Source organism: Panthera onca, chromosome B4 (assembly GCF_046562875.1).
Source record: "Panthera onca isolate mPanOnc1 chromosome B4, mPanOnc1 haplotype 2, whole genome shotgun sequence".
Lineage (NCBI taxonomy): Eukaryota > Metazoa > Chordata > Mammalia > Carnivora > Felidae > Panthera > Panthera onca.
Window position 1 is genome coordinate 46541631 of NC_138345.1, and position 58890 is coordinate 46600520.

General features: G+C 41.7%; 1 protein-coding gene across 1 annotated transcript; it reads left to right on the forward strand.

The window, feature by feature from the left end:
• The first annotated feature begins 18516 nt into the window (after positions 1-18516).
• DDX47 (DEAD-box helicase 47) lies at positions 18517-33471 on the forward strand. Its single transcript, XM_060658336.2, has 12 exons — positions 18517-18646; positions 19516-19609; positions 25149-25337; positions 25586-25657; positions 25889-26007; positions 26587-26658; positions 26754-26870; positions 27402-27548; positions 28095-28232; positions 30170-30240; positions 31254-31383; positions 32924-33471. The coding sequence occupies exons 1-12, from the start codon at positions 18560-18562 to the stop codon at positions 33053-33055; spliced, it is 1368 nt and encodes a 455-aa protein (XP_060514319.1). The 5' UTR covers positions 18517-18559; the 3' UTR covers positions 33056-33471.
• Positions 33472-58890: the final 25419 nt, after the last annotated feature.

Here is a 58890-nt window from a genome sequence, read left to right on the forward strand (position 1 = left end):
AAAAAGTCTGTGTTGGTAGGATTGTTTGCAAAGGCCAGCCACAAGCTGGGATCCTATCTTTGCTGAAGCATATGGTGTTCCTGTCGTGACAAGTGTCTTTTTAGTTAATTGCAATAAATCTCTCCTTGTTGAGTTGACAGGAGGTTGGGATGTTGTTGCTTTTGGCTCCTGGCAAGCTCAAATGAGAGAAGGTAAATCCTGCTGTGGTCTGGAATAGGACCAAGAGTGAGCCCTAAGATCTGAATGTTCCTTTAGCAAACAGAGAGTTTTAAGGAGAGGGCAAATCATGCTGATGAAGCAAGACCCCTGTAGGGGCTATGAAGGAACATTAGGGACCCTCAGCACCCCTGATCCTGACTGGCATTAGCATTAGGTTGTGGGGAGAAGGTCTTCCAACGTGCCCCTGCCTGCACCGGTAAAGCTTGTCTATACGAAGCTATATCTGCAAAGGACGGAGTTTAATCCCATTTTGTATTTCCAGCGCAACCCCAGGGCTGGGAGTGCAGGCAGGCCCGTGACCTGATTTGCCCCAGAACCTTAGCAGTGACTCACAGCCGCGGCCTCTGCCTCCCAAGTACACGGGAGCAGTCAGCGTATGGCTCATTCCAGCATTAGTGTGGATGCAGTTGCCAAATTTACCAAAATTTTTGTAGATGGAGTCAGGCAAGGGTTGGTGATGTCTCAAATCTTTCTTTTAGGTTCAAATTTCTTTTTCCAGCCTCCCTGGTTGGCATGCAGACATTTATTCTGCCCTCACCTTGTTATTAAAACTGCACTCGTAGAGGCGCCTGGGTGGCTCAGTTGGTTGAGTGTCCGACTTCAGCTCAGGTTGACGAGTTCAAGCCCTATGTCGGGCTCTGTGCTGACAGCTCAGAGCCTGGAGCCTGCTTCAGATTCTGTGTCTCCCTCTCTCTCTGCCCCTCCCCTGCTAGCACTCTGTCTCTCTCTGTCTCAAAAGTAAATAAACATTAAAAAAAAATTTTTTTTAATGCACTTGTGAAATGTCGTTGAAGAACCATACTTTCCTTAGTGCTTAACAAAATGACATTTAGATGATAAATAAAAATGTGGATATTTAATGATAACAGTAATAGCTAACATTTCTTGAAAACTTGTTGTAAGTACAATTTGACAGGCATTATCACACTTACCGTACAAAAATTTTACACAGTGTATGCAACGATTACCCCCATATTATTAGATAAAGAAAGTAAGGAAGTGGGAAGTCGTAGAGTTAGCAAGAGGTGGCCCAGGCTTTGAATCCTGGCAGCCTGACTACAGAATTAGGCTCTTTAGCACTTCTGGGAGTGACTGTATTCGTGAGATAGCTCACAATAATGACAACACTATTAACAACAGGGTGACAGATTCATTCATTCATCCAGAAAACACTTACTGAGTACTAACCTACCAACCTCCTGCCTCCTGTCATTTGTCAGCAACGGAGACTGTGTTCTAGATCTTACAGTGCTAACAATCCAGTAAGCTAGGTAGGGTAATCTTATGCCATTAGGTTGATCAATAAGAAACTAAAATGTAGCTTTGCAAATGGCTAGTATTTGCAAAAAACAAAATCAAAAACAAAAACAAAAGCAAAAACAAAAACCAATGTATGATTTGAAAATGATCAAACTTCAGCTTAGATCATAAAAACTTGTGCATAGATATTTTGTAATGCTGTCCCAGATGTCCCAATCATGGCAAGATACTTGGGAACAAAATGTCTAGAAAGGAAGGACATGATTAATAAGAACTTTTTGCTAACTGCTGATGTGCCGGGAAGGCATCTTCAGAGACCACACAGACACGAATGAAGAAATGACTGGTTCAACAGGCTTTTCCAGCTCTTGTAGAAAAACCTCTGCAAATGAAACTTCTGGGGGTCATGCCACTGAAACCACCATAAAACCTGCTTGTTGGTTTTCTTCCCGTTAGGGGTATGTACTCAATTCCACTGCAGTTGTATGGCCTAAAACTACTGGAGGCTTGTGGGTGAGTAGATAGGTGTGAGTATAAATGAGATCTTAGGTATCATGAAACTATCCAAGATGATAATACTTTGTGGATGATATGTGGTTGTTGTTTTAAGATTTTTTGAATTTTTTTATCCATTATTATTTTTTAACGTTTATTTAAGCATGACCTGAGCCGAAATCAAGAGTCAGACGTTTAACCTACGGAACCACCGAGGTGCCTCTAAGATTTTATTTTTTTAAGGAACCTCCACATCCAATGTGGGGCTTGAACTCACAGCCCCAAGACTAGGAGGGGGTGTGCTCTACTGACTGAGCCAGCCAGACACCCCCAGGATGACTTGTTTTTTAACATTGTTCCCTGAGATTTTGCATAGTAAACACTATTAATTGCTTTTTTAAATGTTTATTTATTCTTGAAAAAGAGAGAGAGAGAGAGAGAGAGCGAGGGAGGGGCAGAGAGAGAGGGAGACAAAGAATCCAAAGCAGGCTCCAGGCTCTGAGCTGTCAGCACAGAGCCTAACATAGGGCTCAAACTCATGGACTTCATCTGAAGTCAGACGTTTAACTGACTTAGCCACCCAGGCTCCCCAACACTATTAATTGTTGGACTTTCATTCTTTCTAACTTCTCTGTAGCATTTGACATTGTTGATTACCTAGTCTTAAAATATCCTTCTCTCTTGAATTCTGTGATGCTGGTCTTTCTTATTTGTCTCTCTGTTTAGCTTCCTTGATCGCTTTCTCCTCCATTCCTGAGATTCGAAGGTTCTCTGAGCCACAGACCTGCCTCTATCATAGAGGCTTTCACTGAGTCCTACATGTCTATTCCTAGCATATCACAGTCCTGGAGTGGATGTTGGTATGGATGAAACCAGTGACAAAGAATTCTTTTAGGGCAACTGAAATTGGTGTGTATTCCATGAGGTGCAAACAAAGGTGGCGGTCGTTGATGGAAGAAAACAGATTACAGGAGCGTGTGCAGAATTGAAAGCCCTAGCTGATTCCTCCTCATCAGAGTGCTGTACTTTGATGTCAGCCAGACATGGTTTTGCTCTTGACTGAACGTCTAAGAGCAATCTGTTTGTGTCTCTTACACAGACTTATCACATGGTGCCTTTTATTAGAGATATTTGTGCACACCTCAAGGCTCTTGAAGGACAGACACAGTATCTCAGGTAAGCTTCCCCACGGCGTCTCTCCAGCTCCTGCTACAGGACATGCTCCATAAGCATTTACTGAATGAATGAACAAATGAACCAGTGCTCTTTGTCCTCATTGGATTGGCTGGCATTGCTTCCCAGCACACCTAACGCTAAACATCTCCTCCCCCTCGGCAAAACTGGTGCAGTTTCACAACGCTTCCACGTCTGTCAAAGGTAGCAGTGGAATCCCAGGCGCCTACCTTGAAATCTCACTGTCTTTTTTTTTCTTTAAATTTTTTTTTAAATTTATTTTTGAGAGCGAGAGAGACAGACAGAGCATGAGTGGGGGAGGGGCAGAGAGAGAGAGAGAGAGGGAGACCCAGAATCTGAAGCAGGCTCCAGACTCTGAGCCGTCAGTACGGAGCCCGATGTGGGGCTCGAAATTGTGAACGAGATCATGACCTGAGCTGAAGTCAGACACTCAGCTGACTGAGCCACCCAGGCACCCCTCACTTCATTTCTAAATCTTCCCCTTCCTTATTTCTATGATAAGGTTTTGCCAAAGGATTGCTTTCCTATTAAATGTCTCTCAACTCCATTTTGATCAATTCCACTGCTACGACGACTCATCTAGGCTTTTACCCTAACGCCTGCAACCATCTTCTATCTGGTTCTCCTGATTTGAGGTTCTTCCTGCTCAAATTCATGCTATACTCCAGTCTTTGATTCATTTACATGAATTACAGATTTTTCTCATATTCCAACCCAAGGGAATGTAACCTTAAAACTTGACTCTGAATTTGAGTATACATCCAGAAAGGTTTTGAGTTGCTGTGGTATTTGTTATGTTTTAACAGCATACTACGACTGGTGATACTGTGAAGGGCTAAGATGAACTTGATTCTGTGGTTTTAATGACAAAACAATGATGTAGTTTGGGGACTTTACGAGAAGAGCTGAATCAGGAAGAAAAGGTCCAAGAAGAGTGGTGGTGGGAGGAAGCCTGTGAGGGGGAGGAAGGAGGAAAGCAGAGAGAGAGGAGCCGGGATGGGCAGACTCAGGCCAGAACTAGGTGGATATCCTCCATGAAACTGCAGGCTTGGTGGTTTTGGTTTTTTTTTTTCCTTTCAGTTTCATTGAGATATAATTGACAAACAGCCTCATTTAAGTTATATGATGAACTGACTTACATGTATTGCAAAATTTTTACTATAATGAGTTTAGTTAACCTCCATTATCTCATATAGACGCAAAAAAAAAAAAAAACCCAGAAAATATTTTTCCTTGTGATGAGAACTTTTAGGATCTACTAATCTCTCAGCGACTTTCCAATATACTTTATAGCAATGTTACCTATAGTTGTCATATTGTACATTACATCCCTGTTACTTATTTATCTTATAACCAGAAGTTTGCACCTTTTGATTACTTTAATCCAATCCCCCTTCTCCTGCCCCTGCCTCTCTCGCGTGGTTTTTTAATTCCACATATAAGTGAGATCATACAGTGTTGTGTTTCTCTGTTTGACTTATTTCACTTAGCATAATGCCCTCAAGATCCATCCATGTTGTCACAAATTGCAATATTTTTTTCTTTTTTTATGGCTAAATAGAATACTGTTGTGTATATATGTATATATATCACATACACAAACACCCCAAGCCCAGCCCTAGGTCACCACTGAATCATAAATCCGTGGTGCTGACCTCTGAAAGCTTTCCTCCCTAGAGTGGCCTCCTTTAAAAGGGGTGTTTCCTAAAGGGGAGAAGACTTCAGGTAGCACTTCTCACCTCTTTAGTATGACCAGCTCTTTGAGCTTTCTCCTGTAGCTGTTGATCCACATTGACCACCCAGGACAGCACTGGAGTGTGGAGTCTTTCACACCATTTCCTTTGGTGTGCAGGAGCTAGTAAGAGAGAGAGTTTTCCTCTCTACACCATGGTCAGGTTGGAGCTTGTCCCCACACCCTTGCCTTATAAGTGGAAGGATGTTGGGCTTCTCCTCTCCTCGCCAGGATGACCAATCTGGGCCCAGGGTAATATAATCTGTTTCCAGAAGCGCAATCTAATTTACTGCCTCTTTTACACACAAGCATATAACCTTTTCACTTGACAACGGCTGTTTTGTCGTTCCTCTTCCTTGTTCCCTCCCAGACACATGACACACCTATAGACAAGTAGATATTCATTCATTCAACAAGGTATTTATGGAGTGCTCACTATATGCTAGGTATATTTCTGGGCGTGAGCACAGAGTTGTGAACAAAATAGCCAAATATCTCTTCTATCGTGGAACGTGGAACGTGTAGTCTAATGATGATAGGGAATGCAGACACAAGAAAAGAAGTAAATATCTAGTTTGTAAGATAGTGTGTATTTGTTTCCTATTGGGGCTGTAATGAATTGCTGCAGACTTAGTGGCTTAAAACCACTACACACGGGGCGCCTGGGTGGCTCAGTTGGTTGGGCGGCCGACTTCGGCTCAGGTCATGATCTCGCTGTCCGTGAGTTCGAGCCCCGCGTCGGGCTCTGTGCTGACCGCGCAGAGCCTGGAGCCTGTTTCACATTCTGTGTCTCCCTCTCTCTCTGACCCTCCCCCGTTCATGCTCTGTCTCTCTCTGTCTCAAAAATAAATAAACGTTAAAAAAAAAAAAAAAAAAAACCACCACACACATTTATTTTCCTACAGTCAGAAGTCTGACACGGGCCTCTCTGGTCTAAAATAAAGTAGCTGGTGGGGCTAGGATTCTTTCTGGAGGCTCTAAGGGAGAATTGTTTTTGTTTTTTTTTTTTGCCTTTTCTGTCTTCTAGAGGCTGCTGGATTCTTAAGCTGGGACCCTCTTCCTTCCTCTTCAAAGCCTGCAATGATGGGTTGAGTCCTTCTATTACATCATTCTGGATTCCTCTTCTGCCTTTTCTTCCACTTTCCTGGACCCTTGTGATTACATTGGGCCTACCTGGACAGTCTATCATAATCTCCCTATTTTTTTTAAATGTTTATTCATTTTTGAGAGAGAGAGAGAGAGAGAGAGAGAGCGTGAGTGGGAGAGGGGCAGAGAGAGTGAGACACAGAATCGCAAGCAGGCTCCAGGCTCTGAGCTGTCAGCACAGAGCCCAACATGGGGCTCAAACTTATAAACTGTGAGATCATGACCTGAGCTGAAGTCTGATGCTTAACGACAGAGCCACCCAGGTGCCCCCTAATCTCCTATTTTAAGGTCAGCTGATTAGCCACCTTAATTCCATCTGCAATGTGATTCCCCCTTGCCAAGTAAGAGAATGTGTTCACAGATTCTGGAGATTAGGATGTGCACATCTTTGGGGGCCATTATTCTGCTTACTCTATGGCGATAAGTGCCATGGAGAAAAGCCAAGCAGGGACAGGGGAGACAGTGCAAGGGCAGGGGAGGTGCTGCAAGGCCTCAACGAGAAAGTCACATCCGAGTGAAGACCTGACGCTGGCGTGTGGGAGAGAGCCATGCGGGCACCCGAGGAAAGAGCACACAAGGCTGAGGTGACCAGAAAGGACAGAGCTTCTGAGGCAGAAGCAGGCTAGATGTGATTTGGGGAGGGAAGAAGCTCAGCGTGGCTGCAGTGGGGCAGGGAAGGGGAGCAGGTGGGCGATGAGTTCAGAGCCAAGTGGTAGGGCTCTGTGGACTGCTGGAGGACTGACTTGTACTCTGAGGGAGGTGGAAAGTCATTGGAAATTTCCGAGCAGGGCAAGGATCTGATCAGACTTATGTTCTAAAAGGATCCCTTTAGTGCTACATTGAGAATTCCCTGCAGAGGGACGAGAGTAGAGGCAAGAAGACCAAATGGGAGGCTATTGCAATATGGCAGGTGGGAGATGTTGGTAGCTGGCAGTGGAGAAGAGTAGTAAGATTCTAGGTATATTATCGGGGTAGACCAACAGGATTTGCTGATAGTTTAGATGTGGGAAGTGGGAGACAGTAAGGACTTGGGCCTGAACGGTTGAGATGGGTGACATTGCCATTTCCTCACCTGGGGACAGCTGCGGGTGGGGAGGAGTGGGATCAGGAGTGTTCCATTTTAGAGACGTTAAGTTTGACACACTGGAGACATTCAAGAAGAAAGACAAGTAGACAGTTGAATAAATGAGTCTGGAGCTTTAGGAGGACTTAGATAAGAGTTATGAATGTAAGGATCCTTAGCAAATAGGTGACAGTTGAGCAATTAGGTTGGATAAGACACTTCAGGAGTGAGTCGACATAGACTATATAAGGAATAGCTCTAAGGACTCAGTTCAGGGCTTGCCAACCTTTAGAATGAGGGGTGCCTGGGTGGCTCAGTCGGTTAGGCATCCGACTCCTGATTTCAGCTCAGATCATGATCTCATGGTTTGTGAGGTCGAGCCCCCCATCACCAGGCTCTGCACTAACAGCACAGAGCCTGCTTGGGATTCTTTCTCTTCTCTCTCTCTGCCTCTGCCTCTCTCTCTCTCTCTCTCTCTCAAATCACATTAAAAAAAACTATTTAGAGTGAGGGGTTGGTGGGGATGAGGGAGAGCTAGCTAGGAAGATAGAAGGAGTGGTCATCAGGGCCGAAGAAAAACTTTGGAAGCCAAGTGAAAAGGATTTCTCGGGGAGGAGGGAGCCAAAGGTTTCTGGAGAATCAAGTAAAATGAAGAATAAGAATTGGGCATTGCGTTTAGCAGCATGGAGGTCACTCATGACCTTGACATGAGAACTATCTGTGGAAACAATGGGGACAAAAGCCTTACTGAAGTGGATTTGAGAGACAGGATTGGAAACAGCATGTACAGACAACTCTCTTGAAGGGTGTTGCTGTCGAGGGGAACAGAGAAGTGGGCAGTAGCTGGAGGGGGATATGGGGTCATGAGAAATATTTTGTAAGACGAAGAGAAATCATAGTACGTGTGGTGTGTGCTGTGGGAATGATCCAGGAGAGAGGGAAAAAGTGATGGTGCGGGAGAGAAAATGGAGACTTTAGAGGAGTGTTCTTGAGAAAGTAAGAGGACGGGGTTTGGCCCAGGTGCACAGTAGGGTTTGGCCTTCACTCGTAGAGGCGCTGAGCGCACCTCCTCCAAACAAGAGGGAAGGCCGTGGGGCAGGCAGGTGATAAGGTTGGTGTGGGAACTCGTGGAAGGTCTCTTCATTTTTCCCCGAATAGGAAGTAAGGTCATCGGTTGAGACTAACAATGGGAGAGGGTGTATTGAATGGTTGGGAGGATGTCTAGGACAGCGGGACAGACAGCAGACAGACACAGGAAACATGCTAGGCTCACCAGGCTGCGTGCGGCGCCACTTACAGAGGGCGGCTGAGGAGCGTGTTTTAATTGTGTAGAATCAGGGAAGCGTGGTTTCTTCTCAGCAGTCCTGCCACTTAGGTTCTGAGGTGCAAACAATAGAGGCTCTTCCAGCCAATTTAGCAGAAAAGAAACTTATTGAACATATTAGGAAGCTCACAGAATCTCCAAAGGGGTGCAAGCGAGGCTTGGGGGTAATGCTGCCGGGAACAATACTCAAACCTTGTGACGTCACCACACCAGCGGAAACTCCTCCGCAGCTGTCGCTAAGCTATGACACCTCAGACTGCATCTACGTGACCTGCACAGGCTGTTGACCCCAGGACCTCTGCCCTCCCCTTCCCCCCGCTGCCCCCTTAGCTGCCAATGCCAGGGACCACTTCCTTGCATTGCTCTGTTCTAAACTAAGCCCTGGCAGGGGTATTCCTGTTTGTAGAGACTGTGCCCTAGCAGTGAGGGAGGGTGGGCGAGTGAGGGTTTGGTTTCTACTTAAGGAGACAAATTGTACCTGGGTGGCTCAGTGGGTTAAGCTTCTGACTTTGGCTCAGGTCATGGTCTCACCGTTCATGATTTCAAGCCCCACATCCCACTCTGTGCTGACAGCTCAGAGCCTGGAGCCTGCTTCGAATTCTGTGTCTCCGGCTCTCTCTGCCCCTCCCCTACTCGCATTCTGTCTCTCTCAAAAGTAAATAAACATTAAAAAAAAAAAAAAAAAAAAAAAAAGATGTTGGACTATCACTGGGATGAGAAATGTCCAGGATAGCAGTTAATGTTTTATTTTATGTTTGTTTCAAACATTTAGACATCAAACTCATTGTACTTAAATTCACATGCCTCTATTTAAAAGTGTGGCTGGAGGGGTGCCTGGGTGGCTCAGTCGGTTAAGTGTCTGACTTCAGCTCAAGTCATGATCTCGTGGTTCGTGAGTTGGAGCCCCGCTTTGGGCTCTGTGCTGACAGCTCGGAGCCTGGAGCCCACTTCGGATTCTGTGTCTCCCTCTCTCTCTGCCCCTCTGCCCCTCGCGCTCTCTCTCTCTCTCTCTAAAATAAATAAAAACAGGGGCGCCTGGGTGGCTCAGTTGGTTGGGTGTCCGACTTCAGCTCAGGTCACGATCTCGCGGTCCGTGAGTTCGAGCCCCGCGTCGGGCTCTGGGCTGATGGCTCGGAGCCTGGAGCCTGCTTCCGATTCTGTGTCTCCCTCTCTCTCTGCCCCTCCCCCGTTCATGCTCTGTCTCTCTCTGTCTCAAAAATAAATAAACGTTAAAAAAAAATTAAAAAAAAATAAAATAAATAAAAACATTAAAAATAAGTTTTTAAAAGTGCAGCTGGGGGCGCCTGGGTGGCTCGGTCGGTTGGGTGTCCGACTTCGGCTCGGGTCATGATCTCATGGTCCGTGGGTTCGAGCCCCGCATCGGGCTCTGTGCTGACCGCTCAGAGCCCGGAGCCTGTTTCAGATTCCGTGTCTCCCTCTCTCTCTGCCCCTCCCCTGTTCATGCTCTGTCTCTCTCTGTCTCAAAAATAAATAAATGTTAAAAAAAATTTTTTTTTAAAGTGCAGCTGGAAGCTGCCGTGTATTATTTCACTGTGGCAATGGTACCTGCATTGCCAAGGAATTACAAAAACACCTCTATTTCTAGCAATTTGTTAAATTGTGCATGCATTAACAATAAAACACTTATGTAAGAGGCTTGTGAAATAGCCAGGAAACCAGGAAATGACACAAAGCTGCCTTTCCTTTGTCAGCCACCCCACAGTATGAACTGACCTTGAAGCTTTAGCCTTTGTGGTTTTCTACGTAAGGATTATAACATACCATTTGAATTTCCTGCTTGTTGTCGACTTCAGGTTAATTCCATTCTTTCTATGTTTTGTTTACGTCTTAGAATATCGTCCTTTGCACTTTAATTCTTAAGTCTGAAACAGCAGACTATTTTCGGGTTCCGGACATAAAAATCTCTTATCTGAAAGGCCTAAGGATGGTAGTAGACCAAGGGGTTCTGGCTAATGTTCAAGGGACCAAATGGCAGGGTGGCTTTACTGCCACACTGAGCTAGCTGCTCTTAGCCACCGCTTATGGGGTGGTGCCCATCACGGGACCGGCTGTATGCAGCCTTGTCAGATTGGATTCAGAAACTCCCGTGATCCATATAATTAGGAAATAACTAGGCTCTGGGGATTTGCTCATGATAAGCTCACTCATAGGAGACTAATCTACAAACCAGTCTCATTCACTCACTGGGCAACTATTTGCTGAATGCTTATTCTCTGCTAGGCACTGGGCATTGCAAGGGAATAGCACAGTTGTGGTCGCTGCTCTTATAGAGCATATAGTCTGCTGGGACAGCAGACAAGGAGAAAGTCTATTTTGGGCCACGGTGGTAGTGATGGGAAGGGAGAAGTAGAGGGACTCAAGGAGTCTGTAGGACTTGCTGATGCGGAGGCTGGAGGGAAAGAAGGGGTGCGAGGGGGAGGATGGAGGGAGAAGCTGATGGGGAGAAATCCAGATGCCAACGTTGTAATGTTCATTGGGAGATAAGGTCTAGTTGAGATTCAAAACTAATTATCCACAGAAGAGATGCCTTTCGGGGTATGTACACTACACAGGAGACAGAATAATTTGCTTCAGCTAATTGAAACATTTAAGGACATATTACTTATATTTCTACCTCCCTTAGCCATACTAGGGATAACCTAGTGGCAATACAGTGTGGTGGTAAGATTGGGAGCTCTGGAGCCTGTCTGCTTGGGTTTGAGTCTTAGTTCCTCCAATAACCATTCCCTTCTGAACATGACCTCACTCCCTTTATCTGCCCACGTATTTGCCCCTCTTCCAGTGCTTCCTAGCTATGTAAAGGTTCCAGCCCATTTCTCCTCGCTTAAGCCAGACACTGGGGACCATCGACGCATCCCCGGCCTTCATCTTCTGAGTTAAATCAATCATGAGGATTTATCTAACCTCTCCACACCCTTTGAGTTTGTCCATTTCTCTCCAACTCATTTCTCTCCTGCCCCTTCCTGGTCCAAAATACCATCATCTTTGGCTTGATAACTGGTAAGTGATATTTCTGCATCCATCTCCCCTGACCCAATCTGTTCTGCACTGCAGCTGCCTGTCTGAGTGATCTTTTCAAGTGCGTCTCTGCCCAAATCTCTTCAAAGGCTTCCTTCCCATTGCCCTTAGCATAAAGCCCCAGATCGCCAGATCCTTTACATGGCCCATATGGTCCTAGACATTCAGTTCCCTACCTAGACTGCCAGCTTCCCCCCAAATCGTCATCTTATCATCTCTGTAAGCTTCATTTGATCTTTTATTTTTTCCTACCACAGAGCCAAACATAGAAGAAGCCTAACCACCCCCTATTCCCACACAGCTGGTCAATTTCAGGTCTCAGTTTAAAAGCCACTTCCATAGGGAAAATGGCCATGATTCACAGATAAAGATTAGGTCATCCCCTTGCTTTTTTCCTCAGTATCTTTCATCTCACTTGTGATTACTTTTCTGTGTAATCTTCTCCCTTCCTTCCTTCCTTCCTTCCTTCCTTCCTCTTTCTTTCTTTCTTTCTTTCTTTCTTTCTTTCTTTCTTTCTTTCTTTCCCTTTCTTTCTTTCTTGCTTTTCTTTCTTTCTTTCTTTCTTTCTTTCTTTCTTTCTTTCTTCTTAAGTTTATTTATTTATTTTGAGACAGAGAGAGAAAGAGGGAGTGTGAGCAGGGGGAGAGGCAGAGAGAGAAGGAAAGAAAGAGAATCCCAAGCAGGCTCTGCCTCATCAGCATGTAGCCTGATAAGGGGCTCAAACTGATGGATCGAGAGATGGTGACTTGAGCTGAAATCAAGAGTTGGACACTTAACTGACTGAACCACCCAGGCGCCCCAACTTTCTTATTTTTTAAACAGGCGTCTGCCCAACTGGAGCATAGGTTTCATGCTTCCTTCTGGATCCTGATGTCTGGCCCAAGGTCTGACATAATGTTTGAGAATTTTTGTTGAACAACAAAAAAAAGAAACAAACACCGATTCCTCCGCATTTTAAGAAGCATTTAAGAATTTCAACAAAGAATCAAAAAAAAAAAAAAAGAAAGTAACAAACAACTGGGACTAATTACCTTTTTTCCTCTAGACACAGATTGGTTATGTCACTAAGTAATTTGTACGTCAACTCTCTTTCTTCTGAATTCCACGTAGACTGTCCTCTTGTTTTTACCCTCGTTATAACATTATAAGACTCAGAACAGATTTTTAATTCATCAGTTAAACATAATTTTCTGACTGATTAAGTTTGGCACTGGATCCTTCTTGACGAATACAGAACACTTTCAGAACTGAATGGGAGGGGCGCCTGGGTGGCGCAGTCGGTTAAGCGTCCGACTTCAACCAGGTCACGATCTCGCGGTCCGTGAGTTCCAGCCCCGCGTCAGGCTCTGGGCTGATGGCTCGGAGCCTGGAGCCTGTTTCCGATTCGGTGTCTCCCTCTCTCTCTGCCCCTCCCCCGCTCATGCTCTGCCTCTCTCTGTCCCAAAAATAAATAAATAAAAAACGTTGAAAAAAAAAATTAAAAAAAAAAAAAAAAAAAAAAAGAACTGAATGGGAGCCGTCTGTCTCCACAACAGACTATGGGGAATGCAGCTGCGGCAGGGCGGAGGGCGGATTTTGAGCAGAAACTGATGAGCAACGGATTCTTGTCTGCGTCTTCCACGGAAGCTTGTCTGCGTCTTCCACGGAAGCCTTGTCTCTAAGTTTGGGAGCTCACTTTGCGTTTGGTCCAGGAGCCCCTGGTGTCCTTATGCCCCACAGCAGCCCAGTGTCCCTGTCCTGCTGGAGGCTGTGCCATGGTCCTCCCCTTATCTGCCAGGTACAGTGGCCACAGTGTCTGGAGCCCAACATACTTTTAGAGGCCCACAAAAAAGGTTTTATTTTTTTTTTTTAATTTTTTTTTTTTAACGTTTTATTTCTTTTTGAGACAGAGAGAGACAGAGCATGAATGGGGGAGGGGCAGAGAGAGAGAGGGAGACAGAGAATCGGAAGCAGGCTCCAGGCTCTGAGCCATCAGCCCAGAGCCCAACGCGGGGCTGGAACTCATGGACTGCGAGATCGTGACCTGAGCCGAAGTCAGACACTTAACCGACTGAGCCACCCAGGCGCCCCCAAAAAGGTTTTAATTTCTTTTAACATCAAATGGAGGGGGGGGGAAAGGACTTTTAAATCAGAGGAACTATTTTAATACGGAATATTTATGTATTTGTCCTTATGCTCATGCAGCCTTAAAATATACTTGTCAGTGATTTTTTTTTTTTTTTTTTTTGTGGAGAAAGGGGCATATGAAAGCAGGAGTGTGTGGGAGCCTGTGAAAGGCTTTCAGAGTGGGGGTTGGGGGGCAGTCACTTTGCCCTGTCCTTCTGGAGCCAGTATATTGTTTCAGGCTTGCTTTTCCCCCTCACCATTTTGAGTGTTTATTTGGATTTCCTCTTCAATCTTCCTCATTGTTCTAAAGTACAGGATGTGACACTGCTCAGTTACTAGAATGACCTTTATTATATCCCTGACCAGAGTATAAATATCCCAGCTACTCCAAGCCTGGTAGGAATAGGCAGAAGTAGACAGTGCCCTCAGTTGAAGCAGGTTCTTCTCTGTGGAAGCTTCTGTGGTCACCCTGCTGGTCTGACATGAATCGTGTCACCCAGGTGGGTGCTGGTTGAGGCCAAAACCTTGCCGGCACACCCCAGGACCAAGGAATGGTGCAAGCAGGCCATGTCGTCTTGACATCCCTGTGCACCTCGGGGACGCCGGCACGAGAGGAAGTTTTAACAATAGCTGATGCTTGAATTATCTGAAGACAAACAAAAAATTTTTGCTTGGCTGAAAAGGACAGGTTTTTTGTTTTTTTAAAAAATATGTTTTAGGGGCGTCTGGGTGGCTTGGTTGGTTAAGCATCTGACTTCGGCTCAGGTCATGATCTCACAGTCTGTGAGTTCGAGCCCCGAGTCGGGCTCTGTGCTGACCGCTCAGAGCCTGGAGCCTGTTTCAGATTCTGTGTCTCCCTCTGTCTCTGCCCCTCCCTGCTCATGCTCTGTCACTCTCTGTCTCAAAAATAAATAAACGTTAAAAAAAATTTTTTTTAAATATGTTTTAAAAATTTATTTATTTTGAGAGAGGGAGAGAGTGCACGAATCGGGGAGGGGCAGAGAGCGAGGGAGAGAGAGAATCCCAAGCAGGCTCTGTGCTGTAGAGCCCAATGCGGGGCTTGAACTCACAACCATAAGCTCATGACCAATATTGAGAATCCGACACTTAACAGATTGAGCCACCCAGGCGCCTCTTTTTAAATATATTTTTTTAAGAGGTTAGTTTTATATTATAATAGCAGCTGAGTAGTTTAAACAGATTTCCCATTACAAATCTTCTGTGTGAGGTTTTTTTTCTTTCCTGTAACACATTTTAACAAAACTTGGGTAACTTTAGACCCTATATGATATGCAATTTTTTAGTCCTTACAATTGCTTCCATCTGCGGCCCCTTTCCAGGCTTCCAGCTTCCCTCAACACTTCATTCCCCATTCCCCTCTTAAATGAAATCAGAAAACAAATGTCAGGGAGGCTGAATAAATACTTTAGCTGCTCTGTTGTTCTTACAGAAAACTCTGTGGGGCTGAGGAATCTGAGTGTGACTGCAGGACAGAGCTGCTCGTGGTCTTGGGAGATAATGTTCTCTGCGGTGAAAACACTGTCTGGGCCTCCAGAGGCCTGGGTTCTCCTCTTGTTTCTTGCTACCTTGCGTTGTCACATGTCGCTTGATATGACTCGAGTTTCTCACTTGTCAAACAAGTAACACAAAATTTCCAGCAGGTCTGATGAAGTTTTGGGGGTGCTGGGGGTTTGTGGGGGCCAGAGCCGACGGCCAAGAAAGAATTCTTGAAGATATCTTTGGTGTAAAAAGGTGATTTTATGAAAGCACGGGGTTGGGATGAGCACTGGGTGTTGTATGGAAACCAATTTGACAATAAATTTTATATATTGAAAAAAAAAAAAAAAGCATGGGGACAGGACCCATGGGCAGGAAGAGCTGGACTGGGGGCCTGATGTAACTCATTATATACCCTCAGCTTGGGAGGGGATCAGGGATAGAGTATGTCTCTGAGGAATTTTGGAAGCAAGGTTTCCAGGATCTTGAAGGGCTAGCTGTTGCTAGGGAAACGCTATTTGTTACCTTTAATAAAATCTCAGTCATGAGACCCTTCAGATATATATGGGGAGGGGGGCATAAGCTTGGAGTATGATTGCCAGCATATATCTTGGGGCAGTTGAGATAAAGGAAGTAGACTTACAGGATCCTCCAGGTTGGGATAATGTTAAGCTAAGGTTCTCTTTTGCCCCCAGCAAAGTGTCATCATGGAGGCAGCTGAGCTCTTAGAGGGAGGTCACTCTTCTATCTCAAGGACTTGTCAATGGGCTATAGGCAGAAGGGAATTTAATTTTTCATTTGCCTTTGTTTCCTACATTACCATGGCAAGCACTTAGACCCCTGTACTTTGTTCTTGGGTAGCCAGGAGTGTCTGAGGAATATCACATATTCCACCTGGGGGAAGAGGGGTGGGGGCGGGTGCTAGCTTGTGCTTTGTCCCTCAGCCTGCCTCATGCTGACCCTCATCAGGTCTACAAAAGGAGACAGCGCTAGTTTGGGAGAACTTCTTTGGGATAAGTCAACTTCCCCTTATCTCAAATCGCATTACTTTGGAGATCACCTAAGGCGGCTTCATTGCCTGTCCTGGGAAGATGGAGAGGATGGCGGGGATGGGGGTGTGGGGGGTGTGGGAAGGGAGCTGAACAGACAGCTGGAAGGCCTCAGACTGTGTTGGCCCAAGCGGGTGATGATACAACCAGTTTCAGGGTGACCCGTTGTGGGTCTTCTCTCCTTCCCTTTAAGGTGGAGACACGGATATGAAAAGAGCAAAGACCCTAGTGTATTCTGCAGGAGGTAATCTCAAAGCTGGAAGCAGTTTCACTCCCGAAAGAAACACCAGCGCAGTTCTCTCCGATTTGCCATCATACTTGACCCCGGTGCTTTGCCGAGTTGTAATTCACCCACCGAGCAGTTACGGGGCATCCATTTTGCATCAGGCAGCGTGCTTAGAGCTTGGGGTATGAAGATCATCTCTTGCTTCTTAGGGAGTTTCTCTTTCCACCCTTTCCTTTCTACTATCTGTCTTCATAAAGAGTTAGAGTGATATTTTAGCTTATGTAGGTCACATGCCTCCCTGCTCAATACGCTCCAGAAGCTTCCTTTTGTATTCAGGATAACGTCCAACCCCAAACTCTTTTACTAACAGTGTCCTGCAGGGTCTGACCTGGGCCTGCTTCTCTGACTTCACCCTACCTGTTTTTGTTTTTGCAGACAGCAATGTGATTCCTAAGTCAGGACCTTTTTTCACTTGGTGGTGGGGAGGACCTCAGGCACACTGAGCTGAGTTGACAATTCTCAGGTCAAGGCACATTGTCACAAGTCCCTTCTCCTGCTTTGTGTATGTATTCTTTTATTTCCAGTTCCCTCATTCCCAGTTTTATCACAGTTCCTCTCTCTCCATGGTAACCGTTCTCAAATGTCTGAAGTGTATCCTATTTGTATGTGCTCTAGCAGAAAGTGATATTTTTGTGGGCAAAATTTTTACCTTATTTTATTTTTAATGGAGTACATCTTTAGAAATTATTTTTTAAATAAAAAATATTAAAAAAAATTTTATTACTATTAATTTTTTTAACATTTATTTATTTTTGAGAGAGAGAGAGAGAGACAGAGTGTGTGTGGGGTAGAGGCAGAGAGAGAGGGAGACACAGAATTCGAAGCAGGTATCAGGCTCTGAGCTGTCAGCACAGAGCCTGACCTGGGTTTTGAACCGATGAACCACGAGATCATGACCTGAGCTGAAGTTGAATGGTTAACCTACTGAGCCACCCAGGTGCCCCTAATTTTTTTTTTTTTTTTTTTTAATTTGAGAGAGAGAGAGAGAGAGAGCAGGTGAGAGGGGCACAGAGAGAAAGAGAGAGGAAGAGAGAATCTTAAGCAGGCTCCATGCTCAGCGTGGACCCAGGGCTCGAGCCCACGACACTGAGATCCTGACCTGAGCCAAAATCCAGAGTCGGATGCTGACCCAACTAAGACACCCAGGCACCCCCTGGGTATATATTTTAAATGCACATGACATATTTTATACTTTTCCCACTCAGCACTAGGTTTTTGAGATCTAGCTGTATTGTTATAGGCCCATTTGCTCACACCGTGGACACGTTTTAATTATCCACTCTCCCAAGGATGCATACCAGCTGCCTCCAATAATATGAGCACTGTGGCTCCGTGTGAGAACCTGCATGCTGGAGGATTGTGCTTGCTGGGCACAGGCACCTGCAACATAAAATAACTTTTAATTTGCCTCAGTAGTGGCAGACTGTTTCCCAGAACAGCCTCATTGGCTACACTTCCTCTGGACCTTTGTGTTTGCTGTTCCTTTAGTCTGAAATAATTGTCCCCTGGACTCTTCAAGGGACTGTCTTCTCACTAGTGAGATCTCAGCTCAATTATCACTGCTTCCCAGAGGCCTTGCCCAAGCTCACAGTTGTCCCCACAACCTGTCCTCCCCAGGTTACTCTCCATCATTTTTATTTGTTTGTTACATCATAGCATTTTTCACAGTTTGAAATTATCTGTGATCATTTATTCATTATCTGTCTTCTCCACAGCAACGGATGCTGTCCTGGCCACTAGGCATCTAGTATAGCCCTAGCATATGGTGGGTTCAACTGAGTAAATGAATGAAACAATTATAATAAATAATATTGCAGTATCACCCTGTTCAATGCTGTATGATTGGAGAAGCAAGCAACATAACAGGCGTGAGAGGTGGGAATAACTTCTTATAAGGATCCTAAAGGACAGACAGGAGGCCCGGGTCATCAGTGCCTTCTGCACTCCTCTCAGTTCCACAAGCCTACACGTTAATATCCATCCCCCACCCCCTTTTTAAAACTAAGTTCCACAGGGCCTCAGCCCTCCGGCCGGCAAATCCCAACCAGTCCGCAGGGGGGCGCCCAGAACACGCTGGCCGGGGAGAACTAAAACTACATTTCCCGGCACCCCGCGCGCCGGTGACCCGCTTCCGGAGTGCGCGGAAGACATGGCGGCGCCCGAGGAGCACGATTCTCCGACTGAAGCGCCTCAGCCGGCGGTGCAAGAGGAGGAAACTAAAACTTTTAAAGATCTGGTGAGCGTGGATGACTCAGGCTTTTCTTTGTACTGCTGACACTGGGCGCAGGCAGAGTCCATTTGCCTTAGGTTCCGGCTAACAGTGTATAGACGCAGCTGGGGCCTAGCTTGGGTTTCCTTCAGAATTTCCGAAACTTGGGTTCCAGACGCTCTCCCTAAGCCTCTGGGTTTGGATGGTGGGAGGGCTGCCCGTCCCTGAGAGTACCCATTTGCGCTTTTCTCCCTTTTGGTGTGGCGACGTTTGTATTTGTAAGTTCCCCCCTCCCCTCCTCGGAGTAAGATGCAACGGGTTTGGATGCTGACCCAAGTCACTTACTAGGGGCACGTTGTTACCTCGCGGTGCCTCACTTTCCACATCTGTAAATTGGGGGTAATAATACGTACTTCAGCGAATTGTGAGGCTTGAATGAAATAGTGCACGTGAAGAGCTTGGGTTTGTCTCTTTGAGTAGAAAGTGTTAAGTCTTGAAGTACTGCTGTCTCCTAGTGCTCATAAAGAGCGGACCGAGTAGGCTCGCAATACTTCTTGAATCCAAGCGTGAGGGATGCACATGTCACCAGCAGGGTGGCTCCGATAGTCATTTAATTAGGATGGAGGCAGGGGCGCCTGGGTGGCTCAGTGGGTTAAGCAGCCGACTTTGGCTCGGGTCACGATCTTGTGGTTCCCGGGTTCCAGCCTGGCTGCGGCTCTGTGCTGACAGCTCAGAGCTTGGAGCCTGCTTCGGATTTTGTGTTAACCCCCTCTCTGCCCCTCCCCTGCTCATGCTCTCTCTTTCTCTCAAAAATAAAATAAACATTTAAAAAAAATTAGCTGGGAGGCAAGTGTGTGTGTTCCTCTTTGCTAAAGTGTATTTTTCTGAATTCTAAGGGTGTGACAGATGTGTTGTGTGAAGCTTGTGACCAGTTGGGATGGACAAAGCCCACAAAGATCCAGATTGAAGCTATTCCTTTGGCCTTACAAGGTAGGTTGAAATTAAACATGTGGCTTAATACAGGTTCAGTATGAAGTTATACTCAATCAACTACTTAACCACTTTTGAGAGCTGTTGTTGTATACTTCAAGTAATAAAAATATGGTCACTAAAGATACAAAATTTGTGGCGTATTGGCTTTTGAAAAAGTAATTCTGTTCTACTGAGCTTACTTTCTATAAGGAGATTTGTTGTTTGCAACAGGTGCTAACTTTAAGGACACACTGGATTAAAGTGTATGAACAAGAAACTTGTTAGGAATTATGAATCAGTAAGTGCAGATTTACATAAGGGTGCCTGGAACACACATCAGTATCTAGAGGAGTTGGGAGCTCTCGCTTTGTGAGACGTGTTTATCAGATTTTCAGAAGAATGGCTAATGTGTTTGATGACTAGTGGGACTGAAACTAACAGGGTGAACTTTCATGGGAGTAGAGGTAAAGTCCTGCTCTTAGATTCCCAAAGCCCAGCTTCACAGTGTTAGGGTTGGTGGTAAAAGAGACCTAGCAATGTTCACTGAAATTCATTAAGTTCCATAGAGAAAATGAATGGAATCTTAGCTACATTAGTATAAGAGATTTTCCAGGCAAGCAAAAAAAAAAAAAAAGAAACAAAAATGTATGAACGTATCCGTATGTAGAATTTACCCCTCACTCTGAATTCCTCTCCCATATGTCCCAGGTTAAGAACTCTTGAACTAGCTCTAGTGAGAGAAATGCCTTTGCTGGTTAGAACACATCTAGAATATTATGCTTACTTCTGGGGCCCAGTTTTGAGGGACCAAGAGTGGCAGTGAGTGTGGTATAGTAACAAGAATAGTCCTAAATAGTTAAAGGACCTGAGTGCATTCAGTCTGCAGAAGAGTAGATCTGGATGGATATGGTAACTGACTTCAGTGATTTGGAGAGCTGTCATGTGGGAAAGTAATTAGACTTACTCTATGAAATTCCATTTGCTCCTTCTATAAATAGTAAGTATCTGATACAAGTGTAAGGCACCAGAAGTTAAGATTCTGCCCACTCTAAGAACTTAGAGTCTAGTAAGGAGACAATTATAAATCTATTACAAAGTGAACTGGGACATAAGAAAGTTACATTCCAAGTGCACTGAGGGAGGAGAAGAGATTACTACTCATTGGAATGGACTAGAGTAAACTTTAGTTTTTGGCTGGAAAGGTTGGAAGGACATTCAAGCGGAACCTTGAAGACTGAATAAGATTTAGACATTCGTGCATGATGGGAGGGGAGGACCTTCTAGGCATAGGGAACAATATGAAAAAAAAGCTAAGGAGGCTGGAACACATGGGCATGTGTGGAGGCTTGCAACTACTTAATAGAGAATAGGGAAGGGATTAGTAAAGTCTTTGGGGCCAGATTATGCAGGACTTAAATGTGGGTAAAGGAATTTGGTCTTTGTTCCATGGGCAGTGGAGTGCCTTTGGGGATTATTTTTTTAGCAGGAGAATGAAATGCTTAGAGTTGTTTTCTTGGACTATTAATCTCATAGCTTTATAAGGAAATTTAGAGATGAGAGACAAGAGGCTGGGAGACCAATTAGGAGGGCATCGCGGTAATTTTGGCAATAAATAAAGGGTAGGGTAGAGGTAGTGAGAAAGAAAGAAAAATGATAGAAAAGGAGTCATCATGATTTTATAACTAGTTAGTTAATGGAAGGCAAGGGGTAGGGAAATCTAGGATCGTTGCCTGTGTGTTTAGGACATATTACTGGTGTAAAAAGGGAACATAGGAGGAAAAATAATTTTAGGAAAGAGGAGTTCAGTTGGAAATAATTGATTTCGGGCATCAAAGAAATAGACTTGACTGACGCACAGGTGGAATCTGGGAATTAGAGCTTGATTAAGAGTCCAGAACTGGATGCAGATACCACATCCAAAGAGAAGTTGTAGCTGAAACTGTGGAAATGGCTGAGGTTGCCACATACGGTCAAGAGATGACAAGGGGAGAAATGGAGACTCAATAACAGGTTGAAAATCATGAGAGGACAGTTTCATACAAATTAGGTAAGGGAGAGTGTTTTAGGGAGGGGGTTGTAAACACTTTCAAGTTGTCTAGAACGCTAAGAGGATGAGGATTGTGTAAAGGCCATTAGTGGGGAAGAAGTTTCGGCAGTCAGAAGCACTGGAATTGCTTTAAAAAGCAAAAAGAAGGGTTGGTGCTTTCTGGCATTTTCCTGCCTGCCCTACAGCATGTGTTGGAAGAATGAACCCAAATTAGGGGGTGGTAATAATTCTTAAATTATTTATAATGTTTTCAGTAAAAAGTTTGTATTTAATGCAGGAGAAAGTAGGAGTCCATGAAAGATTACTAGGAACTGAGTAATGTGACTGATATAATCATCATGGAAAGTATTCTTATTCTTGAGGTTATCTCATTCTAAGGAGCAGTTTACAAATGCTTCATTTAAAAAACCTATAGATGCTGGCTCTAAGCAAGAGATTTAAATAATCTAACAAAGTTTTTCTTTTGTCTTCTCTTAAATTAACTTTAAAATTTAGTTTGAGTACTAATGATGGTGTCAGTTTCTACAAAATTATGGCATCCTGGGTCCATCCATTGTTCTTAAACTTACAACAATTCTGAAAGGCAGGAATGATTATTTTATTGGTGATGGCCAGTGGATTAAGTACCTTGGGTGGGTGCACATAACTTGTTATCAGTAGAGCTAGAATTTGAATAATAGGATGTTCTAGTGAAAAGCCTGTGTTCTTGGCCCTATATTATAGTGTTACAGTGGGGAGAGCAAAATCTTTTGATGATTTTTGAGGATGCTTTTCTTCCCATCTGTTTCATGTATTAAGTTTATTTTTCAAAAAAATTTTTTAACATTTTAATCTGTTTTTGAGAGACACAGCACAAACAGGGGAGGGACAGAGAGAGAGGGAGACACAGAATCCGAAGCAGGCTCCAGGCACCAATCTGTCAGCACAGAGCCCAATGGGGGCTCGAACCCACCATCCGTGAGATCATGACCTGAGCTGAAGTCGGACGCTTAACCGACTGAGCCACCCAGACACTCCATATTAAGTTTATTTTTAATTCAGAGATCACTCAAAGTCCTCTAGGAATTTCAGACAGTTTTTTGAATGGCTGCCATATACCAAGTAGTTGTGTTAGGTGCTAGCAGTGTGGCAGGTGAATGAATTTATTCCTGCTCCTCTTACTGGGTGTTCATTCTACACAGATACTACCACTGGAAAGGCTTACAGGTTGTGAGAAGAAGAAAAGAGATAATAGAGAAAAATAATTTCACAAAGTGAATATTGCTTTGTGGGCGGTGGGCGTTACAGCCACATGGATTGAGAGACTTAAGCTCCTTTATCTCCCTAAATCTTTCTTGTATACCCCTTTCTTCTGAAATTTTAAGACTTCCCTTGAAAGAAAAGGGGAACAGATCCCAGTGGGTGTGTTTTTGTTCTTGTTCTTGTTTTTATTTTCCTGTTCTAGAAGGTGTGTTGTACCCAGGCAGGGAGGGCAGAATCCCCACAAAGTTGGGGAATAAAAGGCTTTGGAAGCCCTTAGCTCACAAATAGGTAGAGGCTGTTGCAATGCATTATCACTTACCCTACAACCAAGAGGAACATTAAAGTTAGTAAATGAGGGAGAAATTTTATCCGTATATTGTCATTTGTTGCTCTGACCTTTACAAAATTAGTGCATTGTCTGGTCTGACTTATAATTCACATCTACACCTGTACTTTTATAGGTAACATCGATGTTACTGTTTAGAAGGGTAAATGGTAGAATTCACTAGACTATGGCATTGTTCGCTCTGGCTTGGCAGGATCCTAGTTTAAGTGATCAATGTCTAAAAGACGGATGTTGAGAAGTCTGCTCTACTTGATATCAATCACTCTCCTTTCTTGAGCTCTCTTCCTCCTCAATTTCAAGTCAGTATTATCTTCTGTCTTTCCAGCTATTCTTTATGAGATTCTTCTGGTTCCTTTCCTTTTTCCTTGTAAGGTTAATTCTATCTTTATCCTTTTTTTTTTTCCTCACTCTGAAAACACTACTAAGATTTCTCATCCAGTCCTGAAGCTTTAACACTATCTGCATCAATGAGTCTCAGCCAGTGCTCATCAGAATTACCTGTCTTACTTGTAAAACAGTAGAGATTTCTAGAGTCACTGAATCAGAATTTCCACATGTGTGACCTGGGCATGTATAGGTATAAGAATCCCATAGGTTATTCTGATGTGTCTGCCTTTGGGGGAGCAAAACTGTTAGGATGCTCCCACTTCTGTGTTTCTAGCCTGTACTTCTCTGCTGAGCTCCAAACAAGTGCGTCCAACTGGTTTTTAGATATTTCTCTCTGAGCCTGTTGCAGAAACCTCAAGTTCCTATGTTCAAACCAGAGTCATTGTTTTCCTCACCAGAGCTAATTTTCTATATACCCTTAGAAACCCATGTGTCAACCACATTTTCTTTCATTACTTTGTACATCTCGTTTTTATCCTCACTGTCTTGCCTCAGTTCAGACCACCATACTAACTCCCCTGGTATCCTAACTGAGCTCTTACTTTCCTGTGTGTTCCCCATTCTGTTAAGGTCATCTTAGGTCATGAGGAAGAGAGTCACCCAGGTAACCTCGGAGAAAAGGGGTTTATTGTAGGGTTAATCTCTAGGTAAGGAAATCTCAGCAGTTATATACAGTCAGGGAACAATGTGAGCATCAACCGTGGAGGTCATTATCACTAGGAAGCAATCTCAGCAGGCGCTGTTGGAGTGCACAGCTACCTTGTGAGCTGCAGCCAGCCAGCCTAGAGATGGTGGCCTTGGTTTGGGAGTTAATTTCCAAATCTTATAGTTACGGCTTGATTGGTGATAACAGACCATGGGGACCTCTTCTTAAGGGATTACTTACGGCATTCTTCCCTCAGAAGAAGCAGTGTAAATGCATGTACTGTTGAGCTCCTTGGCTCATTATGCCATCAGGCATAGGGATTATCTTCCTAAGGAGTAACATTGATCGTCATGTTCCCTGCTTAAAATCCTTTAATTCTCTCTCTTACAGGAAGGCATCAAAACACCCTATCATGGCTTTCTAGCCTCATTCTTCTCCCTCTCCCTCCTTAACATTTCTGTGCATTGTACTTCTCACTCTCCCTGCACATGGCTGTGTTCTTTACAGCCTCCATCCTCTGTTCTCTTATAGGAACGTGCTTCCTTTCTTTCTTTGCTTAATTCCAGATTTAATTTACTCATCAGGTCTGTTAGCCTTTCCTGACTCCCCTGGGCAGTGAGTTACTCCTTCCGTTGTGTTCTCACTGTATGTTGTAGGGGCCTGTTGTAAAGCCCTTATCACATTATATCATATTTGTGTATGTCACCCCTGGGTTTTAAGCTTACCTGGGACAGAGACTATGTCTTCTGTCTGTTCAACCTTCCTCTCCCTCCAGTTCATCAAATATTTATTCACTGTCTACTTTGTGCCCACGTTGTGTCATTGTAGAAAAAGGGAAATAATGCAGAGAGCGTTTCTTTGCTGTTAGAGGTTTTCTTTTTCTTCCTAGGTCGTGATATCATCGGGCTGGCAGAAACTGGCTCTGGAAAAACGGGGGCCTTCGCTTTGCCCATTCTGAATGCACTGTTGGAGACGCCCCAGCGATTGTTTGCCTTAGTTCTCACGCCCACTCGGGAGTTGGCCTTTCAGATCTCAGAGCAGTTTGAAGCCCTGGGGTCTTCCATTGGTGTGCAAAGCGGTAAGTGTCTGACAGGAAAGGAACTGTAGAGTTTCTTCATAAGTTGAAAATGAATGGAAAAGGAGAATAGAAGCAAATATTATTAACATGACTTTATTGACCTTAAGAGCGAATTTGGTATTTTAGCTTTAGGGAAAGTTATACGGGAAGAAAAATTTAAGTAGAAATCTAGCACTGGCTTAAAACGTATTCAGTGAACTATGGAAAAAATTGAGGGTCTCTGTTCTGTATTCTTTTTGTTTCTGTAGCTGTGATTGTAGGTGGAATCGATTCAATGTCCCAGTCTCTGGCCCTGGCGAAAAAACCACATGTAATAATTGGTGAGTAATTGACAACGGTAAAAGGCACTGACAACGATGAATTGGAGAAGATCTGTCCATGTTGCATAAAACTTATTTGTGTAGAAAGATTTTGAAGAAAGGATTTTTGTGGTCTTGTTTTATTTTTTAATTTCCGAAATTTTGGGGGGCTTGGTGGGTCGGGTGGTTGGTAACTTTTCTTTTTGTCCTAGTTCTTAAACATTGCCCTTTCTCTTCAACCTTTCTTGATAGCAACTCCTGGTCGACTGATAGACCACTTGGAAAATACAAAAGGTTTCAACTTAAGAGCCCTCAAATACTTGGTTATGGATGAGGCAGACCGAATATTGAATATGGATTTTGAGACAGAGGTGAGCACCCAGTTTCTTTCCTCATCGTAGGGCATCTCAAGTGCCCTCTTTCAAACTTTGGTTCATTGCACAACTGCTTTGTGGAATACTATATCATTATCAGTTAATTTAAACATTTCTGCTGCCTTTTTTTCAGTCTTGGTGTTCCTCACGTTGTCAGTGCCTCAGTATCCTCTAGAGAATATAGTCTGACTGTAGTTTTAGAGATGAGAAATTTCTACCAGATTTCGTTTCTATTTTATTTGATATATACCTCTTTCGTATACCTTGAAATATTTTTATTTTCTGTCATCATAGCTGACCCACTCATAACTTAGTTGATGAACACTTTTGACTTTTCTCTTAGATTAGCTCTACTGTAATTTAAACTGTTCTTTTCTCTGAGTGGCATTTTTTTAAAACAGCATATAGTATGGTACAAATAATAAATATTCAATAAATTTTAGCTGAATTGAATGGAATTTTTGAGTTCCCAAATTCCCACAGTGATATATTTAGTTTTTCATTCTCTGCTTCACAAAGAGCATTTGTAAATATCCACTCTAAATGTTACGTTGGTATCCTTTCTTTGTGCCTTAGGTTGACAAGATCCTCAAAGTGATTCCCCGAGATCGGAAAACGTTTCTCTTCTCAGCCACCATGACCAAGAAGGTGAAGTTTTCTAGCACTTCTGATTTCTTCTTTATTAAGTGATAAGTAAAAACAGCATTTAGGAATCAGTGTACTATTCCAGGTTTTTTCTGCAGGTGCAAAAACTTCAGCGAGCAGCACTGAAGAATCCTGTGAAATGTGCTGTTTCCTCCAAATACCAGACAGTTGAGAAATTACAGCAATATTACCTTTTTATTCCTTCTAAATTCAAGGTAAAGTGTTTACTTTGATCGTTCCTGCCTCTCCCTCTCCTTCCTCACTAAAGCATCTGAAAGTGTGTCCACTTTTGATTAGCTAAGAGTTGTGCTACTGTTTGTTTTAGAACACATACTGTGCTTATATTTATCACTGATAAAGTCAAACATTCCGGGAATTCACAGCATGCTAAACCACAATAATGAAGTCATGATGTAATTCCTTTCCAGCCCCGTTCTTGAAGTAGTTTTTCTTTTGTCTCCTGATTATGTGGCTTTTTTATAGGCAAGGGACCCTCGTTTTATGCTTTGATGTAGGGACTTTTCCTGGTTGCCGAGTATAGATTTCCTTGTGCTTGGCTCCAGGCATGTGAAATTCATGGTTCACAGAGATGATAATGCTGCTTCAGGAGTGCAAACTGGCAGCTGGGGTCTGGGTAATTGAGAGTCAACTATAGGCTTAGTTTTTTAGATAATTTATCTTCCCGGGACTCCAGTCTTTTCTTCAGATCAGTTACTTCCATTGATTGTTTTGGGTTTGTAACTTAGGATACCTACCTGGTTTACATTCTAAATGAACTGGCTGGAAACTCCTTTATGATATTCTGCAGCACCTGTAACAATACTCAGAGAACAGCTTTGCTGCTTCGAAATCTTGGATTCACTGCTATCCCCCTCCATGGACAGATGAGTCAGGTAAAGATTCTTTGGCATCATTAGTGGTGAAACGTGGTGTGAAAAGGGTAAAGCTTATAGCAGTAGTTCTATACAATAACAACATGAGGTGTTCATGCATCTTTTCAGAATTGTTTTGATTTTACGGGCTTTAAAGTGTTGCTCTAGTTGCTTACTTCCTCCTTTTAGGATAGTAAGAGGCTCAAATTAGAAGATTTCATAGTTACTTGTCTGGTATGGAAGCTTTTCAGTTGATTTATTCAGCCCTAGTGCTAACGTTGATTCTTTGGTCTCTAAAGATGTTTCATAAATTATTTTTCAACTATCTGTCATGTTAAACAATCCCCATTTCCTGTTAGTATTTTCTAGCCTCGTCTTAAATATTTTTTTGTTGCTTCCATGTTTCCTTCTGATCTGTGGAGCCTAGTTTGGACTTAGGGGAAACATCCTTTTAAAAATTTCTGTCTTGGTTCTTATATTTAGTGTTTCTAGTTTGTGTGTCTTAGATTCTGAGATTCCTTAGTTTATCAAGATTAACATTCTTTTCATTTCTTTTCATCATGTCAGAGCAAACGCTTAGGATCCCTTAATAAGTTTAAGGCAAAGGCTCGTTCTATTCTTCTAGCAACTGATGTTGCAAGCCGAGGTTTGGACATACCTCATGTGGATGTAGTTGTTAACTTTGACATTCCTACCCATTCCAAGGTGAGTCCCATTGCTGACCTGACTTTCTTTAAAAAAAAAATTTTTTTAATGTTGATTTGATGTGTAATGTTTTTTTTTGAGAGAGAGACAGAATGTGAATGGGGGGGGAGGAGAGAGAGGGAGACACAGAATCTGAGGAAGGCTCCAGACTCTTGAGCTGTCAGCACAGAGCCCCATGTGGGGCTTGAACCTACAAACTATGAGATCATGACCTGAGCGGAAGTCGGACACTCAGCTGACTCAGCCACCCTGCTGACTTGACTTTCTAGTTTTGAACTGTATTTCTTTCTTTCTTTTTTTTTTTTAAATTGAGGTATAATTGACATAAAAGATTAGTTTTAGTTGTATAACATAATGGTATGATGTTTGTATATATCAAAAAATGATTGCCACAAGTCTAGTTACCATACATTGTTATATGAGTTTTTTTTCTTGCACTGAGAACTTTTAAGGTCTACTCTCTTAGCAGCTTTCAAATGTGTAATATAGTATTATTAACTATTTTTGCTATGCTGTGCATTTCACTCCCATGGCTTACTTGTATTATAACTTGAGGTTTGTACTTTCTGACTCCCTTCACCCAGTTGATTCCCTACTCCCATTATTTCCACCTTTGGAAACCACCAAATATGTTGTCTATGTTATGAGCTCAGTTTGTTTTTTTTTAGATTCCACATATAAGTTAGATCATACACTATTTATTTTTTTCAGACTTATTTCACTTAGCATAATGTCTTTAACGTCCATCTCTATTATTGCAGATGGTAAGATTCAACTCTTTTTTATGGCTGAATAATATTCCAATGCGTCCAAAGTGTATTTTTTAAAAATATTCTTTTTTTTTTTTTAATGTTTACTTATTTATTTTGAGAGGGAAGGAGAGAATCCCAAGCAAGCTCTGTTGCTGTCAGAGCAGAGCCCTACATGGGACTCGATCCCATGACCGCAAGATCATGACCTGAGCTGAAATCAAGAGTCAGATGCTTAACTGATTGGGCCACCCAGATGCCCCTCCAAACTGTGTTTCTTAATGGAATGTTTTCTGTATCCTTTTTTTTTTTCTTCTTAATCCTTTATTGGTTAAGTATCAAAAACTGGGAAAGCTCTTGATTTATTTTATTCTCGTTATCTTGCATGTGCCTGAGGATGTGATATTAATAAATGTGAATGAAGGTAGCCAAAGAGAGGTGTGAGATCACAGGAGTAGATGCAGCACGTGCTGATCTTTGTCAGTCTTACTTCTTCAGAGTCGTCAGCTTGTGGTTCTCAGTGTATCTCAGGGTTTCTCAGCCTTGGCACTATTAATGTTTTGGGCCAGCAGATTCTTTGCTGTGGGGCTGTCCTTCGCATTGTAGGATGCTTAGCAGCATTCCTGGCCTCTACCCATAGGTGACATTATGACAACCGCATATGTGTTCTGACATTTCCAAATATCCCTGGGGAGGACAGAATTGCCCCCAGAACAACTAGTATCTCTTGGCTTTGTGTTTAACTGCTGTAGACAAGGTGCTGTCTCATTTGATTTTCCCAATAACTCTGAGTGTGGGCATGTGTTTCTATCCCTGTTTTATAGATAGAAACCAAGATTCGAAGAGGCTATGTGACTTGTAGATAGTTGTGTAGCTGGTAGGTGGTAAGACCAGAGCCATGATGCAGGTCTGCCTCTAGATCCAGTGCTGTTTTTCTCTAGACCATGTTGTCAGCAGCCATGTAGATATGCTTTAGATTTGTCTTTCTGTAAAGAAAAGAGAGTCAGTTTTGTGCTGCAAGGAAAATAAAAAAGATGAAGTAGCTTTATCTGAACAAATTGCCCAGTCCATTTTTCCATGTTTCAACATGAGTTTATTTCCTTTCAGAAGTTTGCAGTAAGACTTTGTGTTCATAGTTTTTTATTTAAATTTTATGTAACTCAGATTTATTTATGCTTTTTTTCTCAGGATTATATCCATCGAGTAGGTCGAACCGCTCGAGCTGGGCGTTCTGGAAAGGCTATCACCTTTGTCACACAGTAAGTAAATTGACTTCAGGAGCAGAACAATGCAGAGAAAAGAGCAGAGCTTTGGTGCAGACTGACTTGGTGGCCTGACTTTGCCACTTACTGTAATAGTCATTTAAGCTCCTTCATGTTGTTTTCAGCATTTGTAAAATGGAAATAATGGTATCTACTTAACAGAGCATTAATGAAGATTATATACATATGTATATATATACACACGTGTGTGTGTATATATATATATGTATGATCTAATGTAGCATTTGGCATATAGAAACACACAAACCCCTGCTCCTTCTTTCAACTGCTGAAGCTGGAGAGTAGTGACTTTTCCCTCAACTCAGAGTATTAGAATAATTATTTTGATTTTGCTTAAAAAACTTTAGGGGCGCCTGGGTGGCTCAGTCGGTTAAGCGTCCGACTTCGGCTCAGGTCACGATCTCACTGTCTGTGAGTTCGAGCCCTGCGTCGGGCTCTGTGCTGACTGCTCAGAGCCTGGAGCCTGTTTCAGATTCTGTGTCTCCCTCTCTCTCTGACCCTCCCCCGTTCATGCTCTGTCTCTCTCTGTCTCAAAAATAAATAAACGTTAAAAAAATCTAAAAAAATTAAAATAAAAAACTTTAATGTTTATTTTTGACAGACAGAGCATTAGCAGGGGAGGGGCAGAGAGAGAGGGAGACACAAAATCCGAAGCAGGCTCCAGGCTCCGAGCTGTCAGCACAGAGCCCGACATGGGGCTCCAGCACAAACCACGAGATCATGCCGAAGTCAAACACTTAACCGACTGAGCCACCCAGGCGCCCCGATTTTGTTTTTAGAGAGACAAAATTTTGGCTTTTCTGGGAGTAAAAATATGTTGGGTGATCTTCTAGTGGGCTCTGTACCAAAGATTGCTCTAATCAGTATTCTGGATTCAGTATTGTTTAAAACTAGCGTCAGTTGCCTCATACCGCATAATGTGTAGTTTGGGAATGGAGAGACAACTGCGTTGTCAGCCAGCCAAAACCACACCAATTTTCCTTCCTCAGGTATGATGTAGAACTCTTCCAGCGCATAGAACACTTAATTGGGAAGAAACTGCCTGTCTTTCCAACACAGGATGATGAGGTTATGATGCTGACAGAGCGTGTCACTGAAGCCCAAAGATTTGCCCGAATGGTATGCAACTTACTTTTTCACCAACTTTTATGCAAATAATGGTAACTACGTGCTAGATGCTGTTGGATTAATCCTCATAACTAACTGCAGGAAGTATTATTTTATTCTAAATTTAAGATGAGCATACTAACGTGTAGAGATGGTAGGTAATTTGAATCGAGGTCTGGACTCAGTCTGACCACAGTGACCACATGCTCAGCCACTGTTCATGTTTCACATGTGGCAAGAAAACCTCTGGATTTGAGATCAGAAGACCCAGCTGTGAATTGGACATTGTGGTTTGAACAATGCGTCTGACCTCTCGGAATCAGTTCCTTGCCTGTAAATTGGAAATAACAGTTACCTTGATCCTTATAGAGGTTTTTTGGGCATCAGATAAGCTAACGTGAACTGCATTGTAACTAACAGTAAGTAGCAGTAATAATAACGGTGAGGATGGGAAGATTGTAAAAGAGAATCCTAGCAAGTGCTATCTGCTCCCTAGAGTTCTAGTCGGGGGGATGAAGAAACTTTGCCCCTGGGCTGCTTTCTGAGTAGCTGAGGCGTGGACTTGTGTTTTTCTGCTCACATAGAACTCTCATTTGGTATTTTGGTTTATAAAAGTATTAGATATACATTGGAAAGAATTTCAGAAAATATGGAAAAGATTAAAATAGTAAATGAGACATGAGTTATCCCCCACGGTGAACATTTGGCTCTTGATAACATTTGGCTATTTTTCTTTTTTTAGCCATAATTAGATGTTATCTAATTGTATATGATTAACATTTTTTCTATTTTAACAAATATAGAGCAATGTGATCACTTCTCAGTGGCTACAAAAAATGCCATTATAAATATATAACATGACTTACATGGGTGTATATTTATGTTTTTTCACATGTTTTGTGTTTTAACTAGTACCATGTTGGACATCCTAGTATGTACAGCTTTGTGTACTCGTTTCCTTAGAATAAATTCCTAAAAGTAGAATTAGTTGTCGGGCCGAGGAGTAAATGGAGTTAAAATTTGAATTCATACAGAATACCAGATTCCTCCCTCTCCCACCAGAAGAGCTGTCGGCAACAGTTTATGTGGGTGTCCCCACACCTTGACAAATACTAGATACTACCATTCTCTTAAATCTTTGCTGGCCTGCCATGTGTAAATAATAGCTTATTGTTTTAATTTTCATGTAAACATTTTTGTGTATTGGGGTTTTGGTCTTCTCCCTTTGTTAGTGTGAGGTATTAGGGAGTTATGTAGTGTTTTTTTTTTTTTTTTTTATGTTTATTTTTGAGAGAGAAAGAGCGTGAGTGGGGGAGGGGCAGAGAGTAGGAGACACAGAAATCGAAGCAGGCTCCAGGAGTTGCCAGCACAGAGCCCAACACGGGGCTTGAACTCAAGAACTGCAAGATCATGACCTGAGCTGAAGTCAGCTGCTTAACCGACTGAGCCACCCAGGTGCCCCGGTGTTGGATTTTAAGGAGAGGAGAGCAGGATGTGTTACCCTCAGTGACAGTAATTCATTTTCAATCCCATCCTTTCTCTTTTCTTGCAGGAGTTAAGGGAGCATGGAGAAAAGAAGAAACGCGTGCGGGAGGACACTGGGGACAATGACGACACGGAGGGTGCTATGGGTGTCAGGAACAAGGTCGCTGGAGGGAAAATGAAGAAACGGAAAGGCCGTTAATTTCTTTTATAAAGAGTTGATTTAAGCCTTTTGTTTCGTATAAGGGGATTGTAGAAGAGGATGAAGCCCCCCTCCAGCACAGTTCCTCAGACCGAAATCTGTCACAGTGATGTCGAGAACCTGCTCATCTACTTGAGCACTTGCTTTCCTTCCGTAGGGTGCCATTACCGCACACCGCTCTTTACGGTGCTCGTGTCAGCTTTAGTTTCTTGGTCACGAGATGAGTAGGATGTGTTCTTTTATCACTTCACACAGACCTTTTGCTTTTTCAGCTGCAAGTCAAGGACTAGGTTGATGGAGCTCTGGACCTGTATTTGTAAAGGGAAGAAGCTTCTATATTTGTAAAACTGGTGGTACTTAAGCAATCTCAGCTTGTGCTTCATTAGACCAAATGTGGACTAATAAATTTACCTACTATTTTTAAAAGATTCAAACTCCTTGAAAACCTTTACGGGTTGAGGGACTTTACAGATTTAATTAAGATCTTAAGAAATTGACAGTGGCAGTTATGTGGCGAAATCATTGCTTGTTCTTAATTAAGGTAAACATTATTTATGATTTTTAAAGATCTGCAAAGGAACGAGGTGATGGATGGCTTTGAATGGGAAGTCCTGCTTAAAAGGTGGTTGTGTTTTTCTTGGGGATGGATCAAAGGCCTTAAGTAAGACTGCAGAGTCTCTTAGATCCCTAGGTACATTCACTTCCCTGACTGCTCGGTTTAAGAAGACTGTTTTCGGGTTAGGAAGAAGACTGCTCGGGTTAGGAAGACTGGTTTCTTCTCTTTTGTCTCCATCTATATGGCTACATAACTCAGAATATGTAAAGCTGGATCATCAGCTCCTGGAGAGAAAATAGACCATGGCTCTGTAGAGACTGGGTCAGATAGGGGAAAGTTGATGGAAATCAGAAACAGCTGTGAGCTTCACGGTCATGAATAGTCTTGTGCCCTGAAGACTTTCAACTCATAGAAGATGCCTAATCATTTTTGTCAAATGTAACAATTTTATTAGAAGAGAAAGGGTCTGAATTGGCAGAACCAGGGTGAAGAGATTCCAGTGGTTTAAGATTGAGTTTTGAAGAGAAACTTTCTATGTATATCTTAATGGAAAGTGCGTCTTAGAGTCAAAGTATCTGGCAAGAAGTGAAAAATAGATGTCAGTAAAATTCTCTGTGGTAGTCAGGTGTGGATGGTTACTTGCAGGAAGATCTTTATAAATATAGGGTACATTCTGCCAGAAACGTATCCTAAGAGGAATGCCTGTGGATAAGGCATTTATAATTAATTGAAATCTAAACACATGGATTATTTTGTTTAGGTTGCTCCAAATTTCATTGCTCCTCGTTATGGTGCATTTGAGTGAAGGTTAAATTAGAAAAATTAGGAGTCAGTAAGAAAGAAGGAAAGGAGAAAAAGGGTAGAAGAAAAGCAGGAGTCAAGTAGTTGAGTGGGGGCCATAACTGTGACTTTGTTTTGAATTGTGGGTATGATTGGAGGCTAATTCTCCCTGAATGTTGTATTTTCCAGATGGAACTTTCTGCAGTGGCTTGGATAATAGCAACACTTTCTCTCTGAGCCTTTGGGTAAAAGTGAATGGAGGGTTGCTGTTGTCATTCATTGGAGGACTTCAGAAGCAAGCTGACATTGAATTGGGGTGTGGGTGGTGGGTAAGGAGAAGAGATTGGAATTATCCTGAAGGTGTCTGAACTTTCTAAAAAAGTGGAGTCTCTCACATAGGGTCCGTGGACCCCTGAAGTATGTGCCTATTTCTGGGGAGACTGAAAGGGTTAAAAACTGCTCTAAAGCTTAGCTGTTGTCTCTAAAGTATACATGTAATTATGCTTTGCTAGGATGGGACGATAGGATACTAAGCAAAGAAACGTGGATGATGCATCTTTAGGCATATTAGTAGGTCCAGACTGTAAGCTAGAGTCCTACACAGAACAAATAAAGATATTACTATGGAGGACAGGAGGCACAGAAATAAATGAATGTGATCTGTTAGTAAATGAGGACAGAGCTGTGAGTTTGTGCTATTATTTAGATCTGTTCTTCATGTTCCCTTATCCTCTAAGGTAATGTTGCGAAGTCTTGCTGCTGAAACCCTCATCAAGATGTGTGTTAGTTTCCTAGGGCTGCCATAACAAAGTCCTACAAACTGGGTGGCTTAAAACAACAGAAATTGATTGGCTCACGGTTCTGGCAACTGGAAGTCTGAGATGGTGTTAGCAGGGCCATGCATCATCTGAAACCTCTAGAGAAGACTCCTTGCCTCTTCCTAGCTTCTGGTGGTTGCTGGCAATCCTTGGTGTTGCTTGGCTTGTGGCAACATAACTCTAATCTCTGCCTCCCTCTCGATGTAACCTTCTTCCTCATGTGTCTGTGTCTTCACATGGCCTTCCTCTAAGGATACCAGTCATTGGATTTAGGGTGCACCCTAATCCAGTGTGACCTCATCATAACCAATTATATCTGCAAAGACCCTATTTCCAAATAAGGTCACACTCTGGAGTTCTAGGTAGACACAAATTTTAGGGGGAGATTATTAATCCAGTGCAGACCATCTTTCTGTACTGCTATATTCTTTGGGGTTTAAGACTGCATTGTGGAATAGAAATGGCAGATAGAGTTGATTACAAAGAAAGTGGAGAAAAGACAGAAGGTAGGTCTTCAGAAATAGTAAGATGGGTAGACGTATAGAAGTTTAAAATGACATTCTTTTAAATGAAATGTAAATTATTTTTGCAGTCAGTGTACCAGAGGCTCTAGTTTCATGAGTAGGAAGGGTGTTTCTGGCCTTTCTTCTGTTTTCTTCTTGATCTAATCCCTTAGTTCTGCTTTCCTGATTTAAGAAACAGAGCTTCAAAATAACCCACCAACCTCTCTCCCTCCCCTAATTGCAAACAATTCCCACATCTAATTTTTATGCCTTTAAAAAAAAAAAAAAAATATATATATATATATATATATTTTCAATATATGAAGTTTATTGTCAAATCGGTTTCCATACGACACCCAGTGCTCATCCCAAAAGGTGCCCTCTTCAATACCCATCACCCACCCTCCCCTCCCTCCCACCCCCCATCAACCCTCAGTTTGTTCTCAGTTTTTAAGAGTCTCTTCTGCTTTGGCTCTCTCCCACTCTAACCTCCTTTTTTTTTTTTTTTTTTTTTTTTTTCCCTTCCCCTCCCCTATGGGTTTCTGTTAAGTTTCTCAGGATCCACATAAGAGTGAACACATATGGTATCTGTCTTTCTCTGTATGGCTTATTTCACTTAGCATAATACTCTCCAGTTCCATCCATGTTGCTACAAAGGGCCATATTTCATTCTTTCTCATTGCCACGTAGTACTCCATTGTGTATATAAACCACAATTTCTTTATCCATTCATCAGTTGATGGACATTTAGGCTCTTTCCATAATTTGGCTATTGTTGAAAGTGCTGCTATAAACATTGGGGTACAAGTGCCCCTATGCATCAGTACTCCTGTATCCCTTGGGTAAATTCCTAGCAGTGCTATTGCTGGGTCATAGGGTCTATTTTTAATTTTTTGAGGAACCTCCACACTGTTTTCCAGAGCAGCTGCACCAGTTTGCATTCCCACCAACAGTGCAAGAGGGTTGCCATTTCTCCACATCCTCTCCAGCATCTATAGTCTCCTGATTTGTTCATTTTGGCCACTCTGACTGGCGTGAGGTGATATCTGAGTGTGGTTTTGATTTGTATTTCCCTGATGAGGAGTGACGTTGAGCATCTTTTCATGTGCTTGTTGGCCATCCGGATGTCTTCTTTAGAGAAGTGTCTATTCATGTTTTCTGCCCATTTCTTCACTGGGTTATTTGTTTTTCGGGTGTGGAGTTTGGTGAGCTCTTTATAGATTTTGGATACTAGCCCTTTGTCCGATATGTCACTTGCAAATATCTTTTCCCATTGCGTTGGTTGCCTTTTAGTTTTGTTGGTTGTTTCCTTTGCTATGCAGAAGCTTTTTATCTTCATAAGGTCCCAGTAGTTCATTTTTGCTTTTAATTCCCTTGCCTAAAAATATTTTTGAGAGGGGGTGCCTGTGTGGCTTAGTTGGTTAAGTCTGACTTCAGCTCAGGTCATGATCTCACGGTTTGTGAGTTCAAGCCCTGCGTTGGGCTCTGTGCTGACAGCTCGGAGCATGGAGCCTGCTTGGGATTCTGTCTCACTCTCTCTCTGCCCCTCACCCATGCGTGCTCTCTTTGTCTCTCTCTCTCTCAAAAATACACTTAAAAAAAATTAAAATTTTTTTTTAATGTTTATTTATTTACTTAGCACATGTGGGTGCATGTGTGGGGGAGGGGCAGAGAGAGGGAGAGGGAGAGAATCCCAAGCAGGCTCTGAGCTGTCAGCACGGAGCCCAATTTGGGACTCCAACTCATGAACCATGAGATTATGACCTGAGCCGAGATCAAGAGTTGGAGGCTTAACCGACTGAGCCACCCAGGTGTGCCTAATTTGTATGCCTTAATAAAGGAAATAGCTTGTGATAGTCATGTGATGCTGGCCCAGAGAAAATTTCCCCCTTATTTCTCACCTGAATCATGAAGCCACTTTACATTCGTTGTATCATGGCTTCATGATACTAGCTAACTTGGTTTTACTTCCTCTGTCCAGAACTACAGTGAGAGGAGGAAAATATCTCTGCCTTAAGAAGGGGTGCAAGGGTCCTGGGATAGGGTTTTAGTTGGGTAGGCTATTCCAGGCTTAAAGCAGGTCCAGAATTCCAGGCACTCTGGAACTTAAGGGTGCTCTGAAGGGATTCCAGTGGTTGCCAAGAGGGGTCTAGACTCAACTAGGTTATGATTATTGTTTCTTAGTCCCTGAAAGATGTGATAAATATCCTAAAACTTGTCTGACTTCTATAAAACTATCTGGCTTACAGCCAAATGTTTTCCAGGTAGCTTTCTATCTGTAGATAATATCCAAAAGTCTAAATCAGAGATTGTCTACCCCAGCTCCCTCAAAGCCCTGGAAAAGGAGATCAGAAAGAACCACAGCCTGTGGCATTGGTTACGAAAAGTGAAGGCATCCGTGTTATCAAAAGCAGGTAACAAAATAACATCAAGAAAGTATGTTCTGGGGCACCTGGGTGGCTCAGTTAAGCGTCCGATTCTCGCAGCTTGGAATTCTCTCTCTTTCTCTCTGCCTTCTCCGCTTGTGTGCATGCACACACATGCTCTCTGCCCCTGTCTCTAAATAACCATCAAAAAAAAAAAAAAAATGTTCCAAGATCTTGAAATTAGAGAATATACAAGAAGTTTTAATCCACACACTTCTTAAGGTGAAATCAAGCCTCAGGGCAGATAATAAGTCAGGGTGTGAGTCATCTCTTTAGTTGGAATGACAAGAGACCCAGACCTTGGCACTAGAGATTCAAGGGTTACCCACACCCACATTCCTTTTCATGCCTCACCTGTCCCAGGAATGCACTAAAACTCCAGCTAAAAATAACTACAGAAACTCGAACTCTGGGAAGTAGCACTGAACAGCCTACCCTAGAGTGAAGAGCTGGTTTATGCCAAGTGGAAGACGGACAGGAAGAAAATGGGCTCATGTGGGACCATGTAATCTCTAGGATGTGGGCCCTGATGTCTGCTCATACTCTTGGAAGTTTTTGTTTACAAGCTATCCCTCCACCTGATATTTTCATTAACCTATGGGTGCCATGTTGGTGCTGGAAGAAGCCAGAAGGATGGGGGAATGCAACAGAGTATATAGGCAAAATGTTAGTCAAAAGACCTATTGACTGTTACTATGTGACCTCATGGGAGTTACTGAACCTCAGTTTCTCTTCGCTAACATGGAAATAAGATCATCCGTCCTATCTGCCTCACAGAGTCTTGAACCTAGTTTTTGTGTTTTGTGTTTTTAAATTCTGTTGTCTCCCTCCCTTCCGGTGTCTGCTGTATCCCAGCTACAGTGCCAGGTACCAGGAAGACAACACTGAAGAAAAAAGTCAGATGCTGTTTTTGCTGAACTCAGCCTTAGGTAAATTCAGGATTTGTCTTAGCATTGTGTTGTGATTATGCTTGTCTAGAGGGCAGGGACCATGGCTTATTTGTGGATGTAATTTTAACATCTCATAGGTCCCAGCACACAGCATTTGTTCAATATCTGTCATTTTCTGGAACATACTCTTGGCAATTTTACATGTGTTGTCTCTAGTTCCTTGAATAATCCTGAAAGGTAGATATTATTGTTCCCATTATAAGCTGTAAGGGCACACTGTGAAATCTGCTCCTTAAGAGTTTTGGGACTGTGGGCAAGTTTTTCAGCCTTTTTGTGTTTCAGTCTTACCTGAAGAAATGCAGATAGCGATATACCTTCCTCACGGGGTTGTGAGGTTTAAGTGAGGTAGACTGTGGCTTATCATATGATTAATACGTGTTATCCATTATGATTATCATTATTGTTACTGTGATTACAGATGGAGAGTAGCTAAGTAGCTTGCCCAGGTCACATAGCACATAAGGGGTCAAGCAAAATTTGGTTTCAGGACTCGGCTCTTGATACTATATACACTGTGTGTGTGTGTGTGTGTGTGTGTGTGTGTGTGTGTGTGTCTATAATTGCATATTATTCATTCAGGAAGTGCTTACTGAATGAATGATTGAACCATAATATATATTTTTTCTTTTGGAAAAATCTCTTCTACCAGCAAATAAGTAAGTATTACCTAAATGAGCTTTCAGACTTAACCTATTGGGAAGTCTGGGGGGAGAATATGAAATTTTCATTTCCACCAGTAGATGGCAGAAGGAAGAAAAGATACCTCTGAATGGGCAGGAGTTCTCATCCTGAGCAGAAGGATAAATACTGAGCAGGGACTGAGACGTGGTGGCTGATCACAAGGGCTCTTGATGTCATGTGTGGCCCACAGTGACGAAAGGGGGCCAGAGTGCATATGAGAACTCCCCACAGGTATGTAAAAGGCTCAGCCTTCAAGATCTAGGTTGACCCACAAGACAGGCCTTGGGAGACTGAAGTAAGCTGAAGTTCAGATGTAGTAAGAACACAAAGTTGCCTTCTGCTATTCTGTCTTCAGTTTCAGTCTACATTCCCTTTTCATGTTACAGGCAGCTCTGTTCTCTTACAGAAGTGTGCCCTTCCCTCCTGGGGTTTTGATGAAGTCGCTTGCCCTCTGTTTATGTCCTCCCTCAACCCACACCCCAGCCTGTAACCTATGGGTGCTGTTATTCACCCCCTTCCTACCCCAGTACATGTGCTTTGTGTTTATGAATGTAAATTCTCTGAGCCATTAATCCCCTTCTGTTGTATCCCTCTATCTTACTGCATATCCATCTAATAAGCTTTATCTATTGCCCTCCCTCCTCTGTCGCATCAGCTTGGTGCTGGTTAGCTGGTGAGCCACTCATTTGTCCATTCTGTCCTAAAGATGTCTTTCGGCTCCAAGTGATGGGGAAATGTCCCTCTGGTTCCATAAGAAGGCATGGTGGTCAGAAATACTGGGCTACCTCCGCTCTCTCTCACTTCTGTGCTGGCTCTTCTCCAAGCATTCCTTTGCGGGAGGAGGCTGCGGGTGACTCCTGCTCAATACCTGCCTTCTTAGAAACTCTAACCCAACCTATTTAATGCAGCACCAACTTCAAGCCAACATCCTTGTTGTGTTTTCTGGGTGGGTCAAGAGAGTGGGGACCGCCAGAAGATTTCTTATTTGACATACTCTGTTTGTACATAGTAATGGTCTGTTTGTGATTCTTTACCATAAGGCGGTGGAGAGCCCGCTGTGTGCTAGGCATTTGCTAGGGGCTTGGCATATATCACTGCATTTACTGGAGGTAATGACTCATCTCATGAGGAAACATGGACAAGCTTGTTTACGATATGTTAAAACCACATCCTTGTCATTTCTTATTCTGCATCTTCCACGATTTCATGCATGCATCGAAGGGTGTTCAAGCACTTTTGCACGGTGGGCTTAGGCTAATAAAATGAAGTAGAGATTCGGTTACATCATAGTTAATCTGTGGCTTCTGATTCCATTTCATCGATTTGTGGTGGAATTCAAAGGGCTGGGGGTGAGGGGGAAGTGAGGAAGATGCCTCTCGGCACTGTAGTTTTATATTTTCACCACATTCCTACAAAATGAATAAATCTGACATTTGGACTCTGCCATTCTATTCACGTGCAAAACCTCACACAAAATCAGAATTTTAGGGTTGAGAGGATCTTGGTGAAGAACCAGATTAGATTGTTCATTTTTCCTTAGAGTAAAGGAAAGTATGTGCATGTTTATAAGTTTGAGTATTTCTTTCAGATTATTTATTTTGAAAGTGGGGAGGGGCATAGAGAGAGGGAGAGAATCCTAAACAGGCTCCAAGCTGTCAGTGCAGAGCTGGATGTGGGGGCTTGATCTCCCGAATTATGAGATCATGACCTGAGTGGAAATCAAGAGTCGGATGCTTAACTGACTGAGCCACCCAGGCACCTCCGTAAGTTTGGATAGGTTTTGTATTGTGCTTATGAGGTTATAGCTCTTTAAAGAGAGACACTGAAATAGACTCCTGTTCTTCAAAAAAGTTCTAGTGGAATTTTGTTCATAATCCCTGCCTAAGGAAGAAAATACTTGCTTTTCAGGACTAATGTCTTAAGACTAGAGTCTCTTTTTTGAGAAGAGTAGTGGAAGATGTTGGGGGACAGAAGTGTGTTTTAGAAAACCCTGATTGGCCTAACCTATTTTCCTAATAAATGCCAGTATTGTCCCAAACCAGGCTGTAGGTGCTGTGTTGGGAGGAGTGTGGGTAAGTCGTATTCATACCTCACCTCTTCAGCATCTTTGTCCAGGTGAACTCCAATCGTGTGTGATCACCAAGGGCAGCCTAGAAGGAGGCAAAAGTTCCTACGAGGACAAGGGACAGACTGAAATTTCTGTGGGAATAGAGAAGAGCGACTCACCTCTATGTTGATCACCTGGGTAGGGTGCAGGGACAGAGAGGAAAGGAGGGGGAGAAGCATGTCCTGTAGGAGTTATAGCCTGTACATAAACTGCAGAGTTTTAAGGTACTCAGCAGCAGTACAGTCATTTCCTGCCCCTTCTCCTCCATTCTCCTCGCTTCCTGGGTTTCCCACTGGCCAGTGGCCTGTGGCCAGGGCTCATTTCTCTCTCCCCTATGGCCTAGAAGGGTGGTTTCCATGGTGGGGCACATGCATCTAGGGGAGTGTATGACAGTTCGTTGGGGTGTGGGAAGAAAATACTAGAATTTTTTGTACCTTATTTTAAACTCATCCTCTAATTTCTATTTTTGTGTTTTATAAAGTACATAAAAGTATGGGAATACCAATTTATAATGAATATGTACAAGTATGGAAGTTTGTTAAAGTGACGTTAAATAGAGGTATACTATCAGGAAGGGTTAAGACTAAAGCTCTAGGGAATTTTATTTTATTTTATTTTTTAACTTTATTTTGAGAGAGAGAGAGAGAGAGAGAGAGAGAAAATCTCAAGCAGGCTTTGTGCTGTCAGTACAGAGCCTGACAAGGGGCTTGATTTCATGAACTGTGAGATCGTGACCTGAGTCGAGATCAAGAGTCAAATGCTTAACTTAGCCACCCAGGCACCCCTCTAGGGAATTATTCTGACAACACTCCTTTAAAAGGATTATTTCATGTTTCATTCTGAAATGAATTAAAAAAAAAAATTTTTTTTTAATATGTATTTATTTTTGAGACAGAGCATGAACAGGGGAGGGTCAGAGAGAGAGGGAGACACAGAATCTGAAACAGGCTCCAGGCTCTGAGCTGTCAGCACAGAGCTCGACTCGGGGCTCAAACTCACGGACTGTGAGATCATGACCTGAGCCGAAGTCAGACGCTTAACCGACTGAGCCAACCGGGCGCCACACCTGAAATGAATTTTTAAATAAAACTTTGATAAATCCTTACATCTATATATAACTTTTTTTATTTCCAAAAAATTTTTAAATGTTTTATTTATTTTTGAGGAGAGAGAGAGAGACAGAGCGTGAGCAGGGGAAGGGCAGAAAGAGAGAGGCACAGAATCTGAAGCTGTCAGCTCAGAGCCTGATGCAGGGCTTGAACCCATGAACCGTGAGATATGACCTGAGCTGAAGTCAGACGCTTAGCCAACTGAGCCACCCAGGTGCCCTTTTTTGACTTGTTTTAATTTAATTTAATTTAATTTTTTTTTTTTTAAGAGCAGTTTTAGGTTCACAGCAAAATTGAGAGGAAGGTGCAGAGATTTCCCATATATCTCCTTTCACACACACATCCCCCATTATCAACATCCCCCACCAGAGAGGTACATTTGTTACCATCAATGAACCTACACTGACGCGTCATAATCACCCAAAGTCCGTAGATCACCTCAGGGTTCATGCTTGGGCTTGTGCATTCTGTGGCTTTGGACAAATGTATCTACCACTATAATATACAGAGTATTTTCACTGCTCTGTGAATCCTCTGTGCTCTGCCTATTCATCCCTTCTTGTACCCCAAACCCTGGCAACCACTGATATTTTTACTGGCTCCATCGTTTTGTCTTTTCCAGTATGTCATATAGTTGGAATCATGCAGTATTTAGCCTTTTGAGACCGGGTTCGCTTAATAATATGTATTTAAGTTTCCTCTATGTCTTCTCACGGCTTGAGAGCTCTTTTCTTTTTAGTATTGAATAATATTGCATTGTTTGGATGCATCATAGTTTATCCATTTGCCTACTGAAGGACATCTTGGTTGCTTCCACATTTTGGCAATTATGAATAAAGCTGCTGTAAACATCCCTGTGCAGGTTTTTTCTCCCCACTTCTTTTTTAATGTGATAAAATACTCAAAATTTACCATCTTAACCATTTTAAAGTTAAGAATTATGTGGTATTAAATACACTCATATTATTGTGCAAACACCACCACCATCTCCATCCCCCTTACTCTTTTCATCTTGTAAATCTAAAAGTCTCTATCCATTAAACAATAAATCTCCATTTTCCCCAACTCTCAGTCCCTGGCAACCACCATTGTACTTTCTGTCTTTATGGTTTTGACTACTCTTACTACCTAACGTAAGTGGAATAATACAGTATGGGTCTATTTGTGACTGGTTTATTACACTTGGTTCAATGTCCTCAAGTTTCATACATATTATGGAATATTAAAGAATTTCCTTCCTCTTTAAAGGCAGGATAATATTCCATTGTATGCATAGACCGCATTTTGCTTCTCCATTTGCCCATTTTTGAATTGGGGTTTGGTTTTTTGGTTTTTTTTTTTTGCTTTTGTTTTTGTTTTATTTGAGGTTGAGTTTTAGGAGTTTTCTGTATATTCTGGATACTAATTCCATATCAGATATATGATTTGCAAATACTTTCTCCCATTCTGTGGGTTGCCTTTTTACTCTGCTGATAGTGTCTTTTGATGCACAAATTTTTAAATTTTTCATGAAGTCCAATTTGTCTACTTTTTCTTCTTTTACCTGTGCTTTTGGTGTCACACCTAAGAAATCATTACCAAATCCAATGTCATGAAGACTTTGTCCTATGTTTTCTTCTAAGAGTTTTATTGTTTTAGGTCTTATTTACATTTAGGTCCTTGATTCATTTTCAGTTAACTTTTGTATGTGGTGTTAGGTAAGGGTCAGCTTCATTCTTTTGCATGTGGATAACTAGTTTTCCCAGCAACATTTGTTGAAAAGACTATCCTTTCCCCATTGAAAGGTTTGGCATCCTGTCAAAGAGCATTTGACCATAGATGTGAGGATTTATTTCTGGGCTCTTTATTCTATTCCGTTGGTTTATAAGTATGTCTTTATGCCAATACCAAACTGTATTGATTACTGTAGCTTGTGCTAAGATTTGAAATCAGGAAATGTGAATCTTCCAGTTTTGTTCTTCTTTTTCAAGATTGTTTTCCTTTTGGGATGAGCACTGGGTGTTGTATGGAAACCACTTTGACAATAAACTTCATATATTGAAAAAAAAAAAAGATTGTTTTTGCTATTTAGGGTCCCTTGAGATTCCATATGAATTTTAGGATGGGTTTTCCATTCCTGCAAAAAAAAAAAAAAATATTGGGATTTTGATAAGGGATTGCATTGAATCTATAGATGACTTTGGGAAATATTGACCTTTTTTTATTAAAATTTTTTTTAATGTTTATTTTTGAGAGAGAGAGAGACAGAGATAGAGCATGAGTGGGGGAGGCGCAGAGAGCAAGGGACACACAGAATCTGAAGTAGGCTCTAGGCTCTGAGCTATCAGGACAGAGCCTGATGTGGCGCTCAAACTTACAAACTGTGAGATCAAAACCTGATCCAAAGTCGGATGCTTAACTGACTAAGCCACCCAGGCACCCCAAGGAAGTATTGACATTTTAACAATTTTAAGTGTTCTAATCCATGAACATGGGATGTGTTTCCATTTATATATGTGTTCTTTAATTTCTTTTAGAATTAGTATATAGTTTTCTTGTATGAGACTTTTACTTTCTTGGTGATGTTGATTCCTAGGAATTTTATTTTACTTTTATTTTATTTTATTTTATTTTATTTTATTTTATTTTATTTTATTTTATTTCATTTCTTTTTTTAGAATTTTATTCTTTTTGATGCTATTATAACTGGAACTGTTTTTGTAATTTCCTTTTCAGATTATTCATTAATAGTGTACAGAAAATACAACTGATTTTTGTGTGTTGGACTTTGTATCCTGCTAATTTGCTGAATTCGCTTACTCTAGTAGTTTTTCTAGGATTATCTTTAGGGTATTTTTATGTAGAAGATCATATCACCTGCAGAGATAATTTTACTTTTTTCCAATTTGGATGCCTTTTCTTTCTTTTTTTTTAATGTTTATTTATTTTTGAGAGAGAGAGCACAGTTGCATGCATTCACAAGAAAGGACGGGGCAGAGAGAGGGCGAGAGCGAGAGCGAGAGAGAGAGAGAATCCCAACCAGGGTCCACACTGTCAGCACAGAGCCTGACATGGGACTCAGTCCCATGAACATGAGATCATGACCTGAGCCTAAATCAAGAGTCCGATGCTTACCTAATTGAGCCACCCAGGCACTCCAAGGATGCCTTTTATTTCTTTCTCTTGTTTAATTGTTCTGGCTAGAGCTTCCAGTACTATGATGAATAGGCGTGGTGAAAATGGGCATGTTTGTCTTGTTGCTGATCTTAGAGGGAAGGCTTTCAGTCTTTCAGTCTTTCATCATTGCGTATGAGGTTTGCTCTGGGTTTTTCATATATGGCTTTTGGTACGTTGAGATAATTTCCTTTTGTTCCTAGTTTGTTTAATGTTTTTTTATCATGAAAGGGTGTCCAATTTTGTGAAATTCTTTTTCTGCATTAATTGACATCATTGTGTTTTTATCCATTCTGCCAGTCTGTCTTTTGACTGGAGGGTTTAATCCATTTACATGTAAAATAATTACTGATAAGAAGGGACCTACTTCTGTCATTGTGCTATTTTCTATATGCCTTATGGCTTTTTAAGTTTATTACAAAAAAGTTTTTTTTTTTTAATGTTTATTTTTGAGAGAGAGAGAGAGACAGAGAATGAGTGGGGGAGGGGTAGAGAGAGACACAGAATCTGAAGCAGGCTCTAGGCTCCGAGATATCAGCACAGAGTCTGATGCGGGGCTCAAACTCATGACCTGGGAGATCATGACCTGAGCCAAAGTTGGATGCCTAACCAACTGAGCCACCCAGGCACCCCCTTTTCAAATTTCTCATTTCTGTTATTACATGGTCTTTTCTGTTCAGCTGATTTTTTTTTTTTTTTTTTTTTTTTTTTTTTTTTTTTTTTTGTAGTGAAATGTTTACATTCCTTTCATGTATATTCTGTAGCTATTTTCTTTGTGGTTACTATGGGGATTACATTTAACATTTTATAGTTATAATAGTCTAACTTGAAATCATTCCAGCTTAACTTCAATAACAAACAAAAACTATGCTCCTTTATAGCTCCGTCCCCAGCCCTTTTGGTTGTTGTCACAAAATTAGATCTTTATACATTTTGTATGTAAAACATAAACTAATAATTCTTTTAAATACATTGGACTCTTAAATTATATAAAAAGCAAAATTTGGAGTTACAAACCAAAGTTACAGTAATTTTAGCTTTTACAGTAACACAATTATGCTAACTTTTATAATTGCCCATATATTTGCCTATATACATATATATATATATATATATACACACACACACACATATATATATATATTCTTAATTTATCTATATTAAGATCTTTATTTCTCTATATGGTTTTGAGCTACTGTGTAGTGTCCTTTTATTTTACCTTGTAGGAATCTCAAGCATTTCTTGCAGGACAGGTCTAGTGGCCCCTTAGCTTTTGTTTGTCTGGAAATGTCTTAATTTCTCCTTCACTTTTGAAGAACAGTTTGCCACACACAGGATTTATGGTTGACAGGTTTTTTTCTCCTCCCCTCCCCTCCCCTCCCCTCCCCTGTCATCTTGTCTGTCTTTTGTATTTTTGTCAACATACTGTATTCTGGCTCCAAAGTTTCTGATGAGAAACATGCTGGATTTATTGAAGATCACTTGTATGTGATAATTTGCTTCTCTCTTGCTGATTTCAAGATTCTGTGTTAGCTTTTGTTTTTGTTTGTTTGTTTTTTTTGTGTGTGTGTTTGCTTTGGAAAGTTTGATTATAGTCTTGGTGTGGATCTCTTTGAGTTCATCTTACTTGGAGTTCTTTGAGTTTTTTGTGTGTTTATACTTAAGTATTTCATCAAATTTGGGAAGTTTTCAGCCATTATTTCTTCAAATATTCTGCCTCCTTTTCTCTCTCTTCTCCTTTTGGGATTCCTCCCTTCCATGTGAATGTTGGTTGTCTAGGTTGTGTTTCACAGGTCCCTTAGGTTTTGTCCACTCTTCAATCTTTCTTTCTTTCTTTCTGTTCCTCAGACCCGATAATTTCTATTTCTTCTCTTCAAGTTTGCTGATTCTTTCTTCTGCCTTCTCAAATCTGCCTTTGAATCCCTCAAATGAATTTTTACTTTCAGTTCTTGTACTTTTTAAGCTCTCAATTTTATTTTTGGTTTCTTTTTAGGTTGTCTCTATTTTTATTGATCTTTCCATTCTGTTCACACATCATCTTCTTGACTTTCTCTGTATTTTCCCTTAGTTCTTTGCAGTTATTTTAAAGTCTTTGTCTCATAGATCTGTTGTCTTTTTCAGAGACAATTTTTGTTGATTTTCTTCCCCTTTGAATGGACCATGCTTTTTTATTTGTATGCCTTGTGATTTGTTGTTGTTGAACACTGTTGGATTTAATAATGTAGTAACTGTGGGGATTTTGCTGGGATTGGATTGGGATTGGATGGAATCTATAGATCAAATTGGGAAGAGCTGATATCTTGAAGGTATTGAGTCTCTTATCCATGAACATGGAATATCACTTCATTTATTTAGTTCTTTGATTTTGTTCATCAGGGTTTGTAGTTTTCTTCACATGGAGCTTGTATATGTTTCATTAGATTTATATCTAAGCTTTTCATTTTTTTCTGAGTACTCATATAAATGTGTTTTTAATGTCAAATTCCACTTGTTCATTGCTGATATTTAGGAAATCAGTTGACTTAAAAAATTTTTTTTATGTTTTATTTTATTTTGGGGGGGAGAGAGAAAGCGAGAGAGAGGGAGAGTGAGCACAAGCGAGGGAGGGGCAGAGAGAGGGGGAGACACAGAATCTGAAATAGGATCTAGGCTCTGAGCTGTCAGCACAGAGCCTGACATGGGGCTTGAACTCATGAACTGCAAGATCATGACTTGAGCTGAAGTTGGATGCTTAACTGACTGAGCCACCCAGGTGCCCTTCAATTGACTTTTTTATATTAACTTTGGTTTGTTAATGTTTTGTTGAGAATTTTTGCTCTGTGTTCATGGGAGATATTTATAGTTTTTTTGTAATGTCTGTGTCTGGTTTTGGTAATGGGATAAGGCTGGTCTTAGAATGAATTAGGAAGTATTACCTCTTCCATCCTCTGAAAGAGATTTTAGAGGATTGGTGTAATTTTTTTCCTTAAATGTTTGATAGACTTCACCAGAGAAGTCTGGGTCTGTTTTGGAAGGTTTTAACTATTGATTAAATGTCTTTAATAGATATCGGTCTGTTCACATAGTCTGTATTTTTTCAGTCCTTGGACATTCTCTTCTTTTGTTTTCAGTTTGTGTTCTCTTTGCTTTTCAGGTTTGGAAGTTTGTACTAAGATTTCCTCAAGCTCAGATATTCTTCACTCAGCTATGTCTAGTCTATAAACCCATCAAAGGCATTCTTTTTTGTTACAGTGTTTTTCATCTCTAGCATTTCATTTTTGTTCTTTCTTAGGATTTATATCTCTCTGCATACGTTGCCCATCTATTTTTGCATGCTGTCTGTTTTATCCATTAGAGTCTTGAGCATATTAATCATAATTATTTGAATTCCCATTCCGATAATTTCAACTTCTTGCCATGTTTGGTTTTGATGCTTATCTGTGCTTCAAGTTGTGTTTTCTTTTTTCCTTTTGGTATGCCTTGTAGTTTTTTCTTGATAGCTGGATAGGATGTACTGAATCAAAGCCCTTTAGTGAGTTTATGTCTGTGCACTGTGCACTTCAAGGTTCTTCTACATAGAAGGCTGGAGAAGCTCAACTCCAGCCTACACTAGCTTTCTGTGTGGAAGAAGGGGAATACCCAACTTCAGTCCACCCTAGCCATCCTGTCTCATCTAAAGGGGGAGGAAAAAAACTGAGACACACCTTGAAGTTCACAGTCCAGAGACATAGGCTCACTAAAGGACTGAAACCTAATCATAGGACTATAGAACACTTCTCTTTTCCCTATACCTTACCACATTACTGAAGGTCTGATAACGTCCTAGTAGGCTCTGTTTGACTAGTTTCTCTTGAAGATAGCCCTTATTAAGAAGAACAGCATACTCTGATGTGTTTCAAATCGTTCTTCTTCCCTTTCCCCTGCTGGAAGCACAGGAGGATTTTTCTCTTATATTCATTGTGAGAACCTGGTTGAACTCCTGGAGGTAGATCTCACAAATGTGGGGCTCCCCTGTGACTGGGCCTGCCTGGAGTTTTTGTTTTTTGTTTTTTAATTTTTTTAAATGTTTATTTATTTTTGAGAGAGAGAGAGAGAGAGAGAGCAAGAGAGAGATAGCATGAGTATGGGAGGGGCAGAGAGAGGGAGACATAGAATCTGAAGCAGGCTCCAGGCTTTAAGCTGTCAGCACAGAGCCCGACATGGGCCTTGAACTCATGAACTGCAAGATCATGACCTGAGCCGAAGTCGGACACTCAACCAACTGAGCCACCCAGGCGCCCCCTGGAGTTTTTTTTTTTAACTTAAAAAAAATTTGTTTTTAATGTTTTATTTATTTTTGAGAGAGAGAGACAGAGTGCGAGTGGGGGAAGGGCAGAGAGAGAGGGAGACACAGAATCTGAAGCAGGCTCCAGCCTCCCAGCTGACAGCATAGAGCCCGACACAGGGCTCGAACTCACAAACCATGAGATCATGACCTGAGCTGAAGTCGACACTTAACCGACTGAGCCACCCAGGCGCCTCTTTTTTTCAAACTTAAAAAAAAATAATTTATTTATTTTGAGAGACAGACAGAGAGTGAACAGGGGAGGGGCAGATAGAGAGGAAGAGAGAATTCCAAGCATGCCCTGCGCTGTTAGTGCAAAGCCCAATGCAGGGCTTGAACTCATGAACCGTGAGATCATGACCTGAGCCAAAATCAAGAGTTGGATGCTCAGATGACTAAGCCACCAGGTGCCCCACCCCAACCACCTGGAGTTTTAACTCTCTGAGTTGTCCACACTCTCAGTTACAGTTCAGGTTTTCCTACCCTGGCAGTGGTTCCCACCATGGTTTCTGTTTTGAGTCTCTCCTCCAGGAAGCCATGACTTCCTGTATTCACTCATCTCTCTCCAATCTTGGGGGCAGCAGTTTGACGTTATCCTCACCTCTCTTATAGACCCTAAAAGAATTGTTGATTTATCAGTGTGTTTAGCTTTAACTTATTAGGGTGCAACTTCCAAGCTCCTTACATGGTTGAAGTAGAAATGGGAAAACATAAGTTCACTCTTACGTTTTTAGATACATAGGTTGTTAGAATTTAGTGCAGCTTCCAAATTCTAGTTTCAAACCACAGATTTTTCCTCAGTTCCCTAAGAGTTCACGGAAGTTGTGTGAGTTATTTTCACTGTTTCTAGAGCCTAAGAGAAGTCTTATATTTATCTGAAATAAGACTGCATGGGCCAACTTAAAGGTCAAGGGCTTTGTGTTGGTTAGAAATAACTAAGTAGCTGGAGTGGTCCCCTCATGCTGATAAGGAAATGTAGCTAGTTATGGGCATGGAGTTGACATTTGCTGCTTTGTTGACTGCCCAGCATGCCAACTCCCCTTCTTTCTTGAGGGAGTTCCTCAGAAGGATGAAGTGGGGGGCACCAATCCCACATCATGATTCCTGGACAGCCCAGGAGTTTAAAACTGAACAAGCGAGGCCCTCCTCCATGCAGGCCCTCCTCCTGCTTCTCAGGACTCCCCACACTTTGGTGTGTTTCTTAAAATTTTCTAGGTCTCCCCTTCTTCTTTGTGTCTTTATATTTATAGTGTGTTTCTTTCAAATAGCAGATACCTGGGTGTTTTCTCCCCAGTGTGAACATTTCTGTTTTCTTATTGGAGGCTAGCTCATTTATATTTAATGTAACTATGGATATGTTTAGGTTTAATTCTAAACAGTTTGGTTAGGTGATATTTTGTTCTTGTTTGTCCTTGCTGTTTGTTTCTCTCTTCGTCTTTTCCTGCCCTCTTTTGGACGAATTGAATGTTTTTAAATATACCATTAACTTTCTAGCTAAACATCACCTGTTACTTTGGTGGTTTTTCTAGAGATTACAAATATCTCTAGTTTTGCCCAGTCTACATTTAAATAACATCATCCTAGTTCTTAGACAATGTATATATGACTCTTGTGGCACTATAATTTCACTTACTAAACTCCCATTCTTTGAGCCCTGATTGTCATATATTTTACTTCCATATGCTATATGTTGTACAATATGTCATTATCGTATTGCTTAAACAGCCAGTCTTTAAACAGTCGTAAAAAACATATAGATGTCTTTTATATTTAGCTTTATATTTATAGTCTCTGGGGCTCTTATTCCTTCCTGCAGACCTACACTTCAATCTGTATCCTTTCCTTTCTTGTAAAGCAGGTTTTATGAACATAAATTCCCCCAGCTTTGCCTGAAAATGTCTTTAGTTTACCTTCATGTTTGAAATATACATAGATTTCTAGGTTGATGAGTTTCTTTTTTTGTTTAGTTCTTTAAGAGAACTTTTCTATTGTCCTTTGACCTCCACTGTTTCTGATAAGAAGTCAGCCATCATTCACGATTGTTCTTTTTTTTCCTTTGGATTCTTTTAAGATTTTATTTTTATCTTTGTTTTTCAGTACATTAACTATGATATGTCTTGGTGTGGCTTTCTTTATATTTATCCTGCTTGGAGTTCACTGAGCTGCTGTGGTCTGTGGATTGATTTCTTTAATCAATTTAGAAAAAATTGTGTCTATTATCTCTTCAAATATTGTCTCATTCTTTCTCTCTTCTCTTTCTGGGACTTCAAATACAAATACATTAGTCCATTTAATATCATCCCAGCATCTTAGATGCTCTGTTTTATTCCACCCCCATTCTTTTCTATTTCTGTTTTAGTTTGGATAATTTCTATTGATATGTCTTTAGGTTTACTGATTCTTTCCTCTGCTGTGCCCATAATTAAGACCATCAAATGACTTCTTCCTTTCTGATATCATATTTTTTATTTTTAGCAATTCCTTCCTTCCTTCCTTTCTTAAAAGTTTATTTATTTTGAGAGAGAGAGAGAGAGAGAGAGAGATGATGATGATGATGATGAACAGGGGAGGGGCAAAGAGAGAGAGGGAGAGAGAGAAAGAATCCCAAGCAGAGCTCTGCGCTGTCAGTGCAGAGCCTGATGCAGGGCTCGAACTTGTGAACTGTGAGATCATGACCTGAGCTAAAACCAAGAGTCGGGATGCTTAAACAACTGAGCTACCCAGACACCCCATCCCTCCTTTTTCCTTCCTTCCTCCTCCCTCCCTCTCTCTCTCTCTTTTCCTTCCTCCCTCCCCTTTTCTTTTTCTTTCTTTCTTTCTTTCTTTCTTTCTTTCTTTCTTTCTTTCTTTCTTCTCTCTCTTTCTCTCTCTCCCTCCTACCCTCCCTCTCTCTCTCTTATCTTTTTGATAAAATTTCTCATTTGTTTTTACATGGTGTCTATTTTTTCCAAAAAACTTTTTTTTTTTTTTAGTGTTTATTTATTTTTGAGAGAGAGAGAGAGAGAGAGAGCAGAGGAGGGGCAGAGAGAGAGGGAGACACAGAATCTGAAGCAGGCTCCAGGCTCTGAGCTGTCAGCACAGAGCCTGATGTGAGGCTCAAACTCATGAGCCAAACCGTGAGATCATGACCTGAGCCAAAGTCAGACGTTTAACCAACTGAGCCACTCAGGTGCCCCTATTCCTTTATCATATTTATCAAAGATATTTTAAAGTCCCTGTCTGATAATTACAAAATTTAGGCCTGCTCTATGCCTGCTATTATTGGCTGTTTCCTCTCCTGATAATGGATAATATTTTCTTCCCTCTTTATGTGCCTTATAATTTTAGATTGTATGCTGGACATTATATGTATGACAGAAAATAAAAATTGAAGTAATGTTTATTCTCAACAAAGGACACACCCAATAAGAGGCTGGAATTTTAAATGGGTCTGGGCTTTTTGCTATTTTAGTTTCATTTAGATCACCATTGGCCTCAAATGTTTTGAGGGCAGGATCAGGACTTTCCCTTTAGCAGAGCTTGAGATCTGACACTAGTAAGACCATAGAGATCTCTTTTTGCTTTATATCTAGCCACCAGCTTCACAAACCATGGAAAGCTCTGTTTCTAGCCCAACTGCTAAGTATATGTTTCTGGGAAGTTCTCTTTGCTTTCCAGTCATGTTACTGGCTTTATGCACCTTAGAAAACTTCTCTCTGCCTTGCTGCTCTGTCCTCAGTCTTTGGAGGGCCACAGCAGTGCTCTCCCTGAAGGCCAAGAGCATCAGAGGTATTCCTCTCAGCTTTCTTCTTATGCAGTTGTGCACTTGGGAAGACCTGCATACCCGAGGAGACCTCTCTCAGCTCTGCAGTTCTGTCCCCAGAATTTGACTTATTACCTCTGAGCATTTGGTGAAGGCCATGGGAAAACATGGGTGGGTAGGTGCAGATTTGCTCTGTAGGTTGCCACCCACAGCCATTAAAAGTCCATTGAAAGTTCAGCTGCTCTTCCTGTTCCTATCTCTTAGAGATTTTTTATCCTTCACTACTCTGTCAGAGATGAAAGCTTCTATGGTTCTCTTATTTCCTAGGAAGAAGCCCTTGTAACACTGAAATTTAGTTTATTTAGGTATCTTTGTGTCCTTATATTTCTGATGGATTTAAAAACAAAACAAAACTGTGATCTTGTAGATTAGCCCCCTTATTCTCATCTTTAGGGTGTGAGTGGGTCTCTTGTGACTCTCCACAACCCCATCCATGTTTTAAAAATAATTATAATTTTGAAACAATTTCAAGTTGATAGAACTGTGGCACGTATAGCAAGGAACATCTTCCCCCTAAACCACTTGAGAGAAAGTTGTCGATATGATGCTTCATCATCCCTGGGTACTTTTGTTTTTATTTCCTAGAAACAAGTATATTCTCTTACATAACCTAAATGCGACCATCAAAATCGGGAAGTTAACACTGACACATTATTACAACCCAATCCTCAGACTCCATTCAAAACTGCAGGCCAGTTATTCTGTAGAGTATTTCTCAGTTTAGAATTGAATGTTTTTCCTCTGCTTAGATTTGGGTTATGCACTTTTGACTGAGTATGTGAGAATCGATGCTGTGTTTTTCTCATGGCAGCCTGTGAGGTGGCTCCTGATTTTGATTTTCTCATTACTGTTGTGTTCACTTTGATCCTTTGATTATGGTGGTCTCTGTGAGGCTTCTTCACTATACAGTTACTTTTTTCCCCCTTGTAATTAGTAACTTTTATGGAGAGGTGGTTTGTAAGCTTATAAATACCCCCACTTCATGAAGCTTTCAATTTATTTCTTTATATCGGTACGGATTTATGGCTTCCTGTTTTGTTTATTATTTATGTTGAAGCTCAAACTATCCCAGACTTGGCCAGAGGGGAGGCCTACTTTCATCTGGCTTCCGTGTCCTTTTAATATATCCCCAAGATTCTTTGAGCACTTTTTTATTTCTGGCACCACAAGGCATTCCAGGCAGATTTTATACTTTCCAGGAAGAGTCATTTCTTCAAGGGGCCTTTGGTACATAATGGCATTTAGAAACCAACATCTGGGCTCTATGTGTGGTCATTGCTATTGCAGTGTCACCGTTCCTAGACCCTCTCAGTGGACAGACAGAATATATGTTTGTATACGTACAAATATATTACATACATATATTAGACATACATTCACATTTATCTCTATTTCTGCATCTATCTTTCTATATTGGAAAACATGAGTTCATGCCAATATTTCCAATTCCAATCTAACAGCACAGGGTTTATTCTAGTTTTGTTCCTTTCTATTTGTGTAACTTCCTTCTCCAACAGTGATGGCTCTTATTAGCCTTCATATTAGTTCCTTTTCTGATCAATCCCTCTGTATAGAACCAATATTCCATAACTGCTACTAACCCCACTAAGTAGATGACTTCATCACTCCATTTGGGCACTCACACACCATGCCAGGTTACCCCCCTGCTTGGACATCTTAATCTCCCTACTTGGTCTTGGACTTCTCACCTCTAGGCTGCCTTCAGGTGTGGATGCCTTCCCTACCTTGTTTGGGTTCCAATACCCTACTCCAGGCTACCTCTGTGGGGACATCACCCAGCTTAGACTCTGGTATCTTGTGCCAGCCTATCTCACAGCATAGACATATGCATCTGCTTGGCCCCAACATCCCATGGTAGTATCCCTTCACACATATGCGCTCCTCACCCTGCTCTGGCTCAGACACCTCACACTGTGACATCCTTCTGTGGGGATACACTATTCATCTCCTTGGGCTCCATTTCTTCACGATGGACCATCTTTCCCTTCACCCTCCCTGGCCCCCTAAGGATGTTTTCCTCACCTTTTAGTTTCCAACTTGCTATTCTGGGCAGCTATGATGCAGGGACATTCTTCTAATCCTGCTTGGGCTTGAAGACCCAATATCAGGGCTCAGTGATACCCCTGTCACCCAACATGGGCTTTAAAACCAATCCCATGCCAGGCCACTCATTATATATATATATATATATATATATATATATATATATATATATATATAATCATTTATATATATATATATATATATAAATGATATTAGATACCAATTACATATGCTATCAGATATTATTTAATTAGAGCTAATTGCAAGGCTGGTTTAGCCTAGTCCAATACTATACCTCCTCTAGCCATAGTACCAAGATTTAAGAGATACCACGTAGTTCCATATTTCTGGTGAGACTATCACCCCTGGTCGTTAAGACATAATTCTGCCTGCCTCACTATCTTGAACCTCCCCAGGGACCTATCCTGGCAAGGAGACTAAATTAGAACCGATCAACCATTTCTCCTCAGAGAGTATAGTATTAATCTCATCATTTCTTATAATCTTGTTTACCTTAGTCATTGCCTAAAGTCCAAGCAAGGTATAGTACAGAGTGTATAATATACTATCACTGTTTTAATGTATAAAAAATATATATTTACCTTCACCTTCTTTGTATATATAATATAATATATAATATAATAAATATCCTCAAAGAATATACAAGAAATAGGTAACAGGTAACATTGGTACCTCCAGGGAGGGAAACCAGGTATTTTGAGGGTGCTGAGGAAGGGAAAGTCTTCAAACACCCCCCCCCCCCCCCCCGCAACACACACACGTGCGCACACATACTCTTATGTAACATTGGAGTTTTGAATACTATGAATTTACCTATTAAAAAAAATAAATAACATGTAACTATAACCCATTGAATGACTATCCTCAGCTCACTAGGCACTGTGGAGTATACAAAATCAGTGCCTACTCTTAAGGGGATTACAACCTAGTTGGAGTGAAAAGTATGCAGATTACTATGATGTAATTGATGCAATGGTAATTGCATATCAAAGAGAAATGAGAATCTGTGGAAGCCAATGTCTCACAAATGATTTATTATTTAGTTATATGACCTATTTCCTAATGGTTTGGGACATTTAATTTTTGTTGATTAGCAGATTCAGGATGCTAGGCTGACTTTGGCCCTGTTCTAGACACCCCTCCCATCCCACTCTCCACCTCCCATTCTATCTCACCTTTACTCTTCCTGGTCTGGGAATCATTCAGAATTTAAAAAAAAATTTTTTTTATATGTTTATTTATTTTTGAGAGAGAGACAGAGTGCAAGCAGGGGAGGGGCAGAGAGAGAGGGAGACACAGAATCTGAAGCAGGCTCCAGGCTCTGAGCTGTCAGCACAGAGCCCGACGCGGGGCTCGAACTCACAAACTGCAAGATCATGACCTGAGCTGAAGTCAGATGCTTAACTGACTGAGCCACCCAGGCACCCCCAGAATTTTTTTAATTAAAAAATGTTTAATGTTTTATTGCGGTATTATTTATGTAGTAAAAAAATCACCCATTTTTATTGCACAGTTTGATGAGTTTTAACAAATTTATGTAGTCATCACTGTAATCCAGTTTTAGAACACTTCCATCACCCCCAAAAAGTTTCCTCATGCCCAGTTGTTTTCTGTCCCTATTGTTTTGCCCTTTCTTCTTCTTTTAAAGATGAAAAAATTAACTCATACCGTTACTTTCAATTCAGTTTGTCCTGTAGGCAGTATTTTTTTTTCCTTCTTTTTTTGCCACACCTAGTAAATCCAAGACAGGTTTGGTTGGTGTTGAACCTGAACCTGGGAGTACCACCACGTTAAATGGTACGTGACCATCCCACTTTCCTTTAGAAGAGTTCCCTAAGTAGTCAGTGCTAACAGTACTCATTTATGTCCTCCTCCAGCTCTCTGTCGATTTACCTTAGAGTGGCTTGGCTCGTTTTCCTTTTCACCCCCGATTTTAGAAAAATAGTAAGGCCTAAAATGAGGATCTCTTCTGCAAGTTAGAAGCCAAAATAAATGCAGTGATGCCACATTAAGGTTTTCTAATTTAACTTTTATCAGATGCCAAAATGCACACAGTACTATACAAAGCACAGCATTAAACCAAGTCACTAGCACCAGAAGTGTAGTGGGAATATGGAGGCCAGGAAAACCCAGCAAATGTACGGCACAGAAGCTTGTCTGACCTCACCCCAATGGTTGAGAGGAGGTTAATATGGAGAGCAGCTACAGCCTGCTTCTACACCATGAAAGTAAATTTCCGAGGAAAGTCCCCTCTTTTCATCCGCCTCCCCCCCGTGTGTCAGATGGGGAAAGAGGAAACAGAGGATTCAGGTGATTTGCCTTAAGCCACTAGCCAGGTGGGGCAGAACACAGCTTTGCCTGACTTGGGCAGCACACTGCTGTCTGGGGTGCAGGCCCAGTGCAGGGGAGACTGCGGAAGAACCGGGAGGCTAGGGGGTATCTTGGGGCGGAGACGGCAAGTCCTCTGTCTTGACTTCAATGACATGCTTTTGCTATGCATGTGAGGGCTGTGGCACACTGGGTGCTTATCTGCACAGTGCTCTCTGCACTGTTTTACTTTCT

Excerpts from the sequence above, each read along its gene's own strand:
- DDX47 (XM_060658336.2), top strand. The coding sequence starts at position 18,560 with ATGGCGGCGCCCGAGGAGCACGATTCTCCGACTGAAGCGCCTCAGCCG. Across the intron at positions 18,647-19,515 it reads CTAAAACTTTTAAAGATCTG|GGTGTGACAGATGTGTTGTG; the intron begins GTGAGCGTGGAT and ends CTGAATTCTAAG. Across the intron at positions 25,658-25,888 it reads AAAACCACATGTAATAATTG|CAACTCCTGGTCGACTGATA; the intron begins GTGAGTAATTGA and ends CTTTCTTGATAG.